Genomic DNA, 72,089 nt, shown 5'->3' with positions numbered 1-72,089 from the left:
ATGAAATGTGTTTATGTGGTAAAAAAAAAAAAACATTATTTTCCACATAATATACATTATTGTTTCTCCTCTATGCCCCGCCTTTCTGAAACGTGTCATTTTTTACAAGGCTCATCAGTCAGAAAAGCGAGGTGATGTGATGCATATCCTGATGTCATGTGATGCATATCCTGGTCAGAACACCGGCAAGACAAAAACAATAAAACCCTTTACAAACAAGCCTTTTGTTGCATCCATCGGGGACATAATTATGGATTATAATGACTTATAATGTGTTTTTATGTGTTGCATAGTGCCACGTAAATATAAAACTATATCTGCATTTGTGATCGGAGAAAGGACAAACAAGCAATACTCTACGCCAGTCTCTCTACACTCAATTCTAAGTCTTCACCATTTTGCATGTCTCTCTTTGATAACACACCTAATTCATTCGATCAGCTCGTTAGAAGTGTGCTCCTTGCATGAACTGTTCTCCCATTGACATGCAAAACATGGAAAATCCCTTACATATGTAAAGTGACAGTGGAAAATCTTGTACATATGTAAACATACAACAGCCGGCATTGTAGTCTACTATCCCAGGATCAGGAAACAGTCCTCCATCTAAATATTTGGGTTAAACTGTTCTGGAACAGTGTTGTTAATACAACTTAACTACTTATTTCTAGTTATGTCCCCTTTTGCAAAAGGCCAAACAAAGTATTTTCGTTTTTTACAACGAAACCGCTTCTCCACAACATGGCGCTGGCAGCAACAGCAAGAATCAAAGTTACGCCTTCTTTCTTTGTGTGAACATTTGGGCGGTGTTATTCAAATCTTCCCACATTGTGACGTAGACATGTGGGGGCGTGTTTAAACGAGGCATTTTAGGAGGGCATGGTAGAGTCTTAACTTTTATAAAGAATATCTCCTTGGGTTTGAGCCTTTAGTCTTTGCAACTTTAGGGATCTTATCTATGATCTTGTCGTATCACGAACAGCTTGTACCGATCCAAAGAGAAAGGAAAACTTGAAATCGCATCATATGACCCCTTTAATATGTATGCAGCAAGCATGCATAAAAGTTACATGAAGGACTTTTAAGTTGTTAAAATGTCTTATGACTAATAAATTTAATGTTTTATTCATCAAAGAATACTGGGAAAAATGCATCAATGTTTCCCAAAAAATATTAAGCAGCATTAAACGTTTTCCAATTTTGACAATAAGAAATGTTACCTGAGCACCAAATCAAATAAAAATTATTTCTGAAGGATCATGTGACACTGAAGACTGAAGTAATGGCTGCTGAAAATTCAGCATTTCATTTCACAAATTCAGCTATTTCACAGAAATAGATTCATTTTCAAATATGTTAAAGTAGAAAGTTTTTTAATCAAATGAATTTAGACTTGGTGAGCATTATTTTTAAGTTTAAAAACTAATCAGTATTAACAGTGCTATAAAAGTACACTGTTAGGTGTTAGGACACCTAATGCATTAACTTTTGTTAACGAATTTAACCTTATTGTGAAGTGTTACAATATTACCTAATTCACAGATTCTTCAATTACAGTTTTTAGAGTTAAATACATTTCTACCCCCAATTCAAAAAACGCATCTGCTACCTCAACATAGGATGAACGGCCGTGTTACTGAAAAACTAAATTTGTACTATATTTTGTACATGTTCAGCTCTTCCTCACCTGGTCTGGAAGTAGTTTGCTAGTTCTGACGCCTCATGGTTGAGACTCCTCAGGTGTACGATTAAATTGCCGGAGTTGGTAAACATGGCGCCGCACGTTTTGCACTCGTAAATCCGAGGCTTGCGGATGATGTGACGAGACACCCTCATGTGATGCTTATATTCCCCGAAGGAAGTGAAAGTGGCGCTACAGATCTGGCACCGGAAACAGCGTTTACCTTCGTGCTTCAGCCGGTGCATCTTCAGAGAGTAAGCCCGCGTAAACTTTTTCCCACAGCGGTCACATTGGAATGGCTTAATACCTATAGAAGAAAGATGGAAAAAATTATAGTCTCCTATATCAGAAAACAGGACATAATTATCAAATACTGAAGTCGAATGAGACTGAAAGGAACGTAACAAGAATGTGTCTTTGTTTTAGTAGGCTGTGTGCTAACTGAGATACACCTGCTAAGAAATCACAAAATAACCAAACACATCATTCTGCTCTTGCAAATAATGTTTATTGAGAAGGTTCAATCTAGCAATTTATTTCAAGTTAGGTATGTTGTTTATTTAACCCATATCTAAACTAACTGCGTACAATCGCTTTCACCAGTCCATAACTAATCGCTGTAATGAGGAGCAAACAAATGCCATCTCTGTATAAACTAACAAAGAGATTAGGGTGAATCATGTTGTCTTGTCCAAACAAGACGTTTATGTAACACAGGGCCCAATTTTAAGCTTTTCCATGTTCTAGTGTGAAAGCTAAAAACAGCTATCCTAAAACATTTCAACAATGAAGTTTTAGCAGCTGAAGTATTAGAAAAATGCTTATAGACAGAAGTTATCCACAAAGTACTGCAAACACTATATTATAGTCACTATAATCTTATTAGGTCATGTAGTGTTTTTACTCTTAAGTAGGACTTGGTGATATGACCAAAAATATTCTTACTATTTTTCTTCCTCCACATCAAACGACATCAATATTTATCACGATATTCATTCACCATTAATTTATATTTATGCATTTAACAGAATCTTTTATCCAAAGCGACTGTCAGTGCATTCAGGCTATACATTTTTTTTATCAGTATGTGTGTTCCCTGGGAATTGAACCCATAACCTTTTGCGCTGCTAATGCAATGGTTTACCATTTATACCGCCTTATAATCCGGTGCGCCTTATTGTGCGGAAAATACGGTACTGTAAGTTCAAGTTGAGCTGAACCTTTATTTTGATTAAGTTGTCGTGAAGATCTTTGAGCTTCAGATTGTAGATGACAATAGTTTTTCTAAAATAAAACTGTAAAAAGCTTGTGAAGTGACTTTCAGAACAGCTCTGATGGAGTTACAGTTCATGTCTTTATATACTGCGATGGCACATGATAAAATCTGTGACATTAATGGCATGCACTGATTTGCTGTTGTCGTATTTATTTCTGCGGTGTGAGATTGTTAGATTAATCCATAGGTTTAAAATGTCCCGAGCTTATTATTATAAAAATCTATTTTATTGCAGACTCAGTATGATATTGTTTATTGCCCAGCCCTAAATGTCCCCTTTAAAAAAAGCAAAATGCTAAAAAGTTCTCTTTCTTTTCACATGCAATGCCCCTGTCAATGTGGAGTCCAGTAATAGCAGAGGTGCTCACCAGAGTGGATGAGCATGTGCTGCTTGAGATTCTGTATTCGAGTGAAGCGGACGCCACATGTAGGGCATTGGAAGGGCCGTTCAGGACCGTTGAGTCCTGGGCGAGTGGAAGGGCTAATGTACAGGTGGTATGGGTACTGGAGATTCTCCAGCCTGCAGAAAGAGTTACAGGATAAGAGACTAAATTAAATGAGCCAAATGCACACAGAGGTTTAGTAGTCATTAAAGGGATACTGTAGTTCACTCAAAAATGAAAACTAAGTCATCAATTACTCAACCTTGTGTTGTTCTAATGTGTTTGCCCTTTTTTCTTTTTCAGACCACAAAAGGAGATTAAAAAAAACAGTACTTCATGTGCTTTTCCATCTAATGCCAGTATATGGTGATAAACATCAAGCTTTGACACAAAAGTATCACAGAGTCACATGAGACGTGCCAAATATTCCAAGTGTTCTGTGGGTATACGATATGATTTGGTTAGAAACAAACTTAAGTTTAACATATTATGTAACAAATAAAAAATTGGACACAAAAAAACAAAAAGTATCTGTGTAGTTTGTTCACCAAGTTAAATAACTTCTTATTGCGAGTTATCTCAGACACAGTCATGCACAGAAACCAACGGCCAAGTCAGGATATTTGTTAAATAATGTTTAATTTCAGTTTGTTTCTTACTAAACCCTATCATATACCCGTAGAAAACATGGTATATACATCACGTGTCGCATGTGACCACTCTCTGATACTTTAGCATCTTTTTTAAAAGCCTGATGTTGATTGCCATATACTTTAATTATATGGACAGGTGGGACATTTTTTTAAAGAATTATTTTTGTGGTCCAAAAAAGAAAGAAGGGCAGAGTTTTTGAAGCTTCAGTTTGTCTACATCTAGTCAAAGCTAGTCAGTCCTACAGAGTACAAACAACATGTATTGCTCTCATGACAGATCAGCAGACTTCCTTGTTTAGTGTGTTACAGCATTTAGAGGAAAACAATGATGTCACGACTGGAATTAAACTTTTTTTATTGTAAAGTATCCCCTTATATTTGTAAATATATAAGACATGTCGAATTTCTATTTCATGACCACTTTAAATGAATAAATGTAAATTTGGGTGGGAATGTGCCACACTACAAATTGCCTAGTGAGTATTTTACTTTTATGCATGCGATCACTACCATTTCCTTTGTCTACAGATCCACTCAGATCAACCCACAAAAGTTAAAGGCTAACATATAACACATTTAGTCAGGTATATCAAGTTGTCATATAAAAGCAGACTTCACTGCTAAGACGGAAAGCAGTGTCTTTTTTATCCCATTTGTTTTGCATCATACCATTTCCCTATTCTTCCAATATTCCAAAAGGCATATTCAGGTCCAAGAAGTTTCCAGCAAGTCTGCCAACTAGCTTCTCTGGCCTCTTGGCAAGAAATCCCCATCTAAATAGCCACTACAATATCACAGAGCCTCTTCTGCTTAATAAGTAAGTATACATGAGGAAAGACGATGATGAGAAGACAAAAATATTATGTCCCTCCTCAGAGGGGCCCTTTAGTTCAATCATAAAATTGAGACGTCGTAAAAACATACTCTGTAAAAACAACACAGACACCAAAAGGATCTTACCTCTCATCCTCCTCCATGTGACCAGTAGTGTTTGGAGTGCCCTGCATGGACTGGAGACCCTCCGTCACCCCCTCATCCAAGGAGCCTGAAGAGAGAGCAGTAAAATCTTAATATTTTGTCATCTACTTTTATTTTGACAGATAAAGCCTCAGACAAATGTTCTCAAGTGCATAAAAAAAATCAGAGAGTAACAGTGATGAATATGAGGTAAATATGACATTTGAAAGTTAAGTAAGCATAAGGATGATCCACTGAAATGTTAACAGCAATTATGAATTTGATAATCTACTGACTCACTAATCACGTGGCTCAATGCCATATGAAAGTGCTTACAATAAAGAAATGTCACAGATATGTTCTAAACTTGATTTCTAAAACATTTCTCCAAGTTCTTATAAATGAACTCCTTGTATTCATGTTGATTTCATATGGTTTGGAAGAACCAGGATGGTTTCAATTTAATGACTTAAATGTCATGTGCACCAATCAAGGAAAAAAAAAAAAGTTTTCATATGAATTCAATGGAAACACATCATAATTGCAAAAAGTGTTGTGAAATATACACTGCTATTGAAATTTTTGGGGCTAGTAAGAGTGTTTTTGAAAGACGACTCTTGCTCACCAAGGCTGCATTCATATGACCAAAAATACAGTAAAACTAATATTGTGAAATAATACAATAATTGTTTTCTATTATCTCATATTTGATGAATAATAATAAATGCATATATGCATATGCATATATTTGATGAATAGAATGTTAAAAAGAACATTTATTTTGGTAACAGCATTTTGTAACATTCTAAATGGTATTACTGTCACTTGCTAAATACAAGTATTCATTTCTTTAAAAAAATATATTGACCTAACATTTAAAAAACAGTTGTGTATTTATTAAGGTAAAATCTTTTTTTTTTATTTTTTTTTTTAACAAACATCATGAATTATTCAATCATAAATTTCATTACTTTTTCGAGTGTCCCACCACATGATATTTTACAAAATAACCAAAATATCGATCACTATTAAGTAAAGAGTCTCACCAATGGATGAGGACTGAGGGCTGATGAGAAGATCTTCTTGGGTGTGTTCATTGCCAGGAACTGTCTGCTGGTCACTCAGAGAACTGTGTGGAGCACTGACTGGTTGAGAAACTTCTTCATGCACTTCTTCATCACTCAGCCTTTCCACCTTCACCTGCACATCTTCTTCTTCCTCCTCCTCCACCCCTGCAGCACCCCCTACGCCCAGGCCACGTGGGCCCTCGCAGGCCAAATACTCCACCAATGCCCGTCCACTAGAGTCCTGCCCCTGTGCTCCAGATTGTTCCAGGAGGCCTTCAGGTAGTTTTGACTTTTCTGCCGCAAACCGCCGGTCCACACCAAAGGGGTATGTCCAGGAGAAGGCCAGAGATGGTTCCAGAGCCTGCGCTGAACTCTCTGGGAAGGAGGAAGAGGAGGGAGAGGGGTTGGGGACTTGCGGAGAGGTTGAGGATGCTGGTTGTGGGCTCGCAAAGCTTTTACGCTTGCGTCTAGACTCGCGGCACACAGGAATGGGCCGCTCCGGTACGCTGCATTCGGATGAGACCGGAGATGGCGAGAGGGCATCTACAGGGGCGAGGGTGCAGCTCGCATGGCCTTCAGGGGTCTCTTGGGGTCTGTGTAAAACTGGAGGCTGAGTGCTACCAGGACCTCCTGCTCCTGAGGATGCAGAGTTCCACAGGATACTGGACTTCATGAACTCAGAGCAAGTGTTGGCCACCGCAAACATCTGCATGTAGCTAGCAGCTGCCAGTACGTCTATTATATTTTCTGTACTAATGGATAGGGTGGACGTGTATGCATATTCCAGAAGAGGAGCAAAACCTGCGACCGTCACATGTTGGAGATCCAGCACATGTTTGTTATCTTCACCTACTATGACAGTGTCTTCTTCAGTTGGCTTCCCAGACAGCTTTGTTCGAAGGAAGTCACTACAGCAGGCTAGCACTACCTTATGGGCAGAGAACATCTGGCCTTGTACGCGAATGGTGACGTCACAAAAGTGGCCCTCACTGCGTAGGGTGTTGAGCTTATCCAAAAGCTCTTGGCTGTGGTTGGGGGAGTTGTGAGTGAAGGTTTTCACACCCATCCTTCACAGCAGCAAGAGGAGTCTGGACTGCCTGGAAAGAATAAGATACTTTAGTGCAACAAAATGGCTAATAAAAGCAAGTTATGTTTACACGGTTGGACATAATTGAGCTACATCAGCTTTTTGTTCTGTTGTAGTTCTAAACACGACACAATCTGTAAATTAATATTTGAAGTAGGGATGTAAGTTTGTAGGAATATTCATAATAATTTAAATTAACGGGATAGTTCATACAAAACATTAACTCAAAATAATTTAATAAAGTGTCAAACATGTATGACTTACTTTCTCCTGTGAAACATAAAAGTAGATATTTTGAGGAATGTTGTTCTCAGAACATTTTATTTTATTTTTTGTAGAAGAAAGTAAGTTATGCAGGTTTAATACAACATGAGGTCGAGTAAATGATGACAGAATTGTCATTTTTGGGTTAACTATCCCTTTAACAATCGATTCATTGTTAAACACTAGTGTTGCAAAAACATGAGAACTCCAAATATCTTGCACACATAGCCTACATAATTTTTTTTATTTAAATATTATGTGTGTAATAATAAAAAAGTACCTGCAAAAAATGACTTTTTCAAATTGTACATTTTTTATGTTTTCCTCCCCAGAAATAGTTCATCCATCTCACTTATGTCACTGGCAAGGAAAATTTCTCCTCACTGCTGATCTAGCAAAGCTACTTTTACAGACAGAAGACACGTGGCTTTACACCTTCAGCACTTTTCAGTTCCAGAGGTCCTTATGACACAAAGCAAAAGCACATACTTAGAATGATTCAGAGCTGAGGAATCCTGATTTTGTTACATTTCCAAGCCAAAATAAACTCCCTCAAATAGCATCTGCCGAAAATTGGTATCGCATTGCTTGGATCCAGCTGACAGCTAACAGAGGGATGGCAGATATGTCTTAACTATACGGATATCCAAATGAGTCCGGCTGGGTTTTGAGAGAAAGGGTCCATCTCTGGTCCTTATCTCATGCTGTTAAACTTTGCAACTGTAGTGGAGATGAAGTAAGCTAAGGAACAGCTTAAAAAAACTAATTTAATTCTTAGAAAGACAATACTTTCAATTCTTAGAATGACAAGGTGCATTTTACAGTGACAGAGACTTTAACTATTTTGAGACAGATGAAAGCTAGATCTATAAAATAGACACAAATCCCTTTTGTTTACGAAATGCACGTTTAAGGGTATTAGAGTTAAAGTTGTAACTTATTAACAGTAAATATATTAAATTTTTTGTTTTAAAGGTTTATAGTCCACATCAACATTATTCTAAAAAAATAAGCAAAAAATTACTGTGAACAAAGAAAGTTATACAAGCAAAACTGACATAAAAGGCAAAATTACTGACATCATTATGACAAAAATATCAGATTCAAAATATCAACTACTATAAAATAGCAACATGTCATAACTATGACTTAAGTCAAAATTAGGATGTCACATTTAAAATGTTTTAGAAAAGGAAGTTTAGGGAAAAACTATCATAAATGCCATACCAATATAAAAACATAAAAAACAAAATACCTAATTACAGATATCATTCATCGGGAAGAGACAATGGCATCTTATTGATGGCTGTTAGTGAAAGTTAGAGGGGCGTGGCTTTACACACGAGTTGCTTTTGTTTATGCATCAAATAGCAAACATTAATTCACAGTAGTACCTGTAACAGTATAATTCTCACTTGTTTATATCCAACTCCCAAATCAAATGTTTAGACTGATACACACTTGGATTTCTGAATCACCAAAAACTGCGTATATTGACAGGTTGGATGTGGCCTGCTATTGTGCGATGTGTAAACCAGAGTTAGGTTACGATTAATATATGAAAACCCATTGCGAGTTAACAATGTGACATTATCAGAAACTCGTCCATAAAATATACGTTACTTAAGAAAATGAACATGCATTACGGTTTTCAGAGTCCGAGAACGACGTTCAGCTAACCTGCAGCTTTTATTGGCTAGCTCGCTAATCTCCGACGACGGCTAAAACGGTGTCGTCAGCGTCAACACAGTGTACGAAACATTACTTGCGTTAGATGTATATCTGTGCAGCTCACCGGTAACAAAGAATGGATGAATCCGTTGAAATGTGAAATGTAAGACAACTATAAGCGCATGAATGTGACCCAGCAGCGAGCTAACTAACTTAGCCGCTAGAATTCTGACACTTGCACAGAAGTACTGTCGCTTCTTGACAGCATCGTCACATCCATATAAATCACGAAGTCGAGTGCCCCCGTTTGTATTAAATAGCTAAATCATAAAAAATAAGTCGGTTTAAAATGTAATTATGTATTAAATGCATTGGAATCTCCTCTGACAGGTTTGAGGCTGATGTTTACATATTTTATCCCAGAATGCTTTTCACGGGGCTCGTGCCGAGTCGTGCGACCGACCTTTCATTCTTTACTGATGACTTCAAAAGCGCTGTGATGACGCAAATTACACAAAATAAAAGCACGACTTTCATTTTTGTAGACCATTTATAAGGTATTAAAGAGTTTTTTTTTTGTTAAAGATGTTGTTGTTTCATACTACATAGTTATAGGTTACTGGTTTTAGAAAGCTTTTTTGTCAAGTGTTGTCTTTGCCCTTTTTGAGATTATGAAATAACCTTATACGTGACATTGTAGTTACTAAAGTATTCTTAAAAAAAAAGAAATTGATTGAAAATTTGATTGAATGTAGGAAACTTACCTTTCTCCTCACAATATCTATAAGCATATATGCACAAACGTCTCTAACACGGAGTCCTTATCTAACTACATTTGCATCTTGCAAAATGATCTTAGTTCCCAGTATTTTGTTTGTCTGGATATTCAACTTTTCATGCATTTGTTCTTTATGTACAGCTGTTCATTGAGTTTTATGAATTCATTTGTACACATAAGGTAACAATGTAGCTATTGGTTAACAATGTGTTGACATGGAGGCCTTACAAATTAATCAAGAAGAATTGTATTATTGTAGACACATTTAATTGATTTAAATTCTTACATAAATCATTTATAAGACAGACAACAGCATCAAGAAAAAAACATTAGGTGTTGAAGGTAGAAAAATAAATAGCTTGTAAAAGGAAGCTATAACAATAGCATTGTGCAGACCTTCATTGAAGGGATAGAATGCTTTAGTTTCAAATATGCACCATTTCAAAACTTGCATACTTTTGACTCAAATGGAATGCAAATCTTTTCTCTCATATTTTAAATTTTTTACAGGTTTTGTTCAGTTACATTAAAGGCCTAGAAAATTTGCAAGTATCCAATTAAATGTAATTTTACCATATGTGAAATGGCTCTGCAACAAATATCAGTGATCGTACGGCTAAAGGGAAAATTTCAGAACTATCAACTATATCAGCCTATAGTTGTCCTATTAAATAAAATAATATTCATTTACAACATTTAGGTTAGTTTTTCTCTTCTTTCTTATAATGTGTGTGTGGGTGATAGATTTTTAAATGCATTTATACAGTGTCAACTAAAGCTTGGAAGAGTAAGGACAAATTAACAGAATATAGATTGCAAAGATGCATGCAATCTCAATGTGTCTTTCACAGGAAATGTATTTTCTCTTTTTGTGTCTTAGTAATCATTGCAATTATCTTGAGGGCACATGTGTGTCCAATAATATACAGTAATTATCCACTTCTAAATGAACATTTAACAATAAATTACTTTCTCCTGTAAACTCACATATGCCAGTATCGGTTATTTTAAATGATCCCTTTTAAGTAATGTGCACCAGTGGATGCCAATAGAGAAATTAATTAATTAAAGGCATACTTTGTAGTCTTTACACGGTTGCTCTTAAACTGGGATAGCTTGTTGCCTCAAGGCTTTATATATGTACAGAAAAACCAACAGTGTGTGAGAGAAGGCAATTCCACTTTGATTCTACATTACAAACTAAAATCATTCATCCAAATCAACAGTCATAACCAGGCAACATTTTAAAGGTAAAATTAGCATATCTGTATCTATTCAGCTCTTATCTGTGTATGTTATGTACATACAGCTATTGTGAGACCAGTAAAGGACTGTACTTCCAAATACTGTTTCCTCCAGTGTTGCAATATGAAAAATCTGAAAGCCTTTGAGGGTGATACCAGTATTAAAAGGAGTAAATATTTATAAGAATCAGACTAAATGCTACAAAACATAAGCTGGCAATTAAAATAAATGTGTGAAATCAATTAGTCTAGCATGTATAAAGATACTAAAATGCAGTCCGTTGTGGACAGTTCTAAAAAGATGGATGATCTGACTTGAATCATTAATGTGACCACCTTTAGGTACCTTAATTTGGACTCATTTCAGCAGGTTTGTGCAAATGTTTTCCAACGGACTCCTCTCTAAACTGTGAACATTATGAAGCTTGTATTGACTGAGGTAGATCTCCGTGGGAGGTTACCTTTGTGGTTAAAAGACAGAATTAGATTAAACCATGGTATAGATAATAACTCATATCAAATGTCCTGGTTATGCTTGACATGCAATCTCCAATCTAATGCTCTATACCCAAGAGCTTCTTAGTTTGTTTCTGAAGCATTTTCTCAGTCATCATCCCACCACCTCCTCATTCTCTACTACTGCACATAATGTCAGCTTTAGCAGTCCTGATAAAAACATTCCGCTATAGCTACCTCTGGCCTTTTGTCTGGGTTGCACTTTTCATGCTCTAGAACCTTGCCCGTGTAGTCCATGCAGACTACAGTGCGCTGCCGCTGTCCGACTCCACAAGTCCGTGAACAGGCTGACCACGGCCCCATTTGCCACATGGGACAGGGCAGATCCCCACAGGGCCGGATGTCTGCCGGTCTCAGGTCGGCATCGCAGAGGTGAGACAAGGATCCATCCCCATCTCTACACTCCACGCTTCTCCTGGACCATCCAGCACCACAGCTCTTGGAACACTCAGACCACTCACCCAGGACCCAGTCAGCTCCCCCAAAGGGCAAGATGACATGTGGCGAAATCCTGCTCTCTGTGCCAGGCTTGCTAAAAGGCACGTCCCTCGGCAAAAAGAAAGTATACTTGATTCTAGGGGGTGAGGTGTCCCCAGCGGTGGACAGCAGCTGGATGGTGATGGGCTCCCGAAGTCTGTAAAAGCTGAGGAGGCGCTCCAAGGTGGTGGAAGAGCCGCTGTAGCGAAGCATGGCGCCAGGCACTGGGATGTCCTGCTCTGCCATAGACACTGAGAAATTCCCATTCAGGATGTAGGTTCCGTGTTCCATCTTTACCGCCAAGTAGTTACCGTCATGTGCGATGCCTCGATGGCTGCGCTGTTTTATGTCAATATTAGTTGCCCCAGCAGGGATAGTAACAATATCAGTGTAGCCAATACTGTGGAGATAGGCATAAATAATGTATCATATGAATAGCGGTACAATATTGGTCATCATTTGACAATACACACCTTAAAATGACAGGTTCTTTTTTAGCATCTCTGGTTACATGAAATATCTTTAACATCCATGGAATCTTTCCATTGCAGAATTTTCCATGGTTCTTTACTCTGAAGGTGTGGCCCACCTTCGAATAGAATAGGTTACTATTCCAATAGTAATCTGTTCTATCAGAAGTTTTATGTGAGTGTGAAAAATTTCCCCCTGCAGGGTTTGCTCATTTTCAAGTTGGTCACATGAATTTGCTGCATCGACCAATAAAAACTTGCTTATTTTGAAAGTGACTTTTGTGTGAAAGGTGCTTCATACATGTCTGTGTTTCTGACAATAGAGGGTATGCATTGATGTCACTTTCGTGACAGAATATGACCACTCAACCAGACTGAGTGGCAAAACGTCTTGTAACTTGGCTGGCACTAGTAAAACTCTGAAAACAGGAGTAAAACTTAATAACTGATTAAATTAAAGGCATTTGGACTCAGAGAACTAGTGGTCCATGTACAGTACATAGCATACTAGATCTGCTAGACAACACTATAAATGCAATATAGCTAGATCCAAAAATGGATGATCATTGTTATGTACTGTCATATCACCCAGCCCTAAAACTTGTTAAAGGCAAAAATTACATTATGTCAAAAGTGACGAGAACCCCAATGGATATTCTGGTTGTTTCAATATATTCTGTAGTATCTGCATTTTGTTTCACTGCATTCAAGCTGAACACAGCACAACCCTCTATAGACAATGGACTTTTTTGTTTGCAAAATTTCATTGCAATTTTACTACTGTGACCACACCTTAAGACAAAAATCTTTCTTTTAAGAACTGTTCACAGAACAATGGTTCCTCTATGGTATCGTTGTGAAAACCCCCTTCTAGAGCTCAGAATTTTTACATTTATAGAAATTATATTAGATACTTCATTTGTACATTATCATTTACCCTTTTTTACATTTAGACTACCTTAGCTGTCTTTTAAAGCTTACTTAAAGACAATTTATGAAAAGAGAATAATTTAATGATGGTTCCATTGGTAATCTCCATTGAATATCCATTTTTCATACTGTAGATTATAATATCGTTATGTATAGATTCAGTTATATCAGTAGCTCACACCTTTCCCAGTGTGTTCCATCATTTTAAATGGTATTAATAATTCTTACATATACAATCTATACTTACGTAGCTTTGTTTAATGAGCCGCTTATTTTCCTACAGTTTGTACTGTCACCTCCGCAGATACCGCACTTATCCAGCTTTTCATTGGAGCCTATCACCTGGTCACAACCAGCTTTGATGCACTGGCCCTGAACACAGATAGATGTGGTGTCTGGCCCACAGGTGGTGCCATCCACGACCTGCACAGCACATATGAAACATCAGCATTACAATAGACAGAGAACCATAAACAAAACACTTTTATTGCAGTGGCAGCCTAAGTGCTCCAGTGTATTCTGTTCTAACATAATGGCTATTCCACATAAAGCGGAATAGCAAAAACTCTGTGCGGATGACGCAAAACCAAGTACATTTCAGCTGTATCTGAAATATCAGTTACAGAGGTGCACTCAAGAGCTTAAGCAAGCAGCTGGACTGTAGGGTTAGGGTGCTCAGGTTTCACATTTTACAACAGGGAAAATATTTCATGCATGAGAGTTTAGTGGGAGTGTAAAGATATCAATGGGCCTGTGGCAAGAGGGAAGTCTAAGAAAGAGATCATCTGACGTCTTAGTAAAGCTTTAGAGCAGGCAGATACACAGAAGAGACTAAAATTTCTTATTTAATATGTTATTATTGCTGATCAGATTAGAAAACATTTTCAATGGATGTGCACCTTAGCTTCAAAAACTTTGAATTCATTGCTTCCTTTGGCTCGGCAGATGAGTTTGCAGCGGTCTCGTGGAGAGACACCGGAATATTTAGGGATCCAATGCTTAATGTTTCCTTGAATGTCCAAGTAACGGTCAGTGTTATACTTCTCACACTGCTCCTCTCTGAAGCTTTTTCCTGTGGATTATAAAAATGGTCACTGGTGCACCACTTAGAATACTGTAATTGTAACAAATGCATAGTCCTTCAAGCTCTTGACCTCATTCACTCCTCTCACTCATTCTCTAGGCCTCAATAATGTGACCTATGCCACCAAGTGTGTGTATGGAGGTTTATTTATAAAATGTTACCATGGTCCACTGGGCATGTCTGAGTATTGCAGGACTGGTATTTGACCCTCTGTCCCACACAGTATGAGCCCCCATTCTGTGGCACTGGAGCAGTGCACTCACGGCGAGAAAATTCCACACCCCCACCACATGTACGTGAACACGGCCCCCAAGGGCCCCACTCTCCCCAGCCACCATTGACTGGCACCTAGAACACAAATAGAGGCAGTTAGATATACATTTCCTGGTAATGTACAGCACCTTGTATAAACAATACAGTAAAAATACAGTAAAATTACTAAATATTATTACAATTTAGTAATTTAGTATCTTTCAATAGACTTGAAAATGTAATTTATTCCTTTGATGGTAAAGCAGAATCTATTAGCAGCCATTAGTGTGACATGATCTTCAGAAATCATTCCAGTATGCTGATTTGCCAATCAAGAAACATTTCTTATTATTATCATTGTTGAAAACAGCTAATATTTGTGTGGAAAGTTTCAAAAGAATACCATTCATTTGAAAAAGAAATCTTTTGTAACATTATAAATGTCTTTACTGTCACTTTTGCCTTGCAAAGCGCTTCTAAACATCACTTCCAGTAAGCGTAGTGCTGACAGAATGTGAGCATACCACACTGCATTTCTGTCAGGGTTTTTTATGAGTTGGCTGAGGGATGCTTTCTAACAGCCAGGGTGTCTGGGATCACAAGCTTGTTTTTTTATACACACTGCACCAAATATAATCACACTTTTTAAGAGGCTTTGCTGAATACATTGCAAATGCATCTTTAATGGAAGGCTCAAAAATAATTGAGGTTCCCTCTATATAAACTCTCTCTCTCTTTCTCTCACTCTCTCTGGCATTTAGAAGCTGAATTTAAAGTGGACTGATTATTTTAAGCTGCTCAGCTGGTTGGGATCCAAGAGGACGAATGAGTTTTTTCTGAAGGTAAAAAAAAGAGAACTATCTGGCTCTAAGCACTCTAAGACTTCTTCAAACATGTAAACACTATGGTGAAAAGTATGTGTCATCTTTAAAGTCAAAGGAATGGAAATACGTAAAAGTTTTGAATAATCTGAGAGAGACAGAAGAGATCACTGAGACAGTATGCACAATTGTTTACAATTTTTTAAAGGAAGAGGAGGGCGACGCACAAAGAGGCCATATGCAAGCATCGCCTGCTGTGTTAGATATTTGTTAAAAGTGTTGCCTGTTAATCTGTACATGGGTGTTTTAGATGCATACGTGCTGACAGGTAAACCGGATGACTCACATACACACATCCTCCTGGGCATGCATACCTTCTCTTCTCCCGCCTCCTCCAGTGCACTCGACACACATGAACCCTCACGACATCTCCTGTCCTCCCCGCATGGAGTACCCTCAGCCCAGGGAAGGCTTCCATTCCTGGTCGTGCACTGGATCTTTCCTTCCTCACGACACCACAGCTGTGCACATGCCTGATCTTCAGGAGCATTGGGACAGTGGGTATATTCATCCCCGAAAGCTTGCTGGCACTGGCGGTCCAGACCAAACATACGGCCAGGGAGCTCGGGAGGTAAAGGGATGCTCTTCACAGGTGGATCCAGCAAACAGTCACCTGAGGAAAGCACATGCAGGGTTTTATTTAGCTTATTTGCTTCCAATTCAACTTGAAGATTGTCTTCCTGTAGCTTAAACAGTTCCAAGTTCATGGGTTCGATTACCAGGGAAAGCATTTACTGATAAAATATGTACCTTTAATACAAGACAAGTTCCTTTGGGTAAAAGCTTCTCCCAAATACATGTATATAAACCTAAATTATATTATGCTTTTAAGGTGGTTTGGAGTGTTTTCCTTAAGCCTGTTGCTATTGACTGAGTGTTTACTTCAGCTAAAACAACTCTTACATACAGCAAGTCTAAAACAGGTGTGCACATTAGCTTGAGGGGACTATTTTCATTGCTGAGAGATCTCACTGTACCTCTTCTCATCCCAATGTGCGTAATACATAATAAGTCTCCCATCTGGAGATATCCATTATGTAACCTATTATCGTGCAGCCTCAGACTCAGCTATAAAACAAACAAAAAAAATAGTTTTTATCTGTTACAAAAGAAAGTATAATTTAACTGTAAGAAATGTTCTTCCTAAACATAGTTTTATCCACATGGATAAAGATATGGAGACAGTATAATGCCTTGAAACACTTACGCAGACTTCTTGACTCCCTTTGTGTTTTTCTGAGATTGACACTGTGAAATCTAATTAGGCTTAAAGTATTGAGGATACCTTAACATCTTAAGTATTAAGAATTTGGAAAGGTTCCAATACAGCTTTACAGACCTAAATGAATGTTATGAATGCTTAGTAATGGAAGGCATTTGGTGAAACGGATACAGGTATGACAACAATGGAAAATAACAGCCTTGAAGCCATATCAGTTCATAGTCTACAGTACCTGTAGCAACAGTGCAACCGGTAAAGACAGCATGTGCTTGGCTACACGTACTGTACTGTCTCTGTGAGGGAAAAGTTGTTAAACCTAGGATGTTTGAGTCACTGAAGATGAGTCAGTGGAAGAGCGGGAACAAAAGTGTGTAGACTGAGATATTGACGGAAATAAATCAACTGGAGAAAATATGTCTACCATATTTCCGGAGTTGTCACTTTTTCTTATCTGAGTTCATCTTTATTGTGAATTGTCCTGTTGTATTTGAATCATAGTTAATATTAGGTATCTCTAATGGACAGTCTTGATGGAAAGATTTATATTAAAAATAAATGCTGTTCTTTTTAACTTTCCATTCAATCCAGAAAATTTGATCTGAAAGAGTGTGATGGTGAAGACTATTGTAACAGCTGCTGAAAATACAGACCATTTTTATATGTATTGAAATAGAAAAGTTATTTTAAACTGTAATAATATTTCACAGTGTTACTGTTTTCACTCTATTTTGATGTAATACATGCAGCCTTGGTGAGCACAGGGGACATCAAAAATGAGGGATCTTACTGATCCCAAACTTCTGAACGGTAGTGTATATATTCGCACCATACATCAGTAGATAGAGTGAGAGTGAGCTTACTCTGCAAAGACTGTTAGTTTTGACACTCTCAGCAAAATTACAGAGTGTGGTCCCACCAGCCCATTATTAGTGGTCAGGGAGTAAGTTAAGACAGAAGTGGCATTTAAACAAGAAACGTGCAAAACACTGAAAGAAAGTAAATTCATAAAACACAGGCATCTACATTATAGAGATTTTTCACCGCACATTAAGATGAAAATTACACTGTAGATTCTCTGTGCCATGTTTCCATTAACTTTTGAATGACAGATATACAATTGTAGCAAAATGTCTCAAAACTCTCAGAGTCTCTAGGAAATATGCACCATTATGCTCTAAGGCCAAAACCAAACAAAAACTGAAAACCTAATGTTAACCGAGAGAAAACCAGCTATTAATAAAAAATACACTCAGAAAGACAGGAGCAAATCAAATGGTACTGCATTTCAGGGAGTTCTTTTTCACTCACATATACTGTATTCCGCTATACTAAAAAAAACAATAATAAGGGAAATTATTAAAACAGCATCCTGACAGGCAGAGAAGGATCATACCGTGGCCATTGTCAAAGAACTCGGTGATGTAGAATGCACTACATGGGGACCAGGGAAGAGTTTTGTTGAGGTGAACGAAGAAAGGAGCCATCATATGATGCCCGTTGAGATGCCCAAACAACTTCTCACAGATTTTGGAATCATCATGTGGCATGCTGAGTACATGGCCTGAAAAAAAGAGTAAAATAGAAAGATGCACTTCACCTGTACAGTGTAATAATTTTTCCACATTGCTGTGCTCCTCCATATGACCATATTTTTCATTGATCACTGATTCTCATTGTGCTTTTTGCCTTTCCAGACGGTGTCATCACTACTGCTACTACTGCAACTTGGTGCTTATTCAATGGAGAAGAACTGTACCTCAGACAGTCTACGTAAGTCTATTTGATTATTTAATGGTCTTTTTCTCATCAAATATTGACATGTGATTCATCATTTTGCAATTAAATATAGATATTAAATTAATTGTGATTCATTTGAATTTAGTCTTCAGATCATGTGATGAATTCGATTCAAAATTGTGATCGATCGACGGGAGTAATGGTAACACAAAGTTCTCTGAATATTTTAGCTGCTGAAAACAGCTGGCTTACATTAATTAATGACTCAGTCTGGAACACATGCTCTTGTCCAGACAGTCGGTAAGGCTGAGATGTCTAACTACAGACATGAAGTCTGGTCATGTGTGTGAACATACCGACTTCATGTGACACAGTGAAAGCTGCCTGAAGGCCGTTGTCCTCTATGACTGAGCAGCTCCTTTTGGGGTCACACATAGTGCCAATATCAGCTACACCCAGAGTGTCACAATCCTTATATCCACAAATATCCTGAGGTCAAAAAAAGAAAGAGACAAGTGGGCAAATGAGCCAGAGAGATGTGAGAGTAGAGGAGAGGGGGACACATCTGAGACACTGATATCCAGACATCGCTCCATTAGTTCCAGACAGCCCTTTTTTCCCCAAGCAGGCTCTTGCCAGCAAAACATATTTGTCAGTGTTTCCATCGTAAAATGAAGCAAATACATGGCAGACTGCATACTAGAAAAAAGCCAGAGGGGGAAAATTAACTATGAGATAGCTGGACCACACAGCACCGTGTAGACCAAAGGGCCTGCCCAGCACTTCCCTGTCCAGACAGGGATAACCTTGACTGGGGAAGACGTCTCAGTGGAAGCCATGTGAGACGACCAGAGACACCCAGACCTCCTCCGCTAAATAAAAACCACCTGTTTCTCCATCTAGCCACAGCAGGACTGAGATCTCTCTTCGTTCTGTTTTGTTGCTCTCTTACATTTTTGTTTCTCCCACAACTATTTTATCCAGTGCTAACCCTCTGGTTTTTGGCAGAGCTACAAGCTCTTGCTTGCTGTCTCCAAGTTTGGACAGGGGTTCCCTGCTGAGCATTGTGATCATGACCCTGTCACTGACTCAATGAAATTATGTCTTGTTTTGGAAAAGTGGTAGCCAAGTGAGTTAATCAAAAGCTGAAGGTAATTACATCTGTAAAATGTGTGTGGACTGGAAATGTTGGGGAGAAAAAGTCGCCATCTTTCCTGATGGGAAAATTAATTAAATGACCTACATATTTATAGTAAATCTGTAAAAAAAAAAAGTCCAGTTGTGCCATAATTTTAAACCCAAAACACATTTGATAATTTGAAAATGGGTCACTCACATGAATTTCTTTGTATAGCATTTCAGTTAATGTTGATTTTTCATTTAAATTTGATTCCTTTGTTCTAAAACATCTCTGTTTTGTGTTTCTCACCTCTCTAGTAAACAGGATGGCAGTGTCATAGTGTTCAGGATGCCTCTGACTACCAGGGTTGAAAAGTTGTTGCCACCTGCAGAAGTTGCGCAGGGCAACGCCACCGTTGCTTGAAAGCTCAGGTCCCACCTCCTCATCCTCCACAACCACCATCTTCACTACCACCAGACTAACAGCATTTTTCAGGCTAGGGTGAACATAGATCTGTGCTGCCATGGACATCACTGTCAGGAGGTAGTGCTGTAGAAAGAAAACATAGAGAAAAGAAATGTTGTAATCAAACAAAAATGGTCTGCAGATACACTGTGTAAACATATCAAACCCTGGATATACAGTTCCAAAAACATGATGTATTTTTGGCATTAAAACTAGATGATTGTCTGACTGAACCAATATTTTAGGTTCCATGTTAAACATATACATTAAAATAATGCAGCTGTCACAAATATCATAGTAGGAACAGCAAAGACAGCTGCTCAGTGAGTATTTTCTTCATTAAACTTGCATTTTGGGGGGAAGAGAATAAAGTGGTGGCCCAAATCTGAAGGCCTATGGGACCAAGACATCTAAACATTTGTTCTTCATTCTATTAATAAAAAGGGTCGCAAACAACTCCTGGATGTCATTTTCGCCGTCCTCTGTATTTTATTTTCTCTCATACTGATTCACAGACAAGTTTCATATTTTGTTACACTCTGTATAACCAACCCCACAGTCACCCTCAAACCACAAGCTTTTAGTGGTTTGCCTGATTTATGTTACTTTTCATGTCTAAATCATAGACCGATCATTAAGGGCTAATTCGTTTTAGCCTTTATTAAAAACTTGATACTTCAACTTCGACTTGTGAATACAGCTGCAGTTTAACATGGAAATAAAAACGCCTAGAATGGAAATTTGTCCCTGAATGACAGTTTTGTCCTGAAATCCTTGATAATTTGAAACAGCCCATATGACAGCTGTTTTGAATAGTTATATAGCTAGCAACACATCAGTTAAAGGGATAAACACATATTCCCTACTTTTAATGATTACTTCTGTACAGATCTTAAGGGGTAGAAGTGAAAAAAAAAAATTCATTCACATAATTCAATATGTAATTCATATCCAGAAAGATTGATTTTTGTTAGCATATTTCTATTTACATAAAGCTTCGCATAGTTTTAAAACAGGACTATATAATGTAGGTGGAATGGACTGACAGATTTCGTTCAAAGCGTTCTGTAACTCCAATCCAGCTCCAACCCGATCTTTCTATCTCCATGAGAGAAACCCCGCTGCAAGCGACCGCGGAAAGAAAGAAATCACCGACGCAAAGTGCTGCGTGCCGCTTTCGAGGATCCTTGCTCCCTACAACACCTCAGTATATTGACCTACCTCCTTGGTAAACTCAATTTAACGTGTTTACGCACACTTTCCTTGCGTGCTGATTGAATGTCAGCTGGAAAACTTATTGAGAAGACTTGATAGGTCTTTGTGAGTCGAATTATTATCTATTTAGGTACCTTACCTAACATTTTATACAAATATTCCTTGTACATATTGCAGTCAGTTGTTCGTATAAGGACAAAATCTGGCTATGACTGCGAAATATAAGCTTGTAAAATAAATACAATTAAATAGGAAAATTAAATATACATATTGCTATGCATACTGTAGCCTATAGGCTAAGTTGTTTCACCAGGTGGTCAGTCGAAGCCCCTCGGATGAGTGGTGAAAAGTCTTCAGTGAATGAATAGAACGGTCGGTCAGTAGCTCAGTTGTATACACGTTTCAGAATCAGATAACGAAAAAGTAGGTGCACCTAAATGAGCAAATGTAGTATTAACAATTGCGCATGCATTTCAAAATAAACCTCGGAAATTTGCGACTTCTCTAAAGGCACGCTTGGCTCACCTTTATCTCGTCACCATAGAAACGTGTCATAGAACCGTCAGCCACTATCAGGGTCTCGATGTATCTCGCAGCTGAGACGAATCTTTTCGCGCGTCTCACTTTGCCGTCTTCACTAGAGTTCAGGTTGCTCGTTTTCACAAAGCTGTCAACTTTCTCTTGATCAAAGACCATATTTGACGCTCTGTGACTGCTGCTGGAAAACGCTCGCCTTTTAACGACGTGCACCTGCGGGAAAGATTTGCCGGTGGTCTTGGCACTTGCTTTAGGCTGAATGAAGTACTCGTCCCCTTGCGTTATGAAAGTACCCTGGATGCCGTGACATAAACTGACAGCAACTACCGAGTCCTCATCGGAGTTGACCGTTCCTTTGTAGAAACAGTCTCTGAGGTCCGCGCCGCTGTCTCCGGACGGGGTCACATCCCTAAAGACACCTCCACTCCTGGAGGCGTCCAGAACGGCTGCGAGGTTTTTTGCATTAATGCGCTGGACGTTTAATGATGGAGACACGAACCTGCTATCCGGCGTCAGGTCAAGCAGAAAAAGTTGACCAAATGCATTGATCTTAAAACGCTGTCTCTCTTCATTCCTCCAAAAAACACCTTTTCTGAAAGTAAGGCTTACTGGCACGGTCTCCTCTTCCTCGTTTAGTTCGCCCGTGGCTAACTGAGACATAAGATTTACTAAGAAAAACATATAACCAACATATACCAATACCATTTTAATGGTGAATACAGAAATATCCAAAACTGTGTTGAAAAATGAGAAAACGGCACTGGAACGACTGATAGCTAGTTCTGTTTTTAAACTAAGATGAACATAATCCAGTGAAAATTAAAAGATAGAAAAAAAAACCAATATCAATATTGATTTAATAAGAATTCAAATTAGGCTAAGTCTCGAGAGTTCATAGAAAGAGTCTTGTAAGAAAATACTCATCATTCAGCTCACTGTGTAAGCGAAGAATGTTCTTGCGCGGGTATTTATACAGTCTTGGGCTTCTCTAGCGTACGCGGTTTATTTTTGATATTCATTCTCTCTCCTCCCCTCGTGCGGCAAAGCAAGAAAAAAACTGGTTTGATCCAATAGGGGTACCGGCACGGCCCCTTTTCATTACTGCAAATCTTGCTTACAGCTATTATTATAACAGCCGGCTGGAATGCTTTAGGACACTCGAGGTATGTGTTGAGTGTCAAGCAGATGCTTGAGAGCGTGTCAAACCAGTGAAAATCTGGGAAGAAACGCGATGTACTCACGAGCTAATGGTGTCTTCATACCTAGATAGCAGGGGGCTGTGAAGGTGACAACCGAATATATCCTGGCTGGAGGTTATAACCACAAATCAAATAGTTCAAAAAAGTTTTTCCGAATAGTCTACGTGCAGATGACGTCTCTTGCACATCAAACTGCGATATTGTTTTTAAATGTCATTTCAAGTAATTGACGCACAACCCTGAGTTCATCACTCTCTCTATCGTTGGCATTGATTAAGTTAAAGCCCGCACGCAACATTTAGGAATTAGCAGAGGAACGTTTAATAGGTGATTTACAATGGAAATTTGCAGCGTGGTGTTGATTATCTAAGCGCAGTACATGCGGAAAGCAGCGTGATGCACAGAGACAGATGACAGGTTGATTTGAAAACTACCACTGAGGGGCAGCATTGCATCATTTCCAGTATCAAATTGGAAACTATACATTTTTCTACCAATACAGCAATCTAACGAGAGATCATATTGGGTCCTGCAGTATAAAAACACATTGTCCAATACTTCAAGTAATTATTATTATTATTATTATTTTTTCGCACATGGAAATAGGTTATTTTAATATTCGTATGGCGGTTAATATTTAGCAAGCTGTATTGGAATTTTTTCACCACAACATGTCGCTCTTACACCAGTGCATGCATGGGGTCAATAGAGCAAAGATATCCAATTGACAGTTTTTACATTCGGAAGTCCTTACAGCAGCACAATGAAGAAATGGTAAGTGAACCTTTAAGGGTACTGGGTATTGTCACAATGCCCCCCCCCCTTTTTTTAGATCAAGTCAACTTTATTTCTACAGTGCTTTATACAATATACAAGTTTTGGCAGTGACATAAATTTTGTGTTTTGCACAGTTGCTGTCGTGGTGTTCATTCACATTGTTTCTAGATTATTGTGTAGACTGATCAGATGCATTTTAAATAATTGCTAAAAGCTTAACTGGCCAAAAAATTTACTTTTCACAAAAAATCTAAACAAAACAAATTTCACAGTTTTTTGATCCCTACACAAAATGACCAGCTAACATTAATTGACTAATCATATCAACAGCACATGTGAAAGTGTGAGTGAATGAGTACCAGTCAGGTAAAACCTGACATCATTGAAGTCTTCAGGATGTCTCAGCATGTCCAGAAAGCACCAGGACTAATCTCCTCCTGAGGAGTCAGCTACGATATCGTGTCACCACCAGTGCAAAGCTTGCTCAGGAATGGCAGCAGGCTGGTGTGAGAGCATCTGCACGCACAGTAAGGCCAAGACTTTTGGACAACGGCCTGGTGTCAAGAAGGGCAGCAAAGAAGCCACTTCTCTCCAAGAAAAACTTCAAGGACAGACTGAAATCCTGCAGAAAGTACAAGGATTGGACAGCAAAAGACTGGTGAAAAGTTATTTTCTCTGATGAAGCTCCCTTCCGACTGTTTGGGACATCTAGAAAATCGATTGTTTGGAGAAAAAAAGGTGAACGCTACCATGCATCCTATGACGTGCCAACAGCATACTGAGACCATCCATGTGTGGGGTTGCTTTTCAACCAAGGGAGTGGGCTCACTCATAATTTTGCCCAAAATCACTTCCATGAATAAAGAATGGTATCAAAACTTACTGCAAGAGTGACTTCTTCCAACGATCCATGAGCAATTTGGTGATGATCTGTGCAGTTTCCAGCATGATGGAGCACTGTCACAAAGCAAGGGTGATAAAGAAGTGGCTCGAAGATCATTACTTTTAAATTTTGGATCCGTGGCCAGGCAACTCCCTGGATCTCAATCCCATAGAGAACCTGTGGTCAGTCCTGAAAAGGCGAGTGGACAAGCAGAAGCCCAAAAAGTGCGATCAACTCTGAGAACTAATAAGACAAGAATGGATCACCATCAGTCAGGATTTGGCCAAGAAGCTAATATCCAGCATGCCAGAGCAAACTGAAGAGGTTATAAAGAATAAGGGTCAACACTGTAAATATTAACTCATTATATTTTTTTGCCAATAAAAACCTTTAAAACTTATGATATGCTTATGATTGTTTTTCCAGTATACCATAGAAACATGGTGGGGTGGGGATTCTAACTACTGCACTGTAAACTTTGCAAAACACAAAATTTATGTCACTGCCAAAATGTTTGGACATGACTTTAGATTATATTGATAAAACATGTTTGGTAAACGTCAAGCCCACGCACCATTTAGGCTCTTCACAGAAACATTTAAGAAATAATGGAAAAAATTATATATATATTTTTGGTGTGCCATTATATAACATCCCCTTAAATGATGATAATGTCACTCACTGGTGTAGAAATCACTGCACATTCACTTTCTACCACAACAACTGTTAGTAGAGAACGTAGTTTATGCAGGTTTCAGAAAAGAGAAGATAGAGAGTTAAAGATAAGATCACTTATAATGATTAATTAAATAAAGATACCTTAAACAGAATATAACTTTGCAGTATATGTAATTCACGTGCTACCCTCTTTTAAGTCACAGTTTGGATGCTATAGATGTGGGAGGGAAAGCCGGCTCTTGGAGCGCTGCGCGCTCATGATGCGCAAGCTCATAGAGCATTAAGTAGTTGCTGGCTTAACCTTAAAACAAAAGGCATACCCAATGAGCGCACTTGAGCACCTCCCCAAAATCTTCTGATTACAAGCGCTGGATGTTTACAAATGCCGCGCGCGCATAAAAGCCACAGATGAGCAGAGCCGCTTCAGTATACAGGTACAAAAAGGCATGGATAGCAGACCGGCGGATTTCACACTTTGTGGACGCGCAAAGGCAACATTTTAGTGCAACCGTATCCTGGAATATTCTTGCGTTCACATCTCGCTGCATTTCTCATTTTGCGCTTTGTAAATCAGTTTTCTCGCGCAAAAAAAACATGTTTTTGTTGCTAAGGTCAGTTCTTCTTGTTAACGTGTTCTATGCTCAATGGGAAATTGTGAATTCAATGCAGAGTCAGCTGTGCGTGCCCGTCAGACTGGATCATGTCAAGAACCATTTAGTCAGTGCTGAAGACAACACGTTGCCTCAAACAGTTGTATTCAAAATAAATGCATTTGAACAAGATCTTGTACTCGAATTACTGCCTGACTCGAGCTTCATTGCTCCAGTCTTCTCGACGCACACCGACGCAACTGCTCAAAACTCAGCGCCCAGTGAAGATCTGAGCCGGTGTTTTTACGCCGGTGAGGTGAATTCTGATCCCTATTCATATGCAGCGCTCAGCTTGTGCAAGGGGCTGCAGGGCGCATTCGGTTACGATGGCTGGGAATATTTCATCAAGCCTGCTTTGAACGACACCGAGTGGAACGATGTGCATGCCCATCTCATCAGCCGCAGATCTAACGCCAATCTGAGTGGAAACTCCACGTCAAGATGCGGCGTGGACAGTGGTGTGTCCCAAACCGTTGCACAGTCTTTGGCGAAGTTTAAGCACCTAAAGGAACAACACAAGTCTAACGTCACTATGTCAGTTCTGAAAAACCGCTCGAAGAGATTTGTCTCCATTCCGCGTTATGTAGAGACATTAGTGGTGGCCGATGAATCCATGGCCAAATTCCACGGTGACGACCTCAAGCATTACGTACTGACCTTAATGTCAGTGGCAGCTAAGCTTTACAAACACCCCACCATTCTTAACTCTATCAGCATCGTGGTTGTCAAGTTTATGGTGATTAACGAGGAGGAGAAAGGACCTAAGGTTTCCGGGAACGCGGCGATGACCCTGCGTAATTTCTGCACCTGGCAGAAGAAGCTGAACAAAAACAGCGACAAGCATGCGGAGTACTGGGATACGGCCATCCTATTCACAAAACAGGTAATGTGTTTCGTCAATAGGGGGCAGTATGAGAATCAACGAATCCTAGAATGATCAGGCTAATGTATCTTGTGGTAATTATATCAAGATGGCAGGCAACATGAAACAAAACTGAACACCACACAGGCTGCTGCAGTTTACTTAACCAATAATCAAACCAATTTAGACATGATTTATAATGACACTGTAATCACAGCTTTTAAGTCCAAAGGTGAACTGCATAAGCATAAATATGGTTTTGATTGTGTTGTTTGTAAAACTAAATAAAACAAAAAAGCACATGTTTGTACTCTAACCTTAAAGAGCACTAGTACATCAAGTGTGGTTAAACTCTGAAATATATTTTGTATCTCGCAGAGTAACGGGCAGGTTGCAACAAGAGTGGCCTCTCCAGTTAACCTGCAGTTGCCACGGACGTCCCATCATGTTTATAAATGTTGTTAATGTCATAGGTCAGGCCTGCCTTTGAGCTATTGCCCTGTGTCGGCACTGCGAGTACGAATGTGTGCTCTGAATCAGCAAAGATACAACTTACATATGCAGAATAATTAGCAGAGTGCTAAAATAATTTGCTTATTGATCTCGTTGAACTTTTGGAGTGTTATTTTTAAATGATAGTGTTTTAAGTAGTTTTAGACATTTTATAAGTTTTGAGATTGGATGCAGAACATCTAAACAGGCTAAACAGTGCAAGCAACATTTCCACAAGATCAGATGTAAAGTAATATGAAGTTTTGGCAGGTTTGAGAAGATTCTTTTGGGGGTAAACAAATAGTGTGATCATTTGGAGTTAAAAGGATAGTTCTGAAGCCATATGATTGATTGACTGATTGACTGATTCATTGATTGATTGATTTTGTTTTGAGTATACTGCCATATGGACCACTTCAATCTTCTTTTTTTTAATAGGCACGTAGAAAAAAACGTTATTCCTTTTTACACAAAATAAGATTATTGTTACAAATTATGAATTAATAAAGACTTATTTTCACATGGTTCCTTTCACAAAACGAGTGACCTCAAAGCACTTTTATTATAGCACATGATTTGTAAACTAAAAAATTCTGACATTTGCATCACAAGACCAGCTCCATATGACTTTGCTGATGTAGTAAACTTGCTAGGTGACCCACCTGGTACAGCCAGACTCATGTTCATCTGCCAGACTCATGTTAAAACTGAACACACTTTTAGTAGCAGTCAGTGGACTCTGAAACACTTTGAAAGTGTTACAAAACATACAAGAAGCAATGCAATATCATTTTGCATAAAAATCACTGGCACAGTTTTCCAGTAGCCCTGGAATTAGGAATATTCCTTAAATTAAACTAAACCATACAATATTTTGAAATGACTGACTGGCTTTACTGGTTAACAAATTTGTATAAAACTCTGTTTGTTAATTTTTGGTAGCATCAACTTCCTTGAACTTGACATCTACCTGTCCTTATTTAACCTCACCGCAGAATAAATTGAGTTGTGTTTTAATTTATTTTGGTACTGTTATTAGCCGTTTGTCAGTGACATTGACCAGGGCAATATAAAGGAATGGCTGCACAAAGCTTAGCATTCAGTCTTCAGATTATGATTTTACTTGCACATAAGCCCTTGCTTTGTATAACTCATTTTATGCTGTCAGCTGTTTTTTTAGGAAAACTCATATGTGTGAAAACATTTCCAGCTCAAAAAATGCCAGATGAGCACATCCACTGTATCCTCTTATAATCTGCTGCAGTTACACATGACCTGAGCTGGACATCCAGACCAGTCATATCTGCCTAGTCTGGATGACAGCTGTAATGAATCATTCTGAGGGGAGTAAATGTTTTATTGTTTCTTCTCCAAAGGGAACTTATGAAGTATTTTAGCAAGAAAGCACAGTTACTCCCTATATTCTTCCACTCATTATGTTCATTACTCCCTGTGGACAGAGAGAGATTGTTGGGTTTCTCCATGGTCTTGGATGACTCAAGATGAGTTGGAGAGGGGCTAGACTTGTACAACTGTTAATCTATATAAAATAAAAGTTTCCAACCTGAGTATGGTGTGATTATGCAATTCTGCATAAATAATACAGTGAGACAATGAATGAAACTACACATATAAATTGATGGACGAATGAATGGATGATTGGTTAGATGAGTTAATGGATAGATAAGTAGACTGTATAGAACATATACACTGAATGTACAGATATACTGTAGATATAAAAATTTAGATTTACATTGTTTACTCAGTTAATGCACTGCAACTTATTATATTAAATAGATAAATTGGAATATTAGCAAACACAGAAGCTTTTTTTAATGTGCTAGTTGCTGTTTTCCATTCAGTTATAATGAATGGGGACGGGAGCTTTAAAGCTTAAAAAGACATGAAAAGTAGCTCTTATGACTCATGCACTCCATTTCGAGTCTTCTTAAGACATGATCGATTTGTGTTAGAAAAAGAAAATTGTTATTCACCTTCCGCACTGATAGACTTCATGAGAGAGTACTGATTAGTTAACGAAACATTCTTATGAGTCAGATCTTATCAATAAATCGGTTGATCAGGTTCACAAAGCAGATTTTTAATAATGTGATCACAAATCAGATTGATCCAGTTCTTGACTTCATGAGGACTAACATTTTGGCTTGCCTTCTCTTAAAACTATTATATAATTTCAGATGACTTAAAATAAATTGTACTTTATGGTTCTTTTGCATCCTTGTTGAAGTTTTAAAGTGCCTTGTACTTTAATGGAAAAGTGTTACCAGTAAATTTTTTTAGAAGTCAAATGGGTTTGGAAGAGCATTAGGGTGAATGAACTATTTCAGAACTATTTCTTTAAGCTGTTTATGTCAGCGAGGCCAATGCATACAAAAGAGGTTAAGGGAGTTTCATACAGGACTATGGGAGATACACTTATGGGAAGTGTCCATTGGTGCGGAGCTTCCCCTAACCACAGTCCCAGCTGCGAGCAATTTGACTCTTTACCCCTCTTTCTCCTCCTACCCCCTTTCAGTCTGTTTCCCATTACTAGTATTTAATGAGGGAGAGGCAGAGGGCTGTGAAGAGAGAGAAAAGCTAGAAAGATAGAGAGAGAAAACCTATGTGACCGCTGTGTCCAGGCCCACCTGCTCCAGTACTCCAATCCCAGCTGCAGCCTGAGAGAAAAACAGTATCTTTCCATTCAGGTTGTTCAGTAATGAACTCATTTTCTGTCAAATTATGTAGTGGCATCAAAACCAGCAGTGTATTATTGAGGGTATTTTTAATCACCAATTGAATATTATGGCAGCAAACATGTTTTTAGGTACATTTGTTGCAAGAAACAAGAAAAGTCTGAAAATGAGTCACTGTTGGCCAGTCATGCAAAAATGCAAATGTTCATGTTTAATAAAAACCAGAGTAAGAATTTTAACTAGGCCACTGTTGCAAGAGAGAGGCCGAGAGTTATGCTATGGCAACATGAAATGTAACCATTACAAAAGTGACACAAGATAAATTTGCAAAACTCTACATACAACTGCAGCACAAGAACTACAGTTCACAGAGTGCATGTGTAATAGCATTAAGTTCATACTATCAAAAAATTCATGAACCTGCTTCAAAGAATCAAATGAACTACTGTTGTTAGCCACCCAGAAAATATTGCTTCCTTTGCTGTTGAACAAGCTGATGTAATTTAATCTACTTTGTATCATAAAATTAGCTTTTTGTGTACATTTGATATGCAAATTGCACATTATATTTGGTTGTAAATATAAAGTATGTATACTCATATACTTGACATTTCATGTAGAGCATTACTGGTATTTTATAGTGGATCCTTGTGTTATATAATTTAGGTAATTGGGAACAGCAAGCCAGTTGAAAAGTTTAGCTCCGCTGTTCATCATAGAGACAGATAGGCGCATCTGCAGTTTATTTGTATTTTCTAAATACAGCCATTATCAAAGGCATTTATTTGTTCTCTATCTGAGTCACTAATAAATAATGAAGGATTTCACTCCACTTTTTAAAATAAAAATACAGGACCCCCAAACACATCTATCTATCTCAGACAGAACGAGTCTATGGCGTTTATTCGCAAAATATCGCATATCACTGCTAGTCCCAAATAATGTTACCAATTTCAAATCACATTTGCCTTCTCAATATTTTCCTTTTGCTGGCAAACTAAAAGTAACCAACAACCTTGGGCTACATCTCCTATTTTTACATAACAACATATTTGGTTTGAAAATAATCACTAGCTTGGGCCTTGTTGACTGCCATGTGAGCTTGTTTTTTGCAGCTCATGTTTGTCACATGGTACGATAAAACATTTTTTTTTTTCATTTTTCATTGCGCTTGTTGGAACAACATAAAATAAGATTGCAAAAACTAAAAGCCTCAGAGACTGTTGCAATCATTAGAAGAAACATTAATTTTTTTCATACTGAAGAACTACAGTACAATGTAAATTGCTATGTGCCCTGTGTTTAATTACACTGACACTCTGACACACAGACACTACCCGTGTGGCTAACCAGATAACCACTACCGCCCCACAGGGGTAGTGTTAGATAGTTTATTAGAAAACGTACAACAACAATATAGATAGAAAGTTCGAAGGAAGGCAAGAGTTAGTGAGAGAGGGGAAAAGAGAGAAATGCACATATGGAACAGTTTGGATTTTATAAAGGCATAATGAAAGTCTTATGTTTGCAATGTTGGATGCCAATTGGGTCAGTGCTGCTTGTGGCGAGTATGGGCAAGTCCCCCCCCTGTTTTTCAAAGGATAAAGAGATTTCTTTCAAAACATGGAGATTGGATAAAAAACAATGGATAGATAAGTTAACTGAAATAACTTGGAAGTCTGCTCTCATTGCTCATCTGACATTATCGGTGCACAGGACCATTAGCTAAACCAGAACCTGAAATGGTCTGATTCAGTTTCCTCCACCTGGCGCAGACAGATGGCTAGAATCCAAAAGGCCCATTCCATATTTTATTACCCAAGCATGTCATCAGGCACTTAGAGTCTGTACTTTGGCGGAGGGGGTGTATAGTGGGGAAAATTGTGAAATGAATTCACTGGGTACAGTGGAGTAATAAATTGATCAGGTAACATCTTAAATATGTAGGTGCTGATAGCTATTACATAAAAAATATTCCATTTTAAGAATGGATTGATTCTTCAAGTAAAAGTCACACAAGTAAAAGTTTGTCAGGACAGGTTCTGAGTCTACAGTGTTTCTTATCCAATCAAATGTTTTATATGATCCCACTAAACAAAACTTGTGAAGAAAATCATGTTATTTCACTGTCCTTTTCAGTCGAGTTTAGAAAACTTCCAAATTCTAATAATAAATGAAACTATTGTTCTCACAGCTGAACTGCTGGTTCCCTGTCAAGGGAACTTCAAACTGCGTCCTCTAGGGGTCACTTTGGGGAACACCTCGTCGTGACCCGTGTCTGAAGCATACTTTGAAAAAAAACGCCAACGTGTTGGCTGGCGACAGCCTCTGACGTCACTACCAGCACGACTATAAATATGCGCCCGTAGGAACCGTCACTTATCTTCTTCGTCTTCATTGATTGTTTGGTTTGAAGCGTGCATCTGAGAAACGACCAAAATCATTGTTATCATGGCATCCACTAGCAAGGCGTTTAAACAGTGTGTGCATCCATGTCAGCGTTATTTGACACCTGATGACACACAGTCTTTGCGTCTCTTGTTTGGGCGAAGAGCACGCGCACGATGTCCTTGAGGGGGCAATCTGCATGCACTGCGAGCGTTTTTCTGTGAAAAAGCTCTGCTCTCGTTTCTCTCTCTTTTCGAGGAAAGAGGGACAGCGATCTGGTTCCCGCGGCTCAGGACCTGCTGTTGCCAAGGCACGGAGGAGAATGAGCTCGTGGGGATCACAGGTGGATCTCGTTGAGGAGTGTAGAGGGGGACTTTTCCTTTAACACTCTTCGGCGGCAAACGAGAGTGAACTTCAGGAGGAAGATGTGTTGTAATTAACCCATTCTGATACTGAAGTTAGTGCTCTGCTGGGTTCTACCCAGAAAGAGCAGGAGATATCTGAGAGTGGCGAAGAAGCTGAGGCTGAGCCTTCTCAATCCTCCAGCCCTGCGTATGGGGAGCTGTTAGAGGTTGTGGATTGCGCCACTGCAAAATTAGACTTGCCATGGAAGCGTGCCAGAAAAGTGACGCCGCGAGGTCGCCTCGATGAGCATTATTTGTCTGACCATAGCCCTCCAGCCCAGGTGAGCCTTCCATTCTTGCCTGACTTACATGCAGAAGTCGAAAAGGAATGGAAGAGACTGTTTTCCTCTCGCATCCATCGGTTTCAGCATACGAGTTATGCTAATATCGAGGGCATGCACGGAAACGGCTATGAGAGGATGCCCCCTGTAGAAGAGCTATCTCTCTGTGGGGGAAACATCCTCTCTTAAATCTCCCTCTTTGCCATCTAAGCCCCTCCAGGATACATCCCGCTTAAATGGTAAAGCATATGCAGCAGCAGGTCAGGCTGTCGCTTCGATGGCAGTGCTTCAGGCTTACCAGGCTGAACTGCTGAAGGACCTGGATACAGGCGAGGGCCTTTCAGCTGACCAGGTAGCTGAGCTGCACCGCAACACAGACCTCTCTCTCCGTGCTACCAAGCAGGCCGCCTCCGCCATGGGTAGGTCTATGGCGGCCATGGTGGTAACGGAGAGACATCTGTGGGTGAACCTGGCAGACATCGGGAGGGAAGAAAGGGAGTTTCTTCTCGATGCTCCGGTCTCGCCTTCTGAGCTTTTCGGTACCTCCGTCGAGATGGTGCTCGAAAAGTTCAGGGAGGCAAGGGCGCGCTCAGCTGCCTTTAAATCCTTCATTCCACGAAGATCCAGGTCTGAGCCCGAACAACAAAGGGGTCCTGGCCCATCTCGATCTGAGGATCAATGATGGGCACAGAAGGCTAGTGTCACGGCTCGCGCTCTTCCCCCGCCTATGGGCAGGTGCAAGAGGAAGCGTGGGTTACGAAGAGGTAAGCAGGACCTGAGGGATGTGATTCAGACGAGGCAGCGTTCTCGTCCGGATCGGAGCGATACCCAAGTAGTTACTCACTTCCTTTGGATGTTTTTAACTTCTGCTTTTATCCTCCCCTGCCTAATTCCCCTGTAACCACCAGCTCTCCACCTGATCGAGGTTAGGTGGAAAATTTCTCACATAACAGTCTCCTATGCTGGACCTATGATGTTTTTGGTTGGTCCTATATTCATAGTAACCACCTTACTGATGGTCCAGACCAAAAGGGGGCGCCCCGTAAGCGGGACTCCGGTACAGGAGGGTGGGTGAGTATGTAACCGTTTCTTTATCTGCTTATGGGTGTTATATTGCTGGTGGTTATATGTCTACTAACAAACTCTGTGAGTTTCCTTGCAGCACTGCAGGGAATTTCATGGATGTCCGGCCAGGTCACCCTGAGGGGCCCCCTGGCCGCTTGGCGCATCCGGCAGGATGTCCGGCCAGGTCACACTGAGGGGCCTCCTGGCCGCTTAGCGACGTCCAATGGGAAGGTGCTGGAGGTGGTAGTTACGAAAGTCTTTCTGTATGTACTGCCTCAGGTGATGCTCCCCTCGCTTGAGGTTTGGAAAATTGGAGCTGGCCTCTCCCGTGCGATCCAGCGCCTCTGCGATGCTTAGGAACCTTTCAGTACACACACTAAGCCTGTGTACTTTCTCAAAATCACATGGTGGTCAGTGTGCACGTGAACACTTTGCGCACTGTCTGAAATCCACGTAAGTGGTAAGTGTGCACGAAAGACTCTGCGCACTTTCTGAAATCCACGTAAGTGGTAAGTGTGCACGCAAGACTGCACACTTTCTGAAATCCTGTACGGTAGGGGTTACGCGCTCCGCTTCGTTCCCTTTCTTAAGATGATTAGCCCTGGGTTCCTTGGGCTTCATTCAGGCAATGTGTGTATTTGTTATACACCTCAAGCATCGCTTCCCTCAACATGAGGGGCTGTTTGGGCAATTCTCGTGGTAGTTTAGCAGCGCTCTCCTTTTCCAAAATAAAAAGGGTCGCCTATGAGCGTGCTACTCTGAGCTCGGAGTCCTCCTCTCATATGAGACTGAATTCTCGTTTTTTTCACCAGAGCGCTCCAGTACTACATACTGTTTTTGAGATGCACTGTGAGAGCAGGCGCTGAGGCTCGGGGAATGGCGCCTTCGCACCAAGGTGATGAAGCAGAGTTGGAGAGGTTGGCCAGACTTGGGTGGATCGGTTTGCGACTCGAGAGAGCATCGCAATATCCCCTCTTGCTTCCTCTGACTCATCCAGCTCCACTGGGGCTGGACGCCATGGTACAGGCGTGGCCAAGGCTTCATCTGTACATTTCTTCCTCCAATTGCTCTGCTCCCGGGCCATTCCATCTATGAGCTGCTCTATCAGAGTGCCACGAGAGCCCCTCCTCAAAAACAGTATTTGTAAATCCATGCTATGGTAAGTGTGCACGTGAAGTCTTTGCACACTTTCTGAAATCCACACTGTGGTAAGTTCGCATGCTAGTACTCTGCGTTCTTTCTAAAATCCTATATGGTGAGGGCTTCGCGCGGTTGCTTCGTGCCCTTTCTTGAGTCAGTTAAAGCCCCGTTCATCTTGGGCGCCACTCCACCCAGGTATCCTCTGATACCTATCTAGAACAGGGCGTTGCTACTAGAGTACTGTCGAGACAGCTCTTTCGGCAAGTTTTTGCGATAGCTAGCGGTAGCCCCTGTGTGACAGGCAAGACTTGGTAAAGAACATGCTAGGTTCTTAGCCGTATCCCTTTAAAGGAATCGTTCGTGATTCCAAGCCTTCAGCTCTACCCCGGGCCGAGGCCCTACAGGTAAGTTGGGTATGTAGCTTAGGCCTTTGGCCGTAAGGGATAATGTCATGGACAGCCGTCTAACCGTCCCAGGGGCGACTCGCAGTGAAATGGTAGAGTTGGTACTTAGTGTTTGCCATGATTCTGGCCTGCACTCCCCTCAGCATGGCGGCGTGGGTATACTGTTCCCCAAAGCGACCCCTAGAGGACGCAGTTCGAAGTTCCCTTGACATGGAACGTCTCAGGTTGCGAATGTAACCATGGTTCCCTGAGAGGGAATGAGACACTGCGTCCCCTAGCTCCCTGCCATGCTTCGGACGCAAGCTTCACGAAGAAGATAAGTGCCGGGTCCTACAGGCGCGTATTTATAGTCGCGCTGGTAGTGACGTCAGAGGCTGTCGCCGGCCAACACGTTGGCGTTTTTCTAATTATGCTTCAGACACGGGTCACGACGAGGTGTTCCCCAAAGCGACCCCTAGAGGACGCAGTGTCTCGTTCCCTCTCAGGGAACCATGGTTACATTCGTAACCTGAGACGTGATATATGAATAAGACGCTGAGTTTGGGTCAAAAAGGAACTGTTCATGAAACTGTCCATGAATGTCTCTGATAGTTTATGTACAGTAGTCTAGAAGTTTCTTGACTACATATTGCCAAAGTAACAACCTAAACACCGTAGCTGTGAACAACCACAATTGTTCATGTTCTTTAGTAATTTAATCAGCAAACTGTCTGCTTTCAGATTTGTTTGTGTATGTTTGTAATGAGCACTAATGTAAAGTTAAAAACCCTTGTGCAGCTGGTGTTAAGGCAGTGGTGACTAGAGTTATTTAGAAAGAGAGCTCACACCTTTCCTGTTACATGTATTTGTGGGAAGAGATCATGTTGCCTACATTTAATAAAATTTGGCAACATTGCTATCTTTTCATCCTGAAAGTGTAGAGTCAGGTCTCAGAGTGTCACATTTTGTTTAACTAAACTAAACTGAATTTACTGGTGGATGACTTTTTTTTACAGACTTGTGTTTGTTTCATTAACAATTTATTTTGTCTTGGGAAAAAATATTGTTATCCGCACAAAAGTATGTCTTAAGAATACACTCCCAACTAATATGTTTATGGCAGATAAGCACTTGGACGTGATGAATGTCAAGGCATCCATCATCAGAAGGTCTAAAAAGACTAGGGAGACTTTATGATTAGCCCCATGATGATTCTTGGGAGTAAGCAGCTGGATGCACATACATCAAGAAATGCAGAGAGAATGTGAGAACTAGGTCAAATACAAAAAAACAAAACAAAAAAAAAAAACAGAGAGAGAGAGAGAGATGTAAAATATAAAAAGACCACATGAAACTTTGTGTGCTTGTAGGCAATGTTTTTTTCTAAAAAAACTTTTTGATGGTTATGTATGAGTAACATGTACCCTGACTTGGAGCTTAGACATCATGATTTATGCAGGTCAAAGATGTCAGAGCCTTTGGGTTATACTGTTGAATAAAAGGAGTTGAACTGTCTCTCCTAAATGTGGTAAAGCTTCTGTTCCCTTTAGTAGGCCGGAGAGAAACTCTACTTTTAATGCTAAGCTTATGAGCATAGTCAATGTTAGTCTACTTTTTTGGGATTGGTATAGGGTGTTGCACCATGGGATAAGACTGACCAGCAAACCTGCTATTAAGATGTTGATTCACTAAGACTCAACAGATATTTTGAGCAAATCCAGTTTAAACTGTGGTAACACAATATAGGTCAAATGGAAATTCTTTTGGACTGAGATTTTATACCAATAGAAATTAGAGTTATTTTGGGCATGTGAAATATTTCCATGTCAATTAAAAGCACATTCTTTTAGCTACCTATTTTCCACTCATTGTTTCTCACTCAATGCTAGAATTATTCTTCAGTTAAATTGACTGGAATACTGTATCTGTGATGGCCTTTTCATTATTATTATTATCATTATTATCATTAACACCAGGATTAATGTGCCAACACTATTTTATAGTTTTAATCGCCAATTTAAATATTAGCTAAATATTCAGCTCTAAATTTAATCTAAATAATTTAGTTTTAGATATGCACTGAAGGCTTAAGGTTTATTAATAAAAGTAAAAAAAAAAATAATACTTAACTTTTTATGGGTTAAATATGATATAATTTTATTTGTACTAACATTGACTAACAAAACCAATCCTGGTAACACTTTAGATTAAGGAAAAGATTTTCACAAATGCAGAATGTGTGCTTTATAAGTACTAATAAACAGCCAATATTCTAGTAATATGTATGTTAAAACGCTACTAGTTAATAGTGAGAATTGGTCCTTAAAATAAAGTGTGACCCAAATCTTCATCTAAAATGTTAAAAATTAAGATAAGAATGATGACCACAATTTTATGTTCTACGGATCTAGGATCTGTGTGGAGCCTCAACATGTGACACACTGGGTATGGCAGATGTTGGTACCATGTGTGATCCCAAGAGAAGTTGTTCTGTGATTGAAGATGACGGGTTGCCATCTGCCTTCACTACTGCCCATGAGCTTGGTAAGTGTAAACCGATGTATAAAGCACAACTGTAGGGTTCTGGCAGTTAAAATCCCATTCATTTTCTCCATTGAGAAATTGATTTTTAATGACAAAATGTAAACCTTTCAAGAGAGACCTACTGTACAGTACCATGAGCTCCAAGATTGTTAAACAATGATGTATGCTTCTGTTGAAGCCACAAGTCAGGATGACTGACTTCAGTTTAAAGGGGTCATATGATGCTTTTTTAAAGATCATTATTTTGTGTATTTGGTGTAACAGAATATGTTGACATGCTTTAATGTTCAAAAAAACAAAAATTTTCAAATACTGTACATTATTGTATGTCCTCTATGTCCCACCTCTCTCAAACGCATCATTTTCTACAAAGTCCCTCCTTCGGACAAGCGCAGTCTGCTCTGGTTGGCCAATTGACCCAGTGCTTTTTGATTGACTGAACACCGTAAGCACTCGTCGGAAATGTAACGCCCCTTTCCATAATTGCGAGCTTCATCTTTCAAAATAAATGTAAAGACAGTTAATAATGTCCTTAGTTTTACCATCAGTTCAAGCTCGAAAGGGGAACAGAATGGTGTGACAGACAGAATGATGAAGCACCTATGTGTTTGCAGTAGGCTACACAAGCCACAGACAGTTAAGACAGCTGACTCCACTGTGACCCTGTCTCTCTCTCTCTCTCTCTCTCTCTCACAGTGCGCGCATACACACATGCACATACACAAACAGACACACACACACACGCACGCGTGACATGCAAAACTCTGCATTTGAACATTCAATAGCAAATACTTAAACTAATAACACAACATACAGTAGCTAATTCAGAAGCACCAGATTGTCGTAGCAAAGTCAGAATTACCTCCTCTCCCAGGATCACGAAACGGTCGTCCATAAAATATAATGTTATGAAGAATTTTTCAATCAAAAAACAATAATTTAGAAGTAATAGGTTTTCGGTCCAGTTTTTAAACCCCTTTTATTGTAATGCTCTGGTTGAATAGGCGTGACGGATTGTAGACCCACAAGTAAACACCCACTGCTATGATTGACCAACACTAGTGTAAATCCCCTGTTGAATCATGCCTTGTTTGTAAACGAATCAGTGAAGAAAAGATCAGCAAGTTCTTAAAGACGTAGATTGGAATTTCATTTAAAAAAAAGTTAATCTATTCGTTCTTAAGGTTGGGATCAGAAAGAGGGCAAAGCAAAAATTGTGTTTCCACAACTTGACACTGCACAGCTCGTATTCAGAGCAATCTTTATCTATACAACATTGTCCCAGAGAAGACGTTCATTCAGTTCAGATTAGATCGGTGGAGCAGCTGAGGAAAGATAAGCTCTATTGAAGTGGCTTGTTTAGCAGTGGAAAACATCATAGGCGGTTTGCAAAAGTTTCCTCTCAAGGCCAGGGAGGAAATGTGGGGAGATGTTGGAGGTGTTGCAGAAGTGACTCAGCATAGCTGTGGTCCAACTGCTGACAGGAAAATTGTATTGTAACGATTGGTGATTTAAAAGACAAAAATCTAAATTTACATTTGGATGATTTCTAGAGATGGTTCATTTACATTGTCTTCTCACTCCTTTCTCCTCTCCTATACGCCTTCACTCCTACAGGACATGTCTTTAATATGCCACACGATAATGTTAAAGCATGTGAGGAAGTGTTTGGCAAGCTTCAGGATAATCACATGATGTCTCCCACTCTGATCCGGATCAACCGCACCAGTCCCTGGTCACCATGCAGTGCGGCCATTATCACTGACTACCTGGATAGTGGACACGGTAAGTAAAAGAAAGAGATACTGTGCATTTCCTATAGACCTACAATTAGTATGTTACATTTCAGGGGTTTGAGAGTGGTTTGCATGAATTTTGACAATATGTGAACGCTCCAAATTAACTTGAAAGTGAAACAAACCCCCTTAAAGTAAACGGAAGTGGCTTGAATATGGTTTGTGTAAAACATGAATTCTTTTCCACCTTTCACAAATATGTTTGGCTTTTATAGGTAACCATATAGTGATAATGCCATGTGAAAGTGAAGAACAACAACTAAAATATAACACTACTTTTGACACAATTAATCTATGCTGAAATTTGCTTTTAAATATTTTTAGATCAAAATGTAGTGTGTTCAGTTTAAAAACATTTATTTTCTATTTTAAGCTTAGAAAACAAAATAATGTGCAATAAAGATTTCATTGATTGCATTAGTGTATACTGAAGCTACATTTTAATGTGAGGGTTGGAGCAGCCTTGGCTCTATGTACTCTACTTGAATTTTATAAAAAAAAATAATACATTGAATATACAATGATGCATTAAATGAATGAGGGTAAATACATTTAAAATGTTTTATATACATTAATAAAATTCAAATAAGTGCTGTTCTTTAGAAATGTCTATTAATCAAAGAATTCTGAAAAAATGGATCAGAGTTTCAGCAAAACTATTACACAGCACAGCTGTTTCTTGAGTGCCAAATCAGCATATCAAAATGATTTCTGAAGGATTATGTGAGACTGAAGGCTGAAGTAACTGCTGGTGAAAATTCAGCTTTGATCACAGCAATAAATGACATTTTTTTAAATATAAGAAAATAGAAAACTATAAGTTGTAATACTATTTAACTGAATTTATTAATTTACTGTATTTTAATAAAACAAATGCAGCCTTGTAGGGCATAAGATACTTCTTTAAAAAACAAATAAAGCTGATCCCTTTTGAATCGTAGTGTATATGAGCGTGCTCAGGGCTAATAGAGCGATGAGTGAGTCTGGGTTTAACATCTCAGTGTTGGTGCTTTCTGAAAAGCTGTCTTCAAAGAAATAGACATCCCAAAGTCAGTCTACGTTACAGCTTGCAGATCTGAAACAGTGTGGTGACTGACGTAACTGTTTTACTGGAGTGTTTCTATGAAGGTTTACAGTGGGGTCACTGTGGGATTCAGAACCCCTCTCAGATGAAGACGTATATATACACTTACATTTCTGATTTAAACAAATCTGAAGCAAATATATCATGCACACACTCCAGTCAGAGTTACAGGTAAATTGAGTGTAAACAGAAGTCTCAAAAGTGCTGTAAATACAATTTCATAAAACTGTGTGTAAAAATTCTCTTATCATTTGACATCTTTGCAGGCGATTGTCTGCTGGATCAACCTCAGAAACCGTTAGCTCTTCCAGATGTGCTCCCAGGTGCATCGTATGGTTTAGAGCGGCAGTGTGAGCTTGCCTTCGGTGCTGGCTCAAAGCCATGCCCATTAATGCAGGCACCATGTCAGCGCTTGTGGTGCACAGGAAAGACCCGCGGGCAACTGGTGTGCCAGACAAGACACTTTCCATGGGCAGATGGAACCAGCTGCGGAGATGGTCAACTCTGCATGAGAGGCACATGCATGGACAAACAGGAAATTACCAAAACTAAGGTACCTTCAACACCCCTGCAAACAAGCTTAAGGGCCCCCAGTGGGCTGCCAACACAGGACCCCTGAGAATTTACTCATTGGCAAACCGTTGGGCCCTTAGTCCCAGGAAACCGTCACTAGGCCCACACTATTAATCTACAACAGGGGTGCCCAACCCTGATCCTGGAGATCTACCTTCCTGCAGAGTTCAGTTCCACTCCTGATCAAACACACCTGTCTGTAATTATCAAGTGCTTCTTTAGATCCTAATTTGTTGGTTCAGGTGTGTTTGATCAGGGTTGGAGCTGAACTCTGCAGGAAGGTAGATCTCTAGGAACAGGGTTGGGCACCCCTGATCTACAGCAATACATCTGTTTGACTTTATATAACTATAATTTAAGTCTTTGGGGGGAAAAAATATTATTATACATATGAAATGGATGCATTCACCACATAACGAATGTCTATATTGTCAAAAATGTACAGTAGTCAAAGGAATTTCAAATCAATGGATTTATTAAATTCAAAATAGAAAACATTAAATTCAGGTTAATATAGTTACATATAGCCAAAAACGTAAATACACAAAAGAGCAAAAAAACTAAAAAAGCGTGCACAAAGCAATGTAAGATTGTAGGAATTTGTCATGTGAAAGTTGATGTGTGCGAAAGTCTTATCTGTAGTACATCAATGTCCAAACAATGTCCATAGCTGAAGTTGGCTGATAGCAAATTAATAACCCAACCTCCTGTAATGAAAACACGCCACAGCTCTCATACACCAGACTCTTCATAACCAGGAACAGTCAAAAATAGTCCAGACTATGGTCTCATGTAGAAAATAACTTTAAAACCATATTCAAACTGGACCATATGGTAACCTCACCAATAAAGAGTCACTCTTAAATGCATACAAACACCCTGTCTTAAACTCTTCAATCCAAACATAGGCCATACGTAAATGTACCATCTCTGAAAAAAAAAACATCAGCAATGTACACTTTTAAACAGAAATAAATAACAAATCCTTTAGACTGGACTTGAAATGACACATTTCCCAGCCGGGACACAAGCACAATGTGTTCAGTAGGTAATCCTTGCTGCCCTCTACACACACTACTTTAGATAAGGAAACCTAAAACACACTAGCTTACTAGTGGTAACGAGGAAACTACACACAATATTCTAATTAACAGGCTCATGTCTGTTAAGCCGAGTTCAGACTGTACGATTTTCAAAGTAGTCGGGTCACTGTTCTTTTCACACTGCATGACTATCTTGGCCAGCATTCAGTCGCTGCTGTGTTCATACTGCACAAAGGATCGACGACAGAAGGTTTCACACTGCATGACTTTACAATAGGAAGAATAGCTAACTAATTGTCTGGCATGCAAACTGTTTCTCAACCAAACACATGCGAGATGTGACAAGGAAACAACGCAATATCACTCATGCAAGACCGAGTTCTCACATGAGACTGGGGTAGCTCAAATGAAACTTCAAACAGACACAGGTGCTCCTGCAAAATTTCTACAAATTTTCCTTCCATTTTCTTGGGTCCAAATAGACCAAGAAGAAAGCCTTTTTCTGAAACGAAGCCATGTTTGCTGATATTGTGGTCTATAACTCCTCCCCAAACTCCACGCTGCTCTATATCTTGCTCTCTCATTGGCTGTCGGTCATCGGCGATTATCAGTCAGAACAATTTTCACATAGCATGATTTTGATCGATTCTCTCAGATCGCGTCTTTGTTCATTCATACTGCGTGATTGTCACTCGCGTGAACGAGCACTGATTTGCCAGTGATTTCGGGCATTTGTCTGCGATTTCTCAAACTGGGCTAAAATTGTGCAGTCTGAACTCAGCTTTACACCTCAAATATGGCTCATTAGATCCACTTTCCTGCACAGTTTAGCTCTGACTTTGATCAAACTCACCCACCTGTGATTTTCTAATGATCCTGAAGACATGCTCAGGATCATTGGTGTTTTGATCATGCTCATGTATTTGATCATGTATTTCAATGGTGTTTTGATCATGCTCACTTGCAGAATTTATCATTTTAGAAAAGATTTAAACTTTTGTTGAATGAACACATTTTGAAATAACTCTCACTGCAGTGCAAAAGATGTCATGTGTCCACAACAGAGATTTGACATACCGATGTCAGCCTGTTAAACGTACTGCACTTGACCTGTTACTTGGTTTATTTGCCCTGTTGCTTAGCGATCTTGCACATGACCCGTGAACGTGTTCTTGGTTGCCAAGTAATTTGGGATATAGAAGTAATGTTCAAAGGTCAAGTGAATTGTGACAACCCCCTCTCCCTGTTTCTTCTGTATTAGGTGGATGGCAGATGGGGTAAATGGGGACCATTTGGTACCTGCTCCAGAACTTGTGGAGGTGGAGTGCAGCTTTCAAAGAGAGAGTGTGACAACCCTGTGCCAGTCAATGGCGGCAAATACTGCCAGGGTGTGAGGGTCAAATACCGGTCCTGCAACCTCTCCCCATGCCCTGACACAGGTTTAAATGTTTTCTGTCTACACAAAAACAGCATCAGTGTAAACAAAATTAAATTAAACAAGGACAATTTTATTATTTGGAATAATTTATGCTTTTCAGAAGTGCATATGAAATAAAATAAGATTTTCAAGAATGTGTGCCATTTACATCTGCCTCATTGCCACTTTAGGCAAGAGTTACCGTGAGGAGCAGTGTGAAGCTTACAATGGGTTTAGCCTGAACACTAACCGACTCACCCCCTCTGTGGTGTGGGTGCCCAAATACTCTGGTGTTTCGGCTAAAGATACATGCAAGTTGATCTGCAGGGCAAATGGAACAGGCTACTTCCACGTTCTTGCACCTAAGGTGAGCAATCTCAATTTTAGAAAAAAATATTTGAATTTAAGGCATCAAAAATGTATATAAAATATGATTTTAATATAAATTTCATCAGTTCATGCAGTGGAAAATATGAGTTATAAAATAATATAAAATAATAGGGCCTATTTATTCTAACTAGTAGGGGTAGGAAATATGACTTAAATCTTATAGCACAATATGAGTAATTTTATTTCATGGTAACTTGATATATCATAATATAGTTATTTTTGCTTTAAATAAGGTATTTATGATATCAAAACTGTATAATTATTGTCAAAAATAAGTACAGTAGAACAAATAAATAAGAAATGCTACATACATTGTATGAAGTAATCAAATGTTTAAACACTTCATATTCTTCACTGTGTAAATTAAAAGTATATTTCTTCTTATTACATTTATTTAGCTTATTTAAAGTGATTAACATTCACATGAATTCTCTCACATTGAAATAACGAAGCTTGAGAATTTTATGGGGGATGTGGGGAATATAACATGTGAGTCTGGGAGTCTCACTAGACAAAGTGAACTTAACACACCTTAACACCATAAAATACATTTGCAATAGTTTGGTACATGAAAGGCTGCATGCGATATCAGAACAGTTATGAGTTCTTAAACCTTCATCTAAGAATTTATTGAAAGGAAAAGTATCATTAAATTAAAGCCATATATTACTATAGGCATGTAAGAGGAGAAAGGCCTGGTGAGCATACCTGCTGTTTGGTGGCTGCTTTACACTTACGTCAGATTTCACTACAGGCAGAGTTGAGTAGTCAGGAAGAACAGATGAAAGTGAGAGGAAAGATAAGGAAGGTGAAAGGGCCTATCTTTGTGAGATACTGTTGTGCAGAGTGAAACTGTACAGACGCAACAGTTACGTCAAGGCTAGAGGTATGTTTATGAGACCGGGATTTGACACTGAAGAAACTATTCAGAGCTTGAGCTCTTAAAGAGACAGAATGAACTCTCATCTGCTAAAGACATGTTTGCCAAAGGCAAAAAAATAAAAAACAAAGGAATAATTAAACAATACCAAAGACTAGACTGTACATTAATTGAGTAAGCCCCATCACTAATTTGAAGGTGTGGCTCATCCAAAACAAATGAGCAACAGAATAGGGAAAGAAATAGCTGAATAGTAGAAAAGCTAGTCCCATTTGTTTCAATACACCCCACACGTATTGTCATAGTTAGAAAGCAGCCTGTCGTGCAAAGCTGCTCTACAGTAGTCAACAATTAAAGTGAATCAAAACCTTTCATTAAAGGTTCATCATTCTTGTCTTAGAACAACTTTGATGAATTTTCTTGATCCACTTCATCCACTTTGTTGACTACTGTAAAACTGAGCAATGGGAACCATTAAAGGGATTTATCTAATGTACATTTTTAATTACAAATAAAAAAGAAATGTAATTAATGCATTTAAATCAGTACACAAAAGATTGTTTTGCAAAGGAATTAAATGGTTGTTCAAGAATTGCCCTATAATTAGTTTTTTGTTACCATAAAATGTTACAATTATGCTTATCCACAAGATTGTTGGCATGCAAATAATTTTCCTCTGCTATTTTATAGGTTGTTGATGGTACACCATGCTCTCCTGACTCCCCATCAGTCTGTGTCCAAGGCAAATGCATCAAGGCAGGTTGTGAAGGAAAACTGGGATCCAACAAGAAGTTTGACAAGTGTGGAGTCTGTGGAGGAGATAACAAGAACTGCAAGAAGGTCTCAGGTCTTTTCACCAAGCCAATGTGAGTGAAGTTGGGTCACACAAATAATCATAAAATAATGTATTGATTATTAACCTCATGTTTTGATAAGACAGGTTTCCTGCTCAGATTTGAGATTCTGATTTTGATTAGATTTGATTATTTAGAGTATTTTTTTATTTTTTTGTTATGATGTCCTTTATACTTGTGTATCTAAAATATACTGGAAAGTGTTTGAGAATGATTTTGATACACTAAACAATTGGTTCATAAGTATAAATTGTTTGTCAATTGTACTACACTGCCTTTTACTAAAAAGAACTGGTTCGTAAGAGTCATTTTTGTGAATCAGTCATTTCTTGCCATTATTTTTGGATATGCCGTCACAAACTCACATTCTTAGTATTTTTTTTTTTTTTATTGGTCAACTGATGCACTAAGAGAGAGAAGAATATCCCCAAACCGTTCTAATACTTCTCCTGACCTTTCTCTTCTCAGGCATGGTTACAATTTTGTGGTCATGCTTCCTGTGGGAGCCTCTAACGTCGACATCAGGCAACGTGGCTACAAGGGCATCGTGAGTGATGACAACTATCTTGCCGTCAAGAATAGCCAGGGCAAGTACCTCCTGAACGGAAACTATGTGGTTTCAGCCATGGAGAAGGATATTCTCGTAAAAGGAAGTCTGCTCCGCTACAGTGGAACAGTTGGCTCCTCAGAAACTCTTCAGGCTGTGAAGCCTCTGGGAGAAGCCCTGGTAATTGAAGTGCTATCTGTAGGCCAGATGACACCTCCACGTATCCGCTATTCTTTCTACTTGCCACGGGAGAGCAAAGATGCCAAGGTGCAAAAGAAAGAAGAAAAGGCACGTGCTGAAAACAGTGTTCTTAGGGAAGAGGGCGGAATCAGTAAAGGTGGAAAAGACACAGATCTTCTCAAGGACACCATCTCACCATCGTATGTCAAAGATATTGCACCAAAACCAGGAATGTGGGTGGCAGCCGGGTGGGACGTGTGCTCGGTTACTTGTGGTAATGGGCTCCAGAGGAGGATGGTGCAGTGTCTCGGGGGAGATGATGGGCCTGGAATGGACTGTGAGGCTTCCCAAAAACCCAGAGCTATTCAGGCTTGTGGAGACCCTTGCCCCATGTGGGAGGTGGGCGACTGGTCCCCCTGCTCCAAGACCTGTGGAAAGGGCTTCAAACGGCGCCTGATTCGCTGCGGTACAAATGTGGGAAAGCTGCTTCCCAGGGAAAAGTGTGCAGACAAAAAGAAGCCACAGGAGCTGGACTTCTGTTTATTAGCCCCTTGTAAATAATCCACCCTTTCATTTAATATGTCTCTACATGGACTTTCGATTTTGTCAAATTGCATATTCAGCAGAGAAAAGTACAAAGAAAGAAGACTATATGTTCTGGTTAAAAGTTTATATTTTTTCATCTGTCTGACAATGGGGAAAAAAATGGACAGCTGTGGAAAAAATGACTGATAAAAGACAAACTGAGGTTCTGAGATAAACAGGTTTGAACACAAATGCAAATAGTACTCTACCTCTGATTCTAACCAAATCCATCACCTGTAAATCATCCAGATGAGACCAAGTACAAAATCATGCCTGATATCAGATATCATTAAAATTTTTAGGTATAAATAAGTAACGGGTACATGTACATTTTTTGCATATTTGAATATATGATATAAATTTATTGACAGCACCTAAAACATAAAAGTATTGAAATATGTTCTGCATTTAAAACAAAAATCTTCTTTAATTCTTCATATACTTAAAAAAAAAAAAAAATATATATATATATATATATATATATATATATTATATTTGTATAGTTATTATAATTTAATCCCACCTCTACTCTACAGCTAACCACTTCTCATCAACGCAAAATAAAACTGTCAATTTTTACCACATTATACCATTTTATAGACTTTTGTCATCTATTTTACTGTAATGTTAAATTAAGTGAAAAAGCATGACAAAGAACACATTAATTTAATAAATTAAATGCAGTAAAATCAATGTGTTCAATATTCTATCAATCAAAAAGGATTTTCAAACATTTGTATGCCTAGAAATAATTTAAATGTCAAATTTTTCCATTTAAGGTGCTGTTAATATGTCAATAATGTACATGTATATTCAAGCATGTGAAAATGTATGTGGTAGAACCTTTTGAACATTGCTATCCAAGTCCAAAACAGCAATGTAATTATTAAGCCTAAACTGCACAAATCCATTGCTTTTAACTGAATGGATGATCAGTGTAAACATCTGTGTGAGCAATTGATGTTTGAAATGGCCATTAATGAATGTGTGCAGTGGAGGCCAAACTATATACTGATAAAGTCCATATGGGGTATATAATAAACTCGCTCACAAATGCCCTTGTACTGCATGAAACTGGCTGCAATCTACCCTTTGATACCCTCTTTTCTTCAAATTTCAGAGCTGTGGAGAAAATTAATTAGGAAGTGATTCATTATTAACCAAAAATTAAGATCCAAGAATGAGACTGGAGTATTTGTAGTAGAGGTTAAACATTTGATTTACTTGTTTACTAGTTTTTACATTTTCTTCAAATTGTTTAAGGACTGAGAAGTAGCACAGGCTATATTTCTTTCAGCACATTTTCTGTCAACAAACAGACCTAAATATTAGCATTTTTTTACAAATAGAGCGAGGAAGCCGGTTCCCAAAGCTTCACGTCATGCAAATAAATGAAGTCATCTGTAACTGGAAGTCTTCTAACTACTTGGTTACCACATGGCCTTTCGTGCAATGCAGTGATCCACCTTTACCACTGAAATATGACATGCAGTAACTCAGAGGGGCCATTTTGACAAAGTACAGATCATGGAAAGTCTTCGCCAGTACAACACAAACAGCAAGAAGAAATCCTTATGCACACGAGGCCTGTGTTTTATCAGTTCGTGTGTGTTAGCATGTTAGCCTTCTGTCCCTAAACTCTTTTTGCATGTCCATTCATCTCCTTAAAACCACTGTTATTTAGCTTAGCAGACCTAACTTTTTTTCTCTTCTGGCCAGCATATTTCCTGCTTTCAGCCATGTTCTGTACTGCCAAACACATTCCCTCCTCATCCAGCTTTCAACCAGAACCCTTTTTTTAATTTGTTGTAATGCTGTTTATCTCCTCTCCTCTACCTACCACTGAGCCAGAGGTGCAGCTGCTATAATCATGCCCTGTCTGGTACAGTTGCCATTTTAATTAAGTTATTACTATTACAATGAATTTTAAGAACTGGTGGCTGGTGGCACAAGGTTGTACAGTGTCATGCCCTGTGCTTTAGTGGCAAGTCGTTCTTTGTACACAGTACGTGAAAATCCCTGTAATACGCTAAACATGTTACATTGATGATCAAGGTTCTTCAGAGTGACCATATCGTCCATCTAAAAGATGGTTTCTGTATTACTTTAATGCATATTTTTCTTTTGCGCTTTTGTACAGCAAAAGATTTCAATGTCCTGCATGGGCTTGTATACCATGTATACATCCATCTGGCTGTGCACAAACAAGTCATGTAAATACCTATTATGTCTTGTTATACATGATTTTTTTTTTATGCTTCAAGGTATTTATACCAAATAAAACATGTAGAAATATTTTGTAGCCCTTGTTATTTTTGCTGTTGTTTTTTGTATTAATACCTAGCTCGACAATAAGAATGTCTGCATGCAGGAATAAAAAAATAATAATATAATAATAATTTTCAAATTCCTGCGACAAAGATGGAAAAAACAGGTAATATTTCAAGCTGTTGAATGTAACAGCTGCACATGCCGTCTAGGGCCTTTTAAGGCAGTTTGACCTCGATCGGATGAGTATATAACATGGAGAGTGATGTCATGGCTATGCATTGTGGGTAGTGAGAGACAGACTTGTGCTATTACATCAAGCAGAAAGCATTGTTCTGTCAGGGGCCAAAACAGTCTGATTTCAACTGACCTACATAAGGACAAGCATGGACTATAAAACAAGACTAAAGAACAATGAACGAGGATTTAGCCTCTTCTTTCCTGCTCTAAGTATGACCACCTTTTACCTTTGTTGGATCCTGATATGAAACACTGTTTGAAGTCATCTCTTGAAAAATGCTGGTATCTCCTTGAATGCTCTGCTCATCTTTTAACACCAGTTTTTGTTTTTTTACAACTTGTGAGGAAGGGTGTAGTTTTTCATTGTTTGTCAATATTCCACCATAACCACCCTCTTTTGCTCCCTGATGTTACGTATCATTAACAGACAAGAAAAGTAAATATAGCCTTTATAGTACAGCGCTGTCTTAATATCCTGTCTGAAACCACTGATCCATAAACCTTTGTCCATAAACCATTCTTTGGGGATCTCATATTCACCCACATGTTGCATGAACAGACGAGCAGAAAAATTGTTGAGGAAAGTTGTCTGTGGAAGTTATGGAAAATAAATTCATATTCCTACTAGAGTAACTGGTGTTTTCCTAATAACAGCCATGATAAAAACCACAAGTAAAATTAATTGGTGAGGATATATGTACATCAACAAATCAGCCTGATTAAATTAATGACTTGATCAGTTCACAAATGCTTTTATTCAAAGTACAGGAGCTAATAATATTAGCAGAAGCACAATACAAAGTTTCCATAAAAGAGTAGACCATAAAGAAGCAGACAGAAAGGAGGTGCTAAAGAAAGTGTAATTAATAGGAAGTGCTCTTGTTTATGGTTATGGAAGTATTTTGTTCATGGAAGACTGGAGTCTTCGGCTATTTCTGAAAGGTTGTGATGGTCAAAGAAGATAAGCAAAGCAGAATTTCTCGTTATTTTGCAAAATACCTGTAACAAAAGTCTTCTGTCATTGTGTCCAAAAACATTTTGTTTATAAAGCTCTGAAATCAAATTTTGTCCAGTTACAACTAGCTAAATGCAAAATGTTTTCTCAAACAGGTCCCATATGGTGAGTCATAGTGTTGCATGAGGTGAGAGTATTGAAGTGTAGGGACCCATTTCATGTCATGTAGAGTCACTGCAGCTGCTTGCTACAGTAAATGTTTGCACCATATTCACTGCACAAACTATATGCTTTTATCAACAATAAAACTTGCCTAACTACCAGCTATCATTACTCCAGTAGTTGTATTGTCTTTTCCCTGCAGTTAGAAAATTATTGCATAACTCTCAATTAAGTGGACAGAAAAAAATAGAACTTCAAGTTTTGTTTGTGGGTCTGATGACATTGCAGAAGGGCTGCCATTGAACATCAGATCTATGATATACACTGGCATCAGAGTAAAATTGGAGGGATGACATACTTTGGTTTTTAATGCACGTTTTAGCCATATGAGGTACTTTGGGGAAAAGTTAAGTATAAAAAAAACTCCCAAGAGCAAGGGAAATGAGAAAAAAAGAGAAAGACCTGAAAACAGACCTCAATATGGAAACCATCAAAAAAGTTTACACTGAATAAAGAATTGGAGCCAACACAAGACAATATATAACATGCTAATTAGGTTAAACAAGACACAGGTGCTAATAATTACAACAGGGAACATGAAACACAAGAAACAGGAAGACTAGACAGAGGAAACATAAAAGCACTTCAAAATAAGAGTCCCCCTACAGGCAAATACTACATACACACTGTAGGTAATGTTTTGTTTTATGGAAAATTATATCTAATAAGGAAACTATAATAAGCCCAAATCTTAAAGGGATCATTCACCCCAAATGAAAATTTTGTCATTAAACACTAACCACCATGTCGTTCCAAAACCCCTTAAATGCTTTGTTCATCAATTTAAGATTTTTTTGGATGAAAAACGTACTCGGTTACTAAACGTAACCTCGGTTCTCTCTAGAAGAGCGAACGAGTACTGCGTCTTAGCTAAGACGCTACGGGAAAAGTCTCTTTTCACGAAATACTGAAGCAAAAAATTATCCTTAATTTTGTATTTTTGTAAAGCGCATTTGCAGCAGTACACAGCCATAGGCGAGACGGCTCGTTCGCTCATTGGCTTGTTCTGCGGCAACTGCACAGCCTATCGAGCGCGGGCTGATGCAACATCAGACCAATAAGGGCGCTTCGCGCCCTTCTTGCCACTTCCCGCCGAAACGGGTGTGGCCCAACCTTTAAAAGGAGCTCGAAAAGGCTGACTCACCTGATTTATTTCATCGCCGAAGCGAACCAGAGTGAATCGTGCGCACGGCAGAGAACGCAGTACTCGTTCGCTCTTCTAGAGAGAACCGAGGTTACGTTTAGTAACCGAGTACGTTCTCTTACGAGAGCTCTCTCGTACTGCGTCTTAGCTAAGACGCTACGGGAACCCAATGTAAAACGCCGTGCGCGCAGGGATCACACACCAATAAACCTGAAGCAACGCCCAGGATTTACAGTGCACAGTCACCTGAGGGACTCACAGAGAGTCCAGGACAGAAAAGGGAAAAAGCCCTCCGTCCCATATCTAGCAGCATCCGTAGATGCGGCAATATGACGTCACACAGCCGAGGCAAGGCCTGACCAATGTGGCAATGCGGGTCTTACGCAATACTGCCCATATAACAGTCGGCAGCGCATAGCGCTCGTGAACTCAGAATTCCCCTCAGGGCCCTGATTCGCCTATACCGACAGCAGCCTTGCTTGCAAGGCGGGAACCTCCAGGTTATAGAACCTGATAAATGTAGACGGCGAGGCCCAACCTGCCGCCATACATATATCCTGCAAGGAGATCCCAGTAGACCATGCCCACGACGAGGCGATGCCTCTTGTAGAGTGTGCTTTGACGCCCAACGGGCACTGAAGGCCCCTGGAAGCGTAAGCTAACGCTATGGCGTCAACTATCCATCTGGATAGAGTCTGTCTCGAAACAGCCATTCCCTTGGAACGCCCACCGAACGAGACAAATAGCTGCTCCGTCTGCCGAAAGGCAGCAGAGCGAGACACATAAGCTCTTAAAACCCTGACAGGGCAAAGAAGACTCGAGTCTCCATCCTCCCCTGACACCGGCAGGGCAGACAGGGCAATAACCTGAGCCCGAAACGGTGTGTTGAGGGATTTCGGCACATAACCGTGCCTAGGTTTGAGTATGACTCTTGAGTCATTGGGCCCAAACTCCAAGCACGACTGGCTCACCGAGAGCGCGTGCAAATCACCCACACGCTTCACAGAAGCGAGAGCCAACAAGAATACTGTCTTGAACGACAGATGCTGAAGGCTAATCGATTGGATAGGCTTGAAAAGGGGACCTTTCAAGGCCTCCAAAACCGCCGCGAGGTCCCACATAGGGACTGACGGAGGTCTGGGAGGATTCAGCCTCCTAGCTCCTCTGAGGAACCGGATGACTAAATCATTCCTTCCTATTGACTGACCGGACGCCGTTTCAGAAAACGCCGCGATGGCAGCCACATAAACTTTGAGCGTGGATGGGGCTCTGCCCTTATCCAACAGCTCCTGAAGGAAGGAGAGGACCTCCGTCACCTCACAACTAAGGGGTGAATAACCTCGAGCTGTGCACCAGCTGGAGAACACCGACCACTTCGAGGCATACAGACGTCGTGTCGACGGAGCTCTAGCCTGAGTGATGGTATTTAGCACTCCCACTGCAAGATCAGCGGGTAACCATTGAGTGCCCATACATAGAGGGACCACAACTCCGGTTGAGGGTGCCAAATCGAGCCCCTGGCCTGCGAGAGGAGGTCTCTCCTCAACGGTACCGGCCACGGGGCGACATCTGCTAACTGCATCAAATCTGGGAACCATGGTTGGTTCTTCCAAAGAGGTGCTACAAGCAGTATTGAACATCTCGTTTCTCTCACCCGTTCTATCACCTGCGGAAGGAGGGAGACGGGAGGGAACGCATAAAGCGGGCAGCACGGCCATCTCCGTGACAGCGCGCTTTCGTTCTTGGAAAAGAACGCGGGGCAGTGAGCGTTTTCGTGGGACGCAAAGAGGTCCACCTCCGCCATGCCAAATCTCTCCCACAACAGCCGGACTGTTTGCGGGTGTAGAGACCATTCGCCCGTAGGAACATTGCCTCTGGACAGCCTGTCTGGACCCAGATTCTGCAGTCCAGGCACATGCACTGCTCTCAGCGAGCGCACGTTGTGCTGAGCCCAAATCAGGAGGCGTTCCGTCAGCCTGCACAGGTTTCGGGACCCGAGACCGACCTGGCGATTTATGTAGGACACCACGGACATGTTGTCCGAACGGACTATGACGTGGTGATCCTTGATATGGGGACAAAAGCGCGTCAGCGCGTTCTCCACTGCCAGCATTTCCAGGCAGTGGATATGATGGAGCTTTTCCCGTTCTGACCATAGGCCAAAGGACGGTCTGCCTTCGAGCAGCGCTCCCCATCCCGAAGTGGAGGCGTCCGTCGACACCATTTTCACACTCGGGGAAGTCCCCAGGCTTACACCTGATCGGTACCAGCCGTTCGCTGTCCAAGGTGCTAAAGCCGCAACACAGCTCTGATCGACCTTGAAATGCAGCCGGCCAGACGCCCACGCTCTGCGCGGCACCCGAGCCTTCAGCCAGAACTGCAGGGGGCGCATGCGGAGCAGGCCCAGCCGCAGAACCGGAGATGCTGAGGCCATGAAACCCAGCATCTTTTGACAGTGTTTGAGCGACACAGTCGCGCCACAGCGGAAAGAACTCGCTGCACGCTGAATGCCCATCGCGCGCTGTGGTGACAGCCGCGCCGTCATGGAACACGAGTTCAGAACTATACCCAGAAACAGGATCGTCTGACTGGGGTTCAGCGAACTCTTCACCCAATTGACACTGAGGCCGAGCTTCTCGAGGTGATCGAGTAAAACGGCTCTGTGGTCCATGAGCTCCACTCATGATCGGGCCAGAACCAGCCAGTCGTCCAAATAATTCAGCACTCGTGTGCCTCTGAGTCTAAGAGGAGCGAGCGCTGCATCCATGCACCTCGTAAGCGTACGAGGAGCTACGGACAAGCCGAATGGCAGGACTGCAAACTGGTATGCCTGGCCCTCGAAGGCGAATCTCAAATATCGCCTGTGGTTTGACGCTATCTGTATTTGAAAATACGCGTCCTTCAGATCTATTGACATGAACCAGTCCCCTCTGCGAATCTGCGCGAGGAGCTTCCTGGTCGTGAACATTTTGAAACTGTGTTTCATCAATGCCTGTTCAGCTGTCTTAGATCCAGTATGGGCCGGAGACCCCCGTCTCTCTTGGGCACCAGAAAGTATCTGCTGTACAGCCCCCCCTCGCTTTGAGACACAGGCTCTACAGCCCCTTTGCTCAACAGTTTTGATATTTCGGCCCGAAGTATGTGTGCTACTTCTGTTTTGACCGTAGTTTCGACGCGCGCTGAAAAGCACGGTGGGCGTCGAGAAAACTGTAGCGAGTAGCCTCTCTTTATAATGCCTAGCACCCAATCCGAAACCCCTGGAAGCACTGACCATGCATCTGCATGAATGGCTAAGGGCTGGATGCGAAACGCGCTCTGTTGACTGGGCAACGGCGGCGCTCGAGTGTGCTGCGCATCTGAGGCGGGGAGCGCGCTGATCACAGCGGGCAGATCGCTCTTCCTCGACCCCGTTCCGGCGCTTAACCGACTGGAGGGAGGCTGAGCGGGTCCCGTGGGACTCGATATATCTGCGAGTAACCGTGGGCTGCATGTGTGCACTTTTACCACTTTCAACTCGCTGTCTGCCTGTGCAGAATGTACGTGCACGGGCCTCGTTTTTACAGAAGCCCCGCGCCGTATGTGACATAGTGTATGTGGGCACTGGGAAGTGGGCACGTTTACTATGCGGCGCGCTCGACCGATCTGTGTCGATCTTATGTGCGCTAGCCCTGTGTGCAGGGCTGTGCTTACATGTGGAGATGGGCACTGGGTAGTGGGCATCGTCACTGCATTTATAGCACCATCGGCCGTGGCCGGACGAGCATGCACGGGTTTCGTTTTTACAGAAACCACATGACGTGTGTGACATAGTAATTGTGGGCACTGAGGGGTGGGCACGTTTACTATGCAGTGTGCGCGACCGACTTGAGTCGACATTATGGGCGCAGGCCCTGTGTGCAGGGCTGTGCTTACATGTGGAGATGGGCACTGAGGAGTGGGCATCGTCACTACATTTATAGCACCATCGGCCGTGGCCGGACGAACGTGCACGGGTTTCGTTTTTACAGAAACCACATGACGCGTGTGACATAGTGATTGTGGGCACTGAGGAGTGGGCACGTCTACTATGTAGTGCGCGTGATCGACTTGAGTCGCTTTTATAGGCGCGAGCCCTGTGTGAAGGGCTGTGCTTATATGCGGAGATGGGCACTGAGCAGTGGGCATCGTCACTACATTTATAGCACCATCGGCCGTGGCCGGGACACCAGAAATTACACCTTTTTCGGGAAATATCTGGGTAGCCGTGATAACGGTTTTCGTGTGCAGGCAAGCGGGCAACCGTACAGGCTTGCGCATTGCAAACAACGCTGAAACAGTCACAATCTCTGGAAACTGAAACAGCGGCGCGCTTAGGTGACAGCCCGGCCGCAGCGGAACTCGTACACCGGCGCTTCGATGAAGCAGCCATCGTGTGTATTGCCGACGCAGCGTCATGCAGCATGCGTAGATGGCTTTCCCAGGATGGCTTCGGGGCTCCCGGCCTCACCGTAATCCTCTGCCGCGGTCCCCGCGGCGCGGGGCGACGGCCAGTAGAGCGAGAACGGGGGTCTCGAGCTGCGTTGCTGAAGCTGTTGTGATAACGACTTTTGTGTGCAGGCAAGCGGGCAACTGTGCAGGCTTGCGCATTGCAGAAAACGCTGAGACAGTCACAATTCCTGGAACTGAAACAGCGGCGCACTTGGGTGAGAGCTCGGCCACAGCGGAACTCGTACACCTGCGCTTCGATGAAGCAGCCATCGTTAGTAGTGCCGACGCAGCGTCACACAGGAGGCTTTAGATGGCAACACCGCTTTTGCCGCCGTCCAGCAGAGGGCGGACAAAGGTGCGTCGCTATCGCCTGTTCCACCGGCGGAAGTGAGTGGTAGTTCCTGTTTTTAGCATCATCAGTGTGGAGAATGCTAGTGAGACAGACGAACGAGTTCGTGCTGAATATGGAGCGTTCCAAGCCTTCGCCACCTCTTCGTGAAGCTCAGGAAGAAATGAGGCGGGCTTTGAGAAGTACGCTCATCCGAAAGGGAAATACCATCCAGCCGGGAACGAGAGGGGGGGGGGGGGCGCTGGTGCAAACCACTCGCGGCCGAGACTCATCGCGGCCAACACGAGCATTCGCCCTGGCTCCTTCTCGATGTCAGCTCGTCTGCTGGGCTTCTGAGCAGAAGGCGCGAGATCCTCGGAGCTCGCCCAGCCCTCACTGCCCGAAGCTAGCAGAGAGCGCGTGTCCTCTTCCCCCGACGCGGCCCTGAGATCGACTTCCTCGGACGACGCGCCGGCAAACAGCGGGCGCTGCCCACCGGGAAGCGATGCAGGGGGGGCCGGTGAAGCAGGGCGAACCGGCGAGCTCGGTTGAGCTGAAGACGGTTCCGGAATCCGCTGGAAGCGATGCTTTTACGGCGCCTCAGCGCAGCGGAGAATGCAGGCTCAGAGAAAAAGGCCAGGCGAGTCCTCAGAGTCACCATGGCAACAGCTCGCAGTGGGGGCATCCGCCGTCAGCGAGCGAGCGCTGCATGATCTTCACCCAGGCAGGAGACACAGATGACGTACCGGTCTCCCTCGCTGAGTGGGGCTCTGACGAGCCGCAGGAAGGCATCTTAAAAAAGACGCGAGCTCTTTTACGAGTGTGTGTCGCAGGACGAACACACACACACACATAAAGAACAGCTTGTATATAACAGGATTGAAAGGATATAGGCGCCGGATAGCGCAGCAGGAACGGCAATGGAAGGCGGCGATGCCAGCAGCTTCAGAATGGCTCGTCCTGCTGATGTGCTTTCTCAGACGGCGCTTGCTTCCTCCGTGATCCAGCGATGCGTGAGCTTCGCTGAAGAGATGAAAAATCAGGTGAGTCAGCCTTTTCGAGCTCCTTTTGAAAGGTTGGGCCACACCCGTTTCGGCGGGAAGTGGCAAGAAGGGCGCGAAGCGCCCTTATTGGTCTGATGTTGCATCAGCCCGCGCTCGATAGGCTGTGCAGTTGCCGCAGAACAAGCCAATGAGCGAACGAGCCGTCTCGCCTATGGCTGTGTACTGCTGCAATTGCGCTTTACAAAAATACAAAATTAAGGATAATTTTTTGCTTCAGTATTTCGTGAAAAGAGACTTTTCCCGTAGCGTCTTAGCTAAGACGCAGTACGAGAGAGCTCTCGTAAGAGAACCAGGAGGCTTGTGACCTTCCCATTGACTGCCAAGTAAATTACACTGTCAAGGTCCAGAAAATTAAGAAAACATCAGAATAGTCCATCTGCCATCACTGGTTCAACCGTAACGTTATGACGAGACAAGAATACTTTTTGTACACGAAGAAAACTAAAATAAGTTTATTCAATAATTTGTCTCCTCCGTGTCTCTCTGCATCACTTAAGCGCCATTTTGGAGAATATGAGATGAACGCAAGCAGCATACACTCTTCTGTGTCAACCGCTGTTACGACCGCAGCCATAACACAAGAGAGGACATGGACAACACAGCTCGTACCATAGGGGATTTATTACGACAATAATAAGGACATAACAATAGGAAAATGAACTGGGTTTAGACACAACAGGAGAGCACACAGAACCGCCGCCGAACACCCTGCCCGCCGCACAGATCTGGCTGCTCGGACTTCTTATGCCAAACATACAGCATCCACAGGTGCCGGCAATCAGTCCCTAATAAAACAAAGACAGAACACACTCGCCCTCTAGAGGAAAAACAGATCAAAACTTAAAACAACAAATCACAAATACATGAATATGTAACACCTTCACCCCCCACAAAAGTGAACCTTCACCTTTTCATTACCTCTCTTGTTCATGCCCCTAACCGACCCGGGACAGGGCATCAGCCACCACATTATCCTTACCTCGAACGTGTTTGATATTGAGGTCATATGGTTGTAACGTCAAACTCCAACGCATAAGACGCTGATTAGTGTTGCGCATTGAATTCAAAAATTGAAGCGGATTGTGATCACAATACACAACAATAGGATGAGAGCCAGTCAAATAAACCTCAAAATGACAGATGGCGAGGACTAAAGCTAAAGCCTCCTTCTCAATAGTAGAATAATTCCTTTGAGCAGCAACAAACTTCTTTGAAAAGTAACAGACAGGGTGTTCTACCTCATCAGAACCCCTCTGCTGGAGAACAGCTCCCGCACCCACGTCACTCGCATCAACTGCGAGGCTAAAAGGTCTTAAATGATCCGGTGCCATCAAAATAGGCGCTGAAATCAACAAGGACTTAACATTCTCAAAAGCACTCTGACACGAATCTGACCAGTGAAATAACGGCTTAGGACTTAGCAAATCGGTAAGGGGTGAAACCACAGTTGCAAAGTTTTTACAGAACGCTCGATAATAACCGACCATCCCTAGAAAACGTCGCAGCTGTTTTCGATCGACAGGTGGTGGAAACTCACAAATGGCAGTAACCTTTGCCGCAACTGGACAAACCTTTCCCCCACCAATCACTTTACCTAAATAAATTAGGTTAGCTTTACCGAATTCACACTAACTTAAATTGACAGTCAGCTTTGCATCTGCCAAGTGGGAAAAAACCTCCCTAAGCAAGTTTAAATGCTCATCCCAAGAAGAACTGTATAAAACGAGGTCGTCCAAGTAGGCTTCACAACCCGATACGCCGGCCAGAACAGTGTTCACGAGTCTCTGGAACGTGCTAGGAGCATTTCGCATTCCAAAAGCCATTACCCTATAATTAAGGAACGCATCAGGAGTTACGAACGCTGAAATCTCCTTAGCACGTACCGATAAAGGTACCTGCCAGTATCCTTTTAACAAGTCCAGTTTTGAGACGTATTTAGCTGAACCTACACGATCTACGCAGTCATCTACTCTCGGCAATGGATAACAATCAGCCTTAGTTACAGCATTTACTCTCCAATAGTCAGTGCAGAATCGATACCTACCATCAGACTTCCCCACCAGCAAACAGGGTGAACTCCAGGGACTAATACTAGGCTCTGCGATTTGATTCTCTAGCATATACTGAACTTCTTTATTCAAAAGAGTTCTTTTATTTGGATTAACACGATATGGATGTTGCTTTATAGGTCGAGTGTTAAGCCCCACATCTATATCGTGCTCTATAACAGATGTTTGTGTAGGAATGTCACTAAACAACTTCGAGAAGTTCTTTACCAATTCCAAAATGTCAGTTTGTTGCACAGCAGATAAATGTGACAGTTGACTACACAAGGTTAGTAACGCTTCAGAATTTTTCAACCGACCCTCAACTACACACCTAGAAGGTCCCACCTCTTCATACAACGGTTCCTGTACAGCCAAACATACAGCAGCAGTCATGTCAGTTGGTCCTGGATTAATACTGGGAACACATTTCAGAGACTTCTCAATACTGGACTCCCTCTCATGATAGATCTTGATCATGTTAATATGAAAAACTTTGGAACTTTTACGGCGATCTGGGAGATGAATAACATAATTACGGTCGGAAAGTTTCTTTTCCACAACATAAGGACCACTATATCGCGCTTGCAGCGACCCTCCCAGCACAGGTAACAAAACCAGCACTTTGTCACCTGGTCTGAAACTTCGTTCTCTGGCTTTCTTATCATACCAGACCTTCATTTTACCTTGTGCTTTTTCAAGATTTTGTTTAGCCAACTCACGGACTCTATGAAGACGGGTACGAAAATCAGTAACATACTCGGGAAGAGATTTACCTTTTTGATCGGATAGCCAACTTTCTTTCAGGACTGTTAACGGTCCACGCGGAGTATGGCCAAAGACCAAATCAGCGGGACTAAACCCGAGTGATTCCTGCACTACCTCGCGTGAAGCAAAAAGAAGCCATGGAATTCGCTCCTCCCAATCTCGTCCTAACTCGAAACAGTAAGAGCGAAGCATAGATTTCAAGGTCTGGTGAAACCTTACTAATGCGCCCTGACTTTCAGGATGATAAGCAGATGAGAAATTATGTTTAATGTGGAGACGTTTAAGCACTTGCGAAAACATACGAGATGTAAAATTAGTACCTTGATCGCTCTGGAGTTCTTTCGGTAAACCAAACAGTGTGAAGAACTTAACGAGTGCTTTAGAAATAGTTCTCGCCGTTATTGTACGTAAAGGTACCGCCTCAGGAAAACGTGTAGTCGCACACATTATAGTCAGCAAGTACTTACAACCAGACTTCGAACGAGGAAGAGGCCCAACACAATCGATGATTATGTGTTCAAAGGGTTCAGTCACCACAGGAACTGGAAACAACAGAACAGGAGGAATAGTTTGATTAGGCTTCCCAACCATTTGACAAGTATGGCAAGTGTGACAATAGCGGGACACATCTTTCTTCAAACCGGGCCAGTAAATGTTACGTAAAACTCGATGGTATGTTTTTCTTACACCCAAATGACCAGCCGTACCATCATGAGCTACACTTAAGATCATGTCTCGATAATCAACCGGAATCACAATTTGATCAACAACATTCCAGATATCAGACGAGTTAGAAGGCACCCACTTTCTCATCAATATCCCATCCCTGAGAAAGTAACCCTGGTGTGCATTCCCAAATGTCTGCCCTGTATGAACCAATTCAAATAATGACGCAAGCGTAGGATCTAACCTTTGAGTGGCAATTAGTCTATCAGAAGACAGAGACAAATCACCAAGATGTTCAAAACCCTTTTCAGCACTCAGAGGATGTAGATTTAATTCCCCTGTGGAGCAACAGAAGACAACTTTGTTAACTCAGGATTTTCAAACCACGTACTACTTAACTCAACCTCATCTGAGACATCAGGTTTAACCATAGAGCGTGTAACCGCACATGCTGAAAACACATCAGGGTGCTTTAAAGCACACTCATCAGTAGTAACAACGAGAGGTGACATTACCACTTCAGGTGGGACATTTAAACAACTCCACACACTGCCTCCAGCTAAATCGTTTCCCAGGATGAAAGTTACGTCAGGAATGGGCAAAGACGAACGAACACCTACAATCACATTCCCAGACACCAATTCGGAGTTCAAGTGAACACGGTGTAATGGAACTTCTAAAACTCCCATTTCGAAACCTCGAACGAGAGCGAAAGTACCTGTAGCAGTCTTCTCAGACAATGGTAATACTCCCTCCAAAATGAATGACAAAGCAGCCCCAGTATCGCGAAGGATGCTTACCGGCACACTCTCATCAGAACTAGACACGGACACAGTTCCCCTATTCTGGAATGGCCCATATCCAGCCTTCTCGGACTGAGTCATGGAGTCAGACGGAAATATCGGTAAAAATCACCTGAAATCAAACCAACAGACTTTGGGCTGGACTTCTGTTTAAGAATGGGACAGTTTGCAATTAAATGTCCAGAAGCTTTACAATAAAAACAAGCCCTGTCACCAAAAGGAACGACTGTTTTATTGCCAGATGATTTTTTATCACTTAAGACTGATGAAGAAACAGGAAATCGGTCCCATGACTTCTCCTTAAATGCTACCTTATGCGTAAGCACAAAGTCATCAGCTAACATAGCAGCGTTGTGAAGTGTCTCAGCTTTCTGTTCATTTAAATATGTAGAAAGAACAGCAGGTAAGCCATTTTTAAAATCTTCCACCAACATCAGTTGTCACAACTGTTCTCTGCTTTCAGCTTTTTTAGACGCGCACCATCTGTCAAATAATATCTCTTTCTCGTGCGCAAACTCCACATAAGTCTGATCAGAGAGTTTTACATAATGTCTGAAACGCTGTCTATACGCCTCCGGAACTAATTCATAGGCTTTTAGAATTGCAGATTTCACGGTTTCATAATCGGCTGCTTCGTCTATGGTCAAGGCAGAGTAAGCTTCTTGCGCCTCACCAGTGATCAAGCATTGCAGTAATAAACACCAAAAATCTGCAGGCCACTTTAGAGTAATCGCAACTCTCTCAAAATGACTAAAGTATTTTTCTAACATCCCTTTCGCAAAAAGGAGGAACCATCCTCCGATTTCGTCCCACATCAAATTCAGAGACAGCAGCACCCTTCTTAGTGGCCATTTCTAATTCCATTCGTTTTAAGGCAAACTCATGATCCAATTCACGTTCTCGTAAGTCTAATTTTGCATTTTCAAACTCCAACTCTTTTTCTTTCAAAGCTAATTCTCTCAAACGAATGGCATGATCTCCCATAGAAGGACCAGCCGTTTCCTCTGCTAAGGGCCTTTCTAGAATACCCAATTTAACAAGATTACTTTTCAGTATGCCCCGCAAAGTTTCCTTTAAATTCCTGTCCTTAGAGGTTATTTCTATTTTATAAAACTCTGCTATCTGCAACAACTGTTCCTTTGTATACAAAGAAAGCAGTTCCTCAGATGGAGATTCATGAAAAGTATCCACCGAAGCCATTTCAAACTTTTATCCGCACTCGAATAAACGAATAAATGTCAAACGTACATGCACGTATACAAACAACTTGCTCTCACTAATTAACGATCATTTAAGCAACTAAACAAACGCGGCTGACACTAATTGCAACTAACAGCGATCCCACAGAAAAAATGCATTTACCCTGTAACAGTTTTATTTTTACCATCTAATCTTCAGTGGCGTTAGGGGCTCAGGGCGACTTTAAACGCTAAACTCATGTCCACCTGCGCACCGATCCCATTAACAAGATCAGCCACACGTGAACTAAAAAGTACCCCCACTCCGAATAACCACTAAAAATAAAAAAGGCAAAATAACAAAGTGGCAGGTCCAACCTACCCGACGACTACAAAATACAGGGCAAATACTCACGTGGGACCACAGCAGTTACACCAAACACTTTCCAGGACGGGCCAAATACGTCACACATTTTCCTCCACACATGGAAAAACAAAACAAAAACCTAATCGTTTCGGACGAGCGCCCAATTATGTTACGACCACAGCTATAACACAAGAGAGGACATGGACAACACAGCTCGTACCATAGGGGATTTATTACGACAATAATAAGGACATAACAATAGGAAAATGAACTGGGTTTAGACACAACAGGAGAGCACACAGAACCGCCGCCGAACACCCTGCCCGCCGCACAGATCTGGCTGCTCGGACTTCTTATGCCAAACATACAGCATCCACAGGTGCCGGCAATCAGTCCCTAATAAAACAAAGACAGAACACACTCGCCCTCTAGAGGAAAAACAGATCAAAACTTAAAACAACAAATCACAAATACATGAATATGTAACAACCGCGCTGCACGGATGCGCTGTTTTCAGTTAAATCAAAGTGTAAATACACATAGAAAACATATCCTTGTGTCACAGCTATACAAATGTAATGCATTAAACTTCCTAATCATCGGGAAGAAGGAGGCGGGAACCGGCGGACAATCAAAATGAAACTTTAATAATTCCAAAATAAACACAAAACAGCGCACCAGCCCCTCACGGACGACTGATGCGCACAAAATAAAACCAAAACCTAAAATAAAGTCCAGGCCTGTTCCTCTCTCGTCCTTCACTGTCGTCGCTCCAGTTTTATATCGTTCCATCTCCTATGTGGGACTCGAGACCGGTGGTGGTTTGCAGGTGTCACTGATTTCCCAATTACTCCACCGGCCTCGCTCGTGTTCCCACATCCCTCGGCCCTGCCCCACTCGTCACAACAAACAAAAAGTGTTCTCGTCACTTCATAATGTTACGTTTGAACCACTGATGGCAGATGGACTATTCTGACAATGTCTTTCACACTTTTCTGGACCTTGACAGTGTAATTTACTAAGCAGTCAATGGGACAGTCTAAAGCCACCCGGTTTTCATCCAAAATACCTTAAATTGTGTTCCAAAGACGAACAAAGCTTTTACAGGTTTGGAACGACGTGGGTAAGTGATTAATGACAAAATGTTCATTTTGGGGTGGAGTAACCCTTTAAACTGTAGCTATGAATGCTTATATTGTCTGAATTCAGTCAGATTTAGTGACTGCATGTGGATTTTTATCAAGCGCAACATCTTTTAAATGTGTTCAGAATGCTATGAATGGCAAAAGAAAAAAAAAAAAAACAGACAAACGAAAGGGTATGTGATGCCTGAAAACTTTTTTCCTAACTTCCCTTCACATGATTATCACTTTTTCCATACTTTGGTTTGCTGTCCTGGAGGTAGGGAACCATTTTCTGTAAAACTGCTTTGAAAATGAGTATTGTGAAAAGCACCATACAAATAAAATGGACTTCTCAGAATCAGCCAAAAGGTATCCTGTTTATTTAAAAGAGTTGCCAGAACATCTAGGTATTAGAGCTTTTAAAACTTATCAAGTGATTTTTAACAAAAAATTATAGATTTTTCATCAGAATATTCTTCAAATGGTTTAAGAGTACTGAATTTGTTTTGAGAGGTCCTGAGCATTTCAAGTTCTAGAGTAAAATAACTTTGTTGAATCTCTTTAAAAACACTAAAGTTTGAATAAACCCCTTGAAAATGTTAAATATGATTGTGACCAAACTTTTTATGTCAGGAAAGCATGGATACAATTTTGACATATCATTGGCCATTGCCGTCTTAGAATAGAGATAAATGTGACAAAACAGAGAGAACAAAAACAGGAACCAGCCAGGAACCAAGGATCAGATTAAAGATAAAGGTTCATAAAGATCTGGGAAGCGGGTAAATAATGAAAAGTGTAAAATGAGACTTGATTCCTGTTGGCTATCACCTGCTACATGTGAGGAGCCAGGAGATGACAACATTTCTCTAAGAAATAGACCTAAACATTCATACTATCCCACCTCAAGAGAGATCTGACCACAAATCAGAACAGAAATATGCTGAAGTCATCCAAACATATCAATAAAATCCTGCTGTTTCTATGCTTGAACTAGATTAACATTTGTTTACTTTTCAGTTTACTGACTCTCTGAAAGAAATGTGAACTGATACTATACTGTCATCTGCATGTTCATTTTGGCACTGGGTTTTGCCTCATGGCTTTCTTTAGCATGTGGTTTAAAAGCAGTTGGGCTCTGGCCATGTCAATTTGCCTGCTAGACCTTGAAGACTGGCTCGATGCCTTGCAATGCAAAACATCTTAAGAGAAGCATACAGGGAAATGAAAGAGAGAGGGATGAAGTCATACCCCTGTGCTATAAAGCCCTTAAAGCAGAGCTCTCGGCAGGAGTGAGGTTCATTACAACCTGACACAGTTAGGGGGATTCCTGCTTTCTTAATTTCTCTCAGATGGAAATTAAGTGAAATATTTCAATGTGATTCTCTGAGTTATGCAGTTTTATGGTGAACAAACAACCAGCTAGACTTAATAAATCTGGGCCTGGGGGCTGCACGAATAAAGATAATGATTTTTGCCCTGATTGGATGTTGAGTGATAAAAGTGCAAAAGCGCTAAAATGTTAACATAACACTAAAACAGACAAAAAAGAATGTCAGCGTTCCAATGAAAGGTGCAAACACTGAAGAAAATGTACAAAAAAATTGCGGATTAACACTCAAGTTGTTATGGAGAAAGTAACAGTCCGCAAAACGTGCTATAAAGGCCATTCTCTGGAATGCTCAAATCTGATTGGTCAGTAATCACATTCAGCGGTCAGCTATTGGACATGGCAGTGCTGTAAATCACTCCATTCGTTCGGATTACTGCAACTGATGCTGCTTTCATGTCTATTGTATTTTAAAGACTCACATTCACATACAAACACAGCTTGCAATGAAAATGACTTCAGAGGACTTCTGCATTAATATTACTGCAATAATGTTTCAGCATCTTCAGCATTTTTTGTACATTGTAAAGGAATCTATAAGAAAATATAGAGCTAAAATTGAAAAATAATTTCAGCTCCAATTAATGTACAGATAATGTACAGTCGGCCAGTCATTATTGTAAAATGAACCGCTTCAGGGAGATACAAGACTCCTCATTTATTTTCTCACAGTGTTCTTTGGGTTAAAGAAACCAGACTGTATTTTCAGTAATAAGTCCATGATCAAACAAATCTAGAAATGTTATGCCTCAACTGCACTGTGACTCTAAACAAATTACCTAATTCAGCTGTTTTAATAAACAGAGAGAGGTAAGTCTCATTTTAATAAGTCTTGCTAGAAAAGGGACTGATTTCATATTTAATTTGGGTTTTGTTTATGAAAATTAAAAGTCGTAAACCATTTTAAGATTAAATAAAAGACAGAGAAGCAGGATATGTACAGCCATTAATTAAGTGCAGGGATGCTGACATAGACAATCAGGGAGGTCTCAGTCAATGAACTCACTGCGTCTCATCAGTATTTATACAGAGTTTCTTGGCTCAAAGGTTCATTCGTTCCAGACATACATGCAAATAAGCCACTTGACTACTCTTGGAGAGAATAGTGTGGCTTAAGCAAGATCAACTAAAAAGCAAATGCAAACAACATCAATTAACTCATGCCTCGTCACACGAGAGGCTGTGGTGCGAGGGATTCGTTTCTCTCGAGCTGAACTGCACTCTCACATCAGCTCTTATGGTGAGGTAAACCCTGAGCAGAATCAAATAAACAAATGACAAACAGATCCTTGTGAGTCAACTTTGTCTCCATAGCTTGGGCCAGTGCAACAAGACATTAGTTTTTCATATTGAAGAAAACCACTGACACATCAAAGAGTCTCAGCTAAGGCAGCCAGAATGAAATTCATTCCAAACAGTAATAAAATATTATAGTATAAGAGAACCTGACTGAATCTTAAAGGTCCCGTTCTTCATGATCCCATGTTTTAAACTTTAGTTAGTGTGTAATGTTGTTGTTAGAGTATAAATAATATCTGTAAAATTCTAAAGCTCAAAGTTCAATGCCAAGCGAGATATTTTATTTAACAGAATTCGCCAACAAAAAACGACCCGTTTGGACTACATCCCTCTAGTTCCTGCAGTAATGACGTCACTAAAACAGTTTTTTGACTAACCTCCGCCCACAGGAATACACAAAAAAGGGGGCGTGGTCTTGTTGCGCTCCAACGGAGAAGAGGAAGAGCTGAGTTTGTGTTTGTCGCCATGTTGTCGAAACGCTGTTATTTCAGGACAGCTTTCTCAATCTGAATCAGTTTAATGCCGGATTCGCACAAAGATTATTCCTGAAAGATGGAGCAGTTCCCTCTTTGTCTGGAGAAGGCGTTGTTTATGGACCACAACCGGTAAGTGTATTTTATTATTTAAGTTGGTGCATTTAACAGTTTCTGTAACTTATTACACAAAGGGCAATGCTGTTTAGCTTTGTTAACTAGATATTAGGGCTGTGCAAAAAAATCTAATGCGATTTTCATGCGCATCTCGTCAGTAAAAACACTCCTGTGATTATAAGCACATCTCCAGCACATGCTCCTGCCCACTTGCTTCTCAAAACTAGCCCAATGGCATTTCCAGGAGGGCAGCGCGCACTCAGCTGCTGTCGAATCACAACACAGGAACCACTGGCACAATCAGAACTCGTTACGTATTTCTGAAGGAGGGACTTTATAGAACAAGGAAGTCATCAGCCCATTTTTATGACAGTGAAAACAGCGGTATACAGATAGGTGAATTGTGTGAAAAATACTGGGATTTTTTCCACGCGAAACATGAACACATATTATATTGCACACTGTAAACACAAAGCTTCAAAAAAGCACGAAAAATGGGACCTTTAACTAAGTTCTAAACCATGTTCTGTTTCTTAATTTTTTTTTTACTTAACTACTGTCTGTATACTTTACTACTTACTTTCTAATCAACCATATCTGATTATGAATTCTTTTATGAATTAAATATGAATATGATTCTAATCATTTTATGAATCTGATTATGAATTTTTTTGTACATGCATAAAATCCCAGTGAAAGTATCAAAATTAAAACTAGGTGACTTTTTTTGGTTTTCTTTTGTATGAAAAAAATAAAAAAAATAGGAATCATCACCCCATAACCACTGCACCTGCTCCAAGCCAATATTTGCTCAAATGGCAAGGCCTTGGCAGATCTATGTTGATGATGTGGTCTGGAGGTGAAGTAAGGAATTTCCTGATTTTTTCAGGTTCAAGTTGTTTTCCTCAATCCAGCAATCCAGCAGTGTGCAAGTAGGTCCAATGTTAACATTATTTTCACCTGAGAGTGAGTTTTAAAATGATGTTAACATTACATGTGTGTTGTATAAACTAACACATGAACTGACACTGGATCCATTTCAGAAGGTGAAATTGATTTTAAGCAGGCTATTCTGACAGACGTTGTGTTTTTACGTTAAACCGATTAACTAAAGGATACAATTTAGCTTAAATACAAGAATCTCCTTCAAAAGCTGAGAGAGAACAAATCAAATTAAGAACAAGACCCCACCCTGCTGTATAACCTTAAAGAACCTTTCTCTCACAGCATCTGCAGCGAAACAGATTTAAACCCAAGTGACCTTTTTCAGGCCGTCCCACCCTTGACTGTAACCATTAAAAGCCTTCAGTTTTATAGCTTCCCCCTAAGCAAAATCTTACCCCAAAATGCTAACAGACAAGCGCATATAGCAGGCCCACACCATCCCAATTTAAAACCATTCTCTGCAACAAAATAAAACCCCTAACTTTAACAGCTCAATGGTACAAGAAGTTAAAGTTGCTTGAGAAGAGCATAATATTTTTGTAAGTTATGTCATAATTTTCCATAACAGGTGGAGAGATTTCGATGAAAGAGGCTTTAAAGATGGGAAACACATTTCAATGTTTTATTCTAAACAGGAGGCGAGAAAGATTTAGCTTAAGCACAAGCTGAAACACTCAAAAAGAGACACAAGCAAGGAAGCTGAGGACATACAATTAATCATCTAAAAAAGATACTTGTAACCGCTGCCATCTTTTCGTTTGATTTGTGCTAAGCAGGGTATGGGAATTAGGAAACTTAACAAGGGGACTTTTTGGAATTATTTAGTAATGCGCAGAAAAACAATCAGATGTAATTGACTGCCAAATAATTGGTAACTCATGAGCCCTGCCCTCCAGAATAAATCAATATCATACCCTGTTTACATTACGGGCTGAGATATTTTACTAGCCATGCCCACCTGGCTAGCATTTGATTGATTGCTTCATCCAGTGTTACAAACTGCTTGTCTTTTGCTTCATAAACAAGTTAGAGAACATTGTGATTTTTCAATGTTCAGAAAATGAGGAAGCCAATCAGCGATCTAGAGTATCATATTAATACAAAAACAGCATACACAGATGAGAGAATGGGCCTGTTTATTTTTGCATGGTGCATCAGACTGTTTTCTACATTCATGCAAATAAAAAAGGGGGAAAACCCCTTTTTATTACAATTGGCGGTTTTAATTATTTTATATTTGTCTAGACGCCCACCCATTTGTCTGGAGACTCACCCAAATGCAAAATCATACCTACGCTTCTGCTAACAGGCCTTTTAGTCCAGTATCTGACAACATGACTTTTAATAAAATAGCACTTGGCATGCGGTTAAAACAAAAAATAAAAGATGGAAAAAGTGCTTTTGCTGAGTAATATTTACTTTTTTCTAATTCAGTAAACAATGTTACTGTTATCTGGATTAGCAGGCCTACTGACTCTCTGACAAAATAACTGTTACGCATTCTGGGAAAATGAATTCACAAAATTATAATAATCACATACCATCAAACAGTAATTTAAAATTGTAAAACAGCTAGGAGGCCCTTTGGGGATTTGGGATTTGGAAAAAAAGAAAAATAGTCCAAGATTATTTAGGTTTTATTTGAAACATCTGAGCCTAATAAAAGTGCTCATAAAATCTTCATCTCCCTGATTGTAACCTCTGATTACTGTCTGCCATTAGTAAATTATTGCTCTTGTGAACTTCAGTACCGTGTTGGTTAGATTATGGGTTCAGATATTTTACTAGCCATGCTTTTACCTGACTATTTGATGAATTTTGTCTTAGCATTACAGACTATATACTTACAAGATATACGGGATGGCTGTTTAAAAAAAAACTGAGCATAGAGTTTGCGATGACTGCAGGTTGGAAGGCCAAATATATTTATGCATTATCTATCTATGGAACAACTGATAAAATCATTGCTAGAAGGATCACTAGTTATATAGATTATTAGATAGCTAGATAATTTGCTAACACTTTAGTTCAGGGACCAATTCTCACTAACAGAGTTAAATAGCCTAGTATTTTTATAAAAACACAAAGCCAGAGTCCTCGTCATTCAACAGCTGTCATACAGAACACAAATGAGAGCACTAGTAAAAGACAAATTGGCCTTTTAGGTTTTTTGGACATTTAAGAAGTCCTGCTTATTGGGACTTGAGCGCTGGTTTACCCTCCAGGGAAATCACTCAGTGCAGTTTCTTTCTTTTCATCCCACATGTTTTGAAGGCCAGTTTTATGATTGATGACCAAGTTTAAATTAGGTCACGACCAGGGACAAGTCTCCAGGGTCATTGTCATGACCTCTCAAACAAGCACAGCGGTAAGCTTGAATTCCAACATTCAGAATTCTTATACTTTACCATCGTGACTCTCTGTAGCCAACAAATATAATTCATGATGCAAATGCAACTCAAATAAGT

General features: G+C 40.6%; 3 protein-coding genes across 5 annotated transcripts in view; 1 reads left to right on the top strand and 2 right to left on the bottom strand.

Moving 5' to 3' along the window:
* zbtb44 (zinc finger and BTB domain containing 44) overlaps positions 1 to 9,491 on the bottom strand; it is a 14,365-nt gene extending 4,874 nt beyond the window's left edge. The window contains exons 1-6 of one of the 3 annotated variants that reach the window (XM_059550773.1): positions 9,164 to 9,491; positions 7,649 to 7,830; positions 5,997 to 7,114; positions 4,954 to 5,038; positions 3,326 to 3,477; positions 1,688 to 1,988 (exon numbers count right to left, since the gene is read on the bottom strand). In XM_059550773.1, coding sequence (XP_059406756.1) covers positions 1,688 to 1,988; positions 3,326 to 3,477; positions 4,954 to 5,038; positions 5,997 to 7,083 — 1,625 coding nt within the window. In that variant the 5' untranslated portion in view covers positions 7,084 to 7,114; positions 7,649 to 7,830; positions 9,164 to 9,491. The remainder of the gene's footprint in view (positions 1 to 1,687; positions 1,989 to 3,325; positions 3,478 to 4,953; positions 5,039 to 5,996; positions 7,115 to 7,648; positions 7,831 to 9,163) is intronic. The other 2 variants (XM_059550775.1, XM_059550774.1) reach the window with 2 other exon arrangements.
* Positions 9,492 to 10,929: 1,438 nt separating this feature from the next.
* Positions 10,930 to 22,932, bottom strand: adamts8a (ADAM metallopeptidase with thrombospondin type 1 motif, 8a). Its single transcript, XM_059550772.1, has 9 exons — positions 21,956 to 22,932; positions 20,060 to 20,299; positions 18,987 to 19,119; positions 18,287 to 18,454; positions 15,986 to 16,284; positions 14,700 to 14,886; positions 14,354 to 14,526; positions 13,702 to 13,877; positions 10,930 to 12,454 (listed from the first exon to the last, which is right to left on the bottom strand). The coding sequence occupies exons 1-9, from the start codon at positions 22,670 to 22,672 to the stop codon at positions 11,719 to 11,721; spliced, it is 2,829 nt and encodes a 942-aa protein (XP_059406755.1). The 5' UTR covers positions 22,673 to 22,932; the 3' UTR covers positions 10,930 to 11,718.
* A 2,880-nt stretch (positions 22,933 to 25,812) lies between these two features.
* adamts15a (ADAM metallopeptidase with thrombospondin type 1 motif, 15a) lies at positions 25,813 to 48,200 on the top strand. The gene is made up of 8 exons (XM_059550771.1): positions 25,813 to 27,037; positions 38,277 to 38,409; positions 40,027 to 40,194; positions 41,556 to 41,842; positions 44,167 to 44,344; positions 44,514 to 44,689; positions 46,283 to 46,458; positions 46,915 to 48,200. The coding sequence occupies exons 1-8, from the start codon at positions 25,913 to 25,915 to the stop codon at positions 47,732 to 47,734; spliced, it is 3,063 nt and encodes a 1,020-aa protein (XP_059406754.1). The 5' UTR covers positions 25,813 to 25,912; the 3' UTR covers positions 47,735 to 48,200.
* The last annotated feature ends 23,889 nt before the right edge of the window (positions 48,201 to 72,089 follow it).

This window comes from Carassius carassius, chromosome 5 (assembly GCF_963082965.1).
Source record: "Carassius carassius chromosome 5, fCarCar2.1, whole genome shotgun sequence".
Classification (NCBI taxonomy): Eukaryota; Metazoa; Chordata; class Actinopteri; order Cypriniformes; family Cyprinidae; genus Carassius; species Carassius carassius.
The sequence above is the reverse complement of the archived record's forward strand: the minus strand, read 5'-3'. Positions and strand labels throughout refer to the sequence as shown.

What these genes read in the sequence shown, in the direction of transcription:
- adamts8a (XM_059550772.1), bottom strand. Translation starts at nt 22,672, where the DNA reads ATGGTATTGGTATATGTTGGTTATATGTTTTTCTTAGTAAATCTTATG. An exon ending in TCTATGGTGACGAGATAAAG is followed by an intron (nt 20,300 to 21,955) that starts GTGAGCCAAGCG and finishes TTCTTTCTACAG; the next exon opens with CACTACCTCCTGACAGTGAT. An exon ending in CCATCCTGTTTACTAGAGAG is followed by an intron (nt 19,120 to 20,059) that starts GTGAGAAACACA and finishes TTTTGACCTCAG; the next exon opens with GATATTTGTGGATATAAGGA.
- adamts15a (XM_059550771.1), top strand. Translation starts at nt 25,913, where the DNA reads ATGAGCAGAGCCGCTTCAGTATACAGGTACAAAAAGGCATGGATAGCA. An exon ending in CCATCCTATTCACAAAACAG is followed by an intron (nt 27,038 to 38,276) that starts GTAATGTGTTTC and finishes CTACGGATCTAG; the next exon opens with GATCTGTGTGGAGCCTCAAC. An exon ending in TCCACGTTCTTGCACCTAAG is followed by an intron (nt 44,690 to 46,282) that starts GTGAGCAATCTC and finishes GCTATTTTATAG; the next exon opens with GTTGTTGATGGTACACCATG.